Here is a 72089-nt window from a genome sequence, read left to right on the forward strand (position 1 = left end):
AACCTAAGGACATCACACACATCCGTGCCCAAGGCAGGATTCGAACCTGCGACCGTAGCGGTCGCACGGTTTCAGACTGTAGCGCCTAGAACTGCTCGGCCACATCGACCGGCTTGTACGAACACACATAATCCTTTTGATATTGATGTGTGGAGAGCGTAGCTTGCTTTGCATATTATATTTTTCAGAGATCCTGCTGGTTGTTCTGATTAGGTCCGTTCTTTTAAAGCTAGCAGACTACCGTTGACCTCAGGGCATGTTATATATTTCTGATAAAAGCATATGTGAGTGAAGTAAGGCGATATCTTTGTGGATCACTTCTGCTATCAATCAAGCAGGTAGTTTTGACCAGCGTTTTCTTTCAGTCACTGTCAGAACTTCTCTTCTCTCTGGATCAGAGGTATCGTACGATTAAGAGCAGAACTAATACGCCACAAAATTCCACATAGGAAGGAAGATGAATGTTTTACACCCAGGCATCAACCAAGTCAGTAGAAACGAAGTACTGTAAGATGGCAAGAACTATGCCCCTTACATGAAGTCATTAAAGATCACCGAACTCACGTTGAGCGAACAGTAGGGCTGAACAAAAATGACTGACAAGGCACAATGCATCTTGTAGGGGGTATAGTATGGACGTATTGGAATAATTAATGTTGGGTGATGTTTTTAAAGTAATTCACGTGACATGAAAACCTTGTGGAAATGCGTAGATTTACTGGAGGCTAGTTTCTCCCACGGAAGTATTCAGAGTTGACCACGGCCAGGTGGCGACGCGTGGCTGGGGAGCGGCAAAGGGAAGCGACAATAGGCAACTTAGGGCGCCTCAAACTCTGATAAAGCGGTAACGGGGCGCGGCCACCAGCTGCCCCAAGATGAGTGACAGTGAGGGGGTAATTGACCCCATGGTGGTGTACCGAGAAGCAGATGGAGAACCTGTACGCCTGTTGATAAATGTCCGTCATCCCATTTTCAATGAAACATGTGAGAAAGCCGCACAAAGCTACGGTGGAGCTGTCAACAGAGCCCAAAATATGCGTGTTCGTGACTATAGCAACTTCACGCTGAATTCAAGGTCCGCATAGTCTGAAGTAAATCAGGTGAGCTGGCCGGTGTGGCCATGCAGTTCTAGGCGTGTCAGTCTGGAACGGCGTGACCGCTACGGTCGCAGGTTCGAATCCTGCCTGGGGCATGGATGTGTGTGATGTCCTTAGGTTAGTTAGGTTTAAGTAGTTCTAAGTTCTAGGAGACTGATAACCACAGATGTTAAGTCCCATAGTGATCAGAGCCATTTGAACCAAATCAGGTGAAGTGTGACAGAAGGAAATACGCCGGCCTCCGATGGGAACGTAGGACCAAGGAATTTGAAGTACTGTCCTGGGAGTCAGAATTCCGGAAAAATTGTTGTTTTATGCAGATGCTAACCTTGATGGGTGGCCTGGGAGGAGCCAAATAGCAGAAGTTGAGAGGAAGTGAAATTTTGTGGGAATTTGTTCACTTCCCAGAGCAGGCATTGGTCGGCACTGGGAAGCGACACATAATTAACGCGACTTGCGCTGCAATTGGTGTAAGTGATTCTGCTGGAGGGGAAACCGAGGCAAAGAGCGGCTAGCAGAAGTCTCCGTAGAGGTTTTCCATTCCTAGCTTGCCTAGAGTGCGGATTTGGCGTTCTTTACTCAGTTTGCCTGAGAGAGTGTGAGCATCTCTGCAGTTTGGAATCGAAAGTTTTCGTTCAGCTATGTACTGAGCAAGATAGCTAGGATTGAATAAACGAGCGCAGCCTTGCAGCACCACGAGGGCGGCCGATGTCCGCACAACGACGCCGCCCTGCCACGCAGAATTCTGTCATATTGCGCCCGCTCCGGCTCGAGTTAGGCCACTGATTAATTTGTTGGATCGTGTTGACAAAATTTCCATGAGGGTTTCATGGGCCGCATATTGTAGAATTCTTCTTACACTTCGCATTATGCCTGGGTCAGTCGATAGGAATTAATTTTGATTTATCATGCTTTACTCCACGTAAACGCAAATTATTCCCATGCCTGTTAGGAGAGTCATGTAATGTGATGATTGAAGGTCATGAGTAAAAATAAATTTGTGCTAATCGACTGCATCTGTTTTCAACCAAGTAGTTGAAATCCCAAGTCACTTTCTTAATTAATTTTATGTTCAACATTTGCATCTGGTGTTCAATAGCTGAATATAACATCAATGTGCACCCCTTTTTAATAAAAATGGATCAATTCTGAATCAATTAATGTCAACACTGCCACCGCAGTTCAATCAGAAGTCACAGGGCCTTATTACTTTCTTTGCGTTATCCGATTTTGCGGCAGTTTTGCACTCTCTGTTGATCTGTTAGTCAATTAGCTGGGGTGAACACACGCCAAAACCAAATAAATGATGGGTGGGGTGTTACAGCACATGTTAGTACACAAATGAAAGCAGCTCTGTTCTTGATAAAGGAAGCAGAGTAGCATTTTCCTTGTAATGATATAGGTAAATTACGGAACAACCCAATCCGGATGGCCATACGGTGATCTGCGCTCCACGCTTCCCGAATGCAAATCCACTGTCCGAACCACTGCACCGCCTTGCTTCATCAGCATCTTCTGAGGATTTCATAAAAACCACAAGCATTCAAATGTTTTATACATATCATTTTTTCATCACCACTAGTGTAAATTATGGCAGTATTCCGTGATTTCTGCTCGAGGTCTAATTTGGGCCTTCGGGTTTCGTTTTTCAGTTTTGGAGATCTGTCTGTTCTTGAAAAGTGTTTTAAGTCAGTTGCATCCCAGTTATTATCATATGGTCAGGCGTTTTTAGGGATTTGAGAGTACTGAATGAGGATATTGTCGGAGTGATTCTGGAGGATCCCCATGTAGTTCATGTCGTTACCAAATATCTTTCAGTATATGTCTAAATTGTTCAAAAGAATTAGCGGAAACTGACTTTCTGATATTTTAATTATGTTTTAATACTGGATCATCATTGCTCTTATAGTATAGCTTTGGAACTTGGCTTCTGGGGTGTGCAAAAACTAAGTCGCACTCCATTTGTACGATTAATCCTGCATTACAATGTTTGGTGACCCGTGACCCTTCTTAACAAAATGCGTGTGTGTGTCTGTGTGTGGGTTATGTGTTTTTGGGTGAGAAGCACAGAAACACAGCTTGTCATTTTTGGGTAGGGTAATCTACAGAGTACATACAAAGCTAAGTCTTAAGGGAACTTAAGCGCCACGAACATTCAATTTGTACCACAAAGTATGTATCTTGGACCCTTTTTTAAAATTATATCAATGTGCGGTCTCTCTTGCCAACAATACTTTGGTGCAGACATTCCCTGCTACCACAATTATTTCCAACATGACAAATATTAATTATTACTACTTAATCCTATTAATAAAATATAAACATCTTTCATAAATTGTTGTTTGACATTAGACAATAGAAATATACACGTCTTAACAGTACAGATAGAATATTCAGACTTGCCTTCTGTGTTCTTATCTGAAACCTACACTGTCGAAGATGTTTTATCGCCTTCATGTGCGTATGCCTCCCTTCAAACGCGTGTCTAGCCCTATATCCTTAAACCTTGTTTACTCCTTGTCCTTTCAGGAACCATTTCCTGCCGTCCTCCAATATCACCCTCTATGTCCTTTATAATAGTCAGACTGACAGTTCAAAGAAAAGCCTAAATAAATGCATAAATTTACATTCTTCGGAATTCGATTCAGTATCTTGTCGTTGTTATCTATTCTAGCCATGTAGACCTCCACATTCCACTGTAACACCATATTTCAAAATCTTTTATTATTTTTCTCTGTACTGTTTATTCTCCACGTTTCGCTTTCACATAACACTATATTATCCCAAAATACTTAAATTTACATTAGGTGTTAAAGTATTTCTGATTTTCAGAAAATCTGTTTTTGCTATTCCTAGTCTATAGTTTATGTGCACTTTATTTCTAGCCTTGTCACTTATTTTTCTACGTAGATAGTTAGATGTCTTATATAAGAACGATCAAAACGCTTCCCTTCGAAGGGCGAACAGTCCAAAATCGGTATGCCTATCAGGCAACATCGCAGTGACTACTGAGGCAACCACTCCAGCGACGCACAAGGTTGAAGATACTCGTTTGGTAAAACACCGTGTCCTGCAACGTGAAGAGCTGCCTGCTGTACATCCTCGTCCGACAGGAATCGTCGACACTTCAAGGCCATTTTTAGGGGATCTAAAGCGTGATAATTGCTTTAGGAGAGATCGGGACTATAGGGCGCGTGCTCGAGTGTCTCCCTCTTGAGTTGGCCTGACTCCGGTGATACGACGTTTGCGATAAGAGGACGTGCATTATCAGCACTGAACCTGACGCACTATTCTACAACAGTGACTGTTAACGGACACGCTGCCCCGTACACATTCTTCATTCTCCGATTAATGTATGTCAGTGTTTGTTCAAAAATTTTTCAAATGGCTCTAAGCACTATGGGGCTTAACATCTGAGGTCATCAGTCCCATAGACTTAGAACTATTTAAACCTAACTAACCTAAGGACATCACACACATCCATTCCAGAGGCAGGATTCGAACCTGCGACTGTAGCAGCAGCGCGGTTCCGGACTGAAGCGCCTTGGACCGCTCGGCCACAGCGACCGGCGTCAGTGTTTGTCCTTTAGCAGTAAAGAAAAGAATAACGGCATGTTGGTCCTGTTTGGACCCATTTGTTAATACGTCGCCATAGTGCACGTTACCGAGTTTATCGCACGCGCGTCGGAAGGCTTGAATACCACACTAATCCCTTGACTACATGTCGGTGCTTACACACTCGCATCGGAGTCGCACTATTCTGCAGCAGTGCCCTAGAACGGAAACTTATTGATCACTCTTCATACTTTCAGTCACCAGCATTGCTTGATTTAATTTTACCTCGTTGCATTATCTGACTTTTCCTGTTGATGTTTACCTTGTAACGTGTTTTCAAGAGACTGTCCACACCTTTTAGTTGATCATTCAAGTCTGCTACAGTCTCTGACAATTACAATGCCGCAGGCAAACATTAATGTTTCTAAATTTCTCGTTATTTTCCTTTTATGCTGGGTCAGTGTATAGACTGGATAACATGGACTGCAGGGTAAAACTCTGTCTGATTCTGCCCACTAAAAAATCCCTTACACAGCTATGCAATAGAATATTTTAGACGTTTACACTGCATCAGCACTGACCGTCCTCTGATATACAAAAAGGGAAAGGGGACAGATAAAAAGGGAAGGATAACTTAGCAAATGGGACAGCTTTTTTAATCCGCATCACTGTATGGAACAGCTGAGGAAGATAACTATATAGACGAAGGAAAGTGACAACTTTGATGAAGAAGTGTTTGTTCGAATAAATTTACTGGTGGTTGGCCTGCGCTACTAAGACCAGTAGGCTAAAGCTCTGTATATGTAAAGCATGAACTTCCTTTTCTCCTCCACTTGCTACTGTTTGCAATTCGTGATAGGCTGAAATCGTGTCACGTGACACATTCGGTCATTTTAGTGTTCCAGTCACATTTGTAACACGATACGTGTGATGCATTTTCCAAATTCTACACTAAAATAGTGTCACACTGCTGTGCTTCCAGCCGTATTCTTTGAGACCATAAGAGAAGTAAGTTTTATAGGATTTGTGAAACAAGAACTTTTTTATGCATTAACGTATATCCTAAAATTTAAGATGCGCTGAAAAATAATCATGTAACAAAGAACTGCGGTGTTTTAACTTGGATCAAATTCGAGGTCAAAGTTGCTATGTAAGGTGAGGTCAAATTCTTTACGTAGTGATGTGTTTTATTTGTCTGGAGTCGCTTGAAACACTCATAATTCTTATAGCATCTAATAGAGCCAACAAATCTCACGATTGCTTCACTTTGTTTTTTAGTTATTGTAAATTCTTAAAACTGTTGCATACTCTTTTCATCCATTTATTTGCGATGAACATCGTCACAACAAACAAAGAATTAAGAGAACAAACGACAAACATAAAGGACATACATATATGATAGTAACACAACAGTCGAAATTTTTAATCCTCAGCATTTTACAACTGTTTCCATGCCAGACTACACAATCAGAGACAACGCTACTAGGAACAATACATACTTCAAACAATTTTTGTTGTAAATTTTTGCAGAAAATTCAGACAGTAAATCAATTATGAATTAATTACGTTGGAATAGAGATATAGATGTGTGGGCTGCTACATATCAAGCAGGACTATTATGAATGCTCCGTGCTTGGGTGATACTTCTGTACTGTAGATACTGTTCACTGTATGCCCTTATGCTAAAGAATTTATGATTTATATAATACTTTGCCACAGTAAAAATCCCTTGACATAAATACAACATTGTTGTTGTTCTTGTGGTCTTCAGTCCTCAGACTGGTTTGATGCAGCTCTCCATGCTACTCTATCCTGTGCAAGCTTCTTCATCTCCCAGTACCTACTGCAACCTACATCATTCTGAATCTGCTTAGTGTATTCATCTCTTGGTCTCCCTCTACGATTTTTACCCTCCACGCTGCCCTCCAATACTAAATTGGTGATCCCTTGATGCCTCAGAACATGTCCTACTAACCGATCCCTTCTTCTGGTCAAGTTGTGCCACAAACTTCTCTTCTCCCCAATCCTATTCAATACATCCTCATTAGTTATGTGATATACCCATCTAATCTTCAGCATTCTTCTGTAGCACCACATTTCGAAAGCTTCTATTCTCTTCTTGTCCAAACTATTTATCGTCCATGTTTCACTTCCGTACATGGCTACACTCCATACGAATACTTTCAGAAATGACTTCCTGACACTTAAATCAATACTGGATGTTAACAAATTTCTCTTCTTCAGAAACGCTTTCCTTGCCATTGCCAGCCTACATTTTATATCCTCTCTACTTCGACCATCATCAGTTATTTTGCTCCCCAAATAGCAAAACTCCTATACTACTTTAAGTGTCACATTTCCTAATCTAATTCCCGCAGCATCACCGACTTAATTAGACTACATTCTATTATCGTCGTTTTGCTTTTGTTGATGTTCATCTTATATCCTCCTTTCAAGACACTGTCCATTCCGTTCAACTGCTCTCCCAAGTTCTTTGCTGTCTCTGACAGAATTACAATGTCATCGGCGAACCTCAAAGTTTTTATTTCTTCTCCATCGATTTTAATACCTACACCGAATTTTTCTTTTGTTTCCTTTACTGCTTGCTCAATATACAGATTGAATAACATCGGGGAGAGGATATAACCCTGTATTACTCCCTTCCCAACCACTGCTTCCCTTTCACGTCCCTCGACTCTTATAACTGCCATCTGGTTTCTGTACAAATTGTAAATAGCCTTTCGCTTTCTGTATTTTACCCCTGCCACCTTTAGAATTTGAAAGAGAGTATTCCAGTCAACATTGTCAAAAGCTTTCTCTAAGTCTACAAATGATAGAAACGTAGGTTTGCCTTTCCTTAATCTTTCTTCTAAGATAAGTCGTAAGGTCAGTATTGCCTCACGTGTTCCAGTATTTCTACAGAATCCAAACTCATCTTCCCCTAGGCCGGCTTCTACTAGTTTTTCCATTCGTCTGTTAAGAATTCGTGTTAGTATTTTGCAGCTGTGGCTTATTAAACTGATTGTTCAGTAATTTTCACATCTGTCAATACCTGCTTTCTTTGGGATTGGAATTATTATATTCTTCTTGAAGTCTGAGGGTATTTCGCCTGTTTCATACATCTTGCTCACAAGATGGTAGAGTTTTGTCAGGACTGGCTCACCCAAGGCCTTCAGTAGTTCCAATGGAATGTTGTCTATTCCGGGAGCCTTGTTTCGACTCAGGTCTTTTAGTGCTCTGTCAAACTCTTCACGCAGTATCGTATCTCCCATTTCATCTTCATCTACAACCTCTTCCATTTCCATAATATTGTCCTCAAGTACATCGCCCTTGTATAGACCCTCTATATACTCCTTCCACCTTTCTGCTTTCCCTTCTTTGCTTAGAACTGGGTTTCCATCTGAGCTCTTGATGTTCATACAAGTGGTTCTCTTATCTCCAAAGGTCTCTTTAATTTTCCTGTAGGCGGTATCTATCTTACCCCTAGTGAGATAAGCCTCTACATCCTTACATTTGTCTTCTAGCCATCCCTGATTAGCCATTTTGCACTTCCTGTCGATCTCATTTTTGAGACGTTTGTATTCCTTTTTGCCTGCTTCATTTACTGCATTTTTATATTTTCTCCTTTCATCAATTAAATTCAATATTTCTTCTGTTACCCAAGGATTTCTACTAGCCCTCGTCTTTTTACCTACTTGATCCTCTGCTGCCTTCACTACTTCATCCCTCAAAGCTACCCATTCTTCTTCTACTGTATTTCTTTCCCCCATTCCTGTCAATTGTTCCCTTATGCTCTCCCTGAAACTCTGTATAACCTCTGGTTCTTTCGGTTTATCCAGGTCCCATCTCCTTAAATTCCCACCTTTTTGCAGTTTCTTCAGTTTTAATCTACAGGTCATAACCAATAGATTGTGGTCAGAGTGCACATCTGCCCCTGGAAATGTCTTACAATTTAAAACCTGGTTCCTAATCTCTGTCTTACCATTATATAATCTATCTGATACCTTTTAGTATATCCAGGGTTTATTAATTCTATAGTATATAAGATACTGTGACCTGTCTCAGTAATAAATGAAGGCTTGCATAAGCACTGCAGTAAGAAAGCTTATAATAGTACGACTTATAGCCTGGTGGCTTGAATAAACCTTGTTCTCTCTTTAATAGTACATGTTATGTTTTAACTAGTTATTTTAAACTTCGTTCACAAAGCCTGCTCCAAAATTCTGGCCTTTGTGTTGCAGCTAAGATTTTTCCTTCTAGTAACGATATTTTCCGACCTAATATTGGTTACGTTTACCTGTTGCTATTGTTGAGCATTCGAAATGATTAGTTTAAAACTATTTACAACACTAGGTAATCGGGCTCGCTGCCCTAACGGGAACTATGATACTTATCACTGTTGTTGTTAATGGCAGCAGCAAGAAAGCTGGATTTTGTCCTCGTCACAAAAGAGATTTTGCGGTATACTTTCCTTAAATTTTTTGTTATGAGGATTAGAGACGTTCAACTGTTAAGCTAATACTCTGTCTTAACAATATTTGAGCTCCTAGCAGGGCGAGCCGATGAAGACGTCGACGGCCCTTGGCGCGCCGGCGGCTGCCCGGAGAGCGTATTGCTCCCAAGGCCGGAGCAGAGTAGCGCTGCTATTTTAAGCCGCGCCGCGCGCTCTCTGCCCACAGCCGTCCGCAGGCACAGTCTCCACGACCAGCAGCTCTGCTCGTACTGGACGCTTCCTTGATAGGATAGCGTCCATGTCCACTACTATGAGAATGATCAGTGGTCCACACTAGCTATCTGCACGTATGACCTTGCCAATACTTCTTCGCCAGCCATATACACTGTTTATTCTACGATAATTTAAATACAGCGTGGCAAGCTCAGCTGGTAAGAACATTTCTCGTAAAAAAGTAAGGGACCGGGTTCGAGTCCCAGTCCTGACAATAGTTTTAATCTGTAATGTATTTTCGTAGCTACGAACACCCCGCTGCAGAATGATAAATTGGCACCGGAACTTAAGTTTGGATTGCTAGATGGAGATTTGAACCTCCGTCTTCTCAAATACGAGTCAATTAGGGTCCTCTGTCTTAGCGCTGAGCCACGTCAATCGGCTGATGAAAGCGAGACTCGCAGATATTACCCTGGTGTGCAAAACTGTATGTCAATGCCAAGTAACATAACTCATTGAAACTTTGAACATGCATAGAAATAACTGTTTCAGTATCGTACAGAAGACAACTGAAAGAAATAAGTAATGAGACGAATAGAAATGACACTTTATTTTAAAGAAAAAAATTACACTGAAGTCGCATATGGTCCGCTGGACGTTATATAGAGCGGATATGGTTCTTAATAGGGTGCGTGATCGTCATTGACGGCAATGCATGCTCTGTAACGTGCTGTTAATAGCTGCCGGAAGGTCATCGGCGCATGTGGACGTGCTGCAACACGTCTCCCCAACGCACTCAAGACTATCTCGGTGGGATATAAGTGGGGGGATTCGGTAGCCCAGTCCATTCATCGAATATCCTCTCGTTCCCAGATCTCCACCTGCGCTGTTCGATGCGGTCGCATATTGCCATCCAAAAATGAACTCAGGACAAGATGCACTCTTCAAAAGACGTACGTGGGGAAGGAGCTCAGTCTCGAAGTAACGTTGACTGGTGAGTAAGCCCTCTTAAAAAGAACTGGATGTCAGTACGCCCATGCAACGTTATGTCTCCCTACACCAGCACACTTGGACCACCAAAACGATCAAGTTCTGCGTGTTCCTGGGTGCGTTATGTGTTCCCAGCTCTCACCATACATGAGGGTAAGTACACCATCCTCGAACAAGATCGTTTAGATAGTTCAGTTGATATGGTGTAAATAAATAAATGTCGTGTGACTAGGGCCTCCTGCCGGGTAGACCGTTCGCCGGGTGCAAGTCTTTCGATTTGACGTCACTTCGGTGACTTGCGCGTCGATGGGGATTAAATGATGATGATTAGGACAACACCAGTCCCTGAGAGGAGAAAATCTCCGGCCCAGCCTGGAATCAAACCCGGGTACTTAGGATTGACATTCTGTCGCGCTGACCACTCAGCTACCGGGGGCGGACTGTTATGGTGTGAGGCGGCATAATGTTGCGTGGGTATACTGACCCCGAGATCTTTGAATACGGTGCACTCACCAGTCAATGTTATAACAATGATGAAGAACATGCTGCGCTATATACCAGAGGCGTATATATGTATGAATGTACACTACTGATCATTAAACTTGCTACACCAAGAAGAAATGCAGATGATAAACGGGTATTCATTGGACAAATATATTATACTAGAACTGACATGTGATTACATTTTCACGCTATTTGGGTGCGTAGATCCCGAGAAATCAGTACCCAGAACAACCACCTCTGGCCGTAATAACGGCCTTGATACGTCTGGGCATCTAGTCAAACAGAGCTTGGATGGTGTGTATAGGTACAGCTGCCCATGCAGCTTCAACACGATATCACAGTTCATCAAGAGTAGTGACTGGCGTATTGTGATGAGTCAGTTGCGCGGCCACAATTGACCAGACGTTTTCAATTGGTAAACGATCTGGAGAATGTGCTGGCCAGGGCAGCAGTCGAACACTTTCTGTATCCAGGAAGGCCCGACAGGACCTGTAAAAGGGTGCGTGCATTATCCTGCTGAAATGAAGGGTTTCGCAAGAATCGAATGAAGGGTAGAGCCACGGGTCGTAACACATCTGAAATGTAACGTTCACTGTTCAAAGCGCCGTCAATGCGAACAAGAGGTGACCGAGACGTGTAACCAATGACACCCCTTACCATCACGCCGGGTGATACGCCATTATGGCGATGACGAATACATGCTTCCAATGTGTCTTCAACGCGATTTCGCCAAACACGAATGCGACCATCATGATGCTGTAAACAGAAACTGGATTCATACGAAAAAATGACATTTTCCCATCCATGCATCCAGGTTCGTCGTTGAGTACACTATCACAGGCGCTCCTGTCTGTGATGCCGCGTCAAGGGTAACCGCAGCCATGGTCTCCGAGCTGATAGTCCATGTTGCTGCAAACGTCGTCGAACTGTTCGTGCAGATGGTTGCTGTCTTGCAAACGTCCCCATCTGTTGACTCAGGGATCGAGACGTGGCTGCACGATCCGTTACAACCATGCGGATAAGATGCCAGTCATCTCGACTGCTAGTGATACGAGGCCGTTGGGATCCAACACGGCATTCCGTATTACCCACCGATTCCATATTCTGCTAACAGTCATTGGCTCTCGACCAACGCAAGCAGCAATGTCACGTTACGATAAACCACAATCGCAATAGGCTACAATCTGACCTTTATCAAAGTCAGAAACGTGATGGTACGCATTTCTCCTCCTTACACAAGGCATCACAACAGCGTTTCACCAGGTAACGCTGGTCAACTGCTGTTTGTGTATGAGAAATCAGTTGGAAACTTTCCTCGTGTCAGCACGTTGTAGGTGTCGCCACCGGCGCCAACCTGGCGTGAATGCTCTGAAAAGCTAATCATTTGCATATCACAGCATCTTCTTCCTGTCGGTTAAATGTCGCGTCTGTAGCACGTCATCTACGTGATGTAGCAATTTTAATGGCCAGTAGTGTATTAATTATACTGCATCATGCAATATCAGCGTTTACGAGCATGCAAAAGTGTGTACGTTTAACGTAAGGAGGTTGGGCTAATATAGTCTATTCCACACTAAAATGCGGGGCTCCTTGCTTCTTGGGTGTGGTAAATTTGTTCCTTTATACTTGTGAATTAATAGTATCTTAGCATCACAATGATGAGAATCACTCCCCACAGTCGCAAGACACAGTCACCATCTTCACGGAGAATGCCATCGCGTTGAATTTTTTCTTCTGTGGAGAGTGGAGATAACGCTATTCTGTCGACTGTATTTTTGTTTCGGGCTCAAAATGGTGAACCCAGGGTTCATCACCTGTCACAGTCCAGGGCAAGAAGGCCTTCTCTTCAGCTTCAAAATGTTACAGTAACTCAAAACAGAGGTTTCTTCTATGAGATTTTTCTTCCACCTTAAGGGGCTCCGGAAAGGCTCAAAATCATGAAAAGTTCCATTTTTACTTTTTTTGCGTTTTCTGAATCTGCAGACTATTACCTTTTAATAGATATACAATTTATTCAATTCCTCTCTGCCTCGTGATGGCGGGGTGTTGTGTGCTGTCCTTAGGTTAGTTAGGTTTAAGTAGTTCTAAGTTCTAGGGGACTGATGACCATAGATGTTAAGTCCCATAGTGCTCAGAGCCATTTGAACCATTTTTATTCAATTCCGAAGACTACAACTATTTTTAAATTTTTTTTGAAATGTGTTCTACATGGGCGTGACCCACTGTGGCGGTGTTAAACTGCTGTCAAATGGTGTTATTATTAACGTCCGTGTTCATCAGGTACATTTTAGTGATGTGAGATAAAGTATGTGTTGTGGCTAACCTGTGATGGTTCAATATATATCGCTGGTGTGATTGTCGATTGTTTCATGTTTATTTACTCTGTCGTTATCTCAAAAATATTCGTAATTAATTCTGTTTCTTGAGTCTCTGTTTTGTTGAAGTATAATAATGAGTAAAAGTAAAGTTATTAGAAATCCTCTGAAGGCTTTTAAGAAAAGGAGAAATGTTGGAAAGCCAAAGGTAGCTGTTATTACTGTAAACAATAAAGACGATAACCAAGTGAGTGAACCTAACCTCTCAAGTACACCTGCCCATAGCAGTCAAAGTGGGAAAGAAAATACTTCACAGAAGAAGCTTGGTTCAATGAGTGAAAACTATGAATGTTTTATGGGCGAATCGGATGTGAATGAAATATTTGATATGTCGGTTCTCAAAGGAATTTTTTCAAACTGTGTAAGATGTATTCATTGTAGTGAAGTTGGTCTGGAACTCTCCATAACAAAGCACGTAGGACTTGCTAGTGAAATACAACTGAAATGTGATAAGTGTTCATACATGACCACCTTTTGGAACAGTGTTGCAGTAACTGCAACTGAAGAAAATGGTAGCAAAATCTACGAACACAACAACGAGCGATGCTTGCTTTAGGCAAGGAACGCCTTCGGGCTGCAGACAGGGCTGTAAAGAGTCTAGAAATACAAGCAAGAGTAAACAGGAGGAGGAACAAGAGGAAGCTGGAGGAGGAGTTTGCAGAGTCCATCCTATGGACCTGGAATGCACTAAAAAGTTAATCCAATCTTTGTCGCTCGATCCCCAAAACTTTTATTTTCTCATACTAATTACATGCTTTCTAAGGATCTTCCAAACATATTTGTTTCAAACTTTCAGTAAATGTTACACAGTACCTTCTGCATAATTTAACACAGCCTTTTTCCAAAAAACTGTATATTTTTGAATATATAAATAAAAAATTGCAAAAAAAATGTTGTGAATTATCAGTACAATTGAAAAAAAATCATCTTTAATAACTGAACTAAAATTTTGTAAAATCCCTGTGTTAAGTTGTAGACCATATTCCAATAAATAATCTGTAAAATGTTCAACTGCCTACCTCAAATACTTTGTGAGGAAAGATGTAATTTATAAGCGTTATTTTAACATTGCAAGTATAGGGTGTTCCGGAGCCCCTTAAGACAGCGAGCAACTCACCTTGCACACACTTTTGAGTATCCAATAGTGCAGATAATTGGATCCACATTTCCTTTGCTTATTAACAGGAGCAGCGCCAACTGCCGAGTAGTAAAACGTCGATCCTCGCGAATGAGAACATCAGCAACATGTCAAGTGTGACAGTCGCAGATGGTCTCCCCGCTCGCAGCAAATCGTGGAGCTCACCCCAACCGCCTTTTGGCGGCCTCATCATCTGTTCAAAGGCATCAGCTGTAGTCTGGTCGACTGCACATGATCCGCAGACTTCACACAAGCTTTCGTGGACGTTAGCCACAGTTTGTTTCTCCATAGTGAGAAACTCAGTGAAGACACGCTGCTTATAATATATAACACTTACAAACGTCATTTTTATCAAAACTAGACATGATTGTCTTTGTGGATAGCCGCGATCGTTCTTTGAATAAAAATGTGGCATTCCAGTCTTTGATCGCTATTTTTTTATTTTCAATAACCGGTTTCAGGCTAGCTGCCCATCTTCAGATCTGTTACATAAAGTTAAAAATATAAAAACAAGATACATTCTATAGTTTATGATAGAAGTATCTTAGCTTACAAAATTTTTTTTGGAATGAATTAAATTACAAACATACCATATATTGCACTAACAGAGTAGCCTGTCAGTATAGAACTATTGGTTCGCTGTCATAACTAAAATAATTTTTAATCTTTTAAAACCTTATACCACAGTTTGGAGAAACCTGATTGGTAAAAGTAAAAGGTGCCCTCTAACTGTAAAAATTGTGCATACAGTATGTACTAAGATGTTATTTTATCACCATACATATTAATGGCGAATATACTTTTTAAAAATAAGACAATTTTTAAAGAAATAACATTTACATAATCTTTTTTGAGTGGACCATGAAATGAAATAATTTACAATAATTTAAAAAAACGTGCGTTTCCTCTCCTTTGTATTGATTGCTGGTGGAGACGATTTCCCTGCGTCAGAACGTACACAGCGCCACGCCAAGTCCTCTTCCGCCGCGCCCAATTCACTTCGCCGCCAGTACGCTCAGGGCCGTTCCGCTGCAGCTGGTTCTTACTGGAGAGTGCTGTTGCATTCAAGAGTAAACCTAAAACATGTCTTTAAAAATCTCATAATAACCCCTGTGCATAAAATCACTTTGCTCATTAAGTAGTAGGTCTGGGTTTTTCATTTGGTGAGCGTATATTTCAATCTCTTCAAGCACGATGAGACAGAGACTTTTTGGAGCTTTATGTAGCACCTTCATTTGTTAATTTATATTGCTCACTTCATGCTTACTATCCTTTACATGCGCTCCAAATGCTGTCCGATTGCTATCACTGCAATGTTTCCTGTACTGGATTTCAAAATTCCTCCCTGTCTGGCCTATATAATAACTGTCACATTCAGCACATTTGATCTTGTATACTCCGGAATTGTTGTATTTCATTTGTTTTGTCGTTGCTGTTTTATGTCTTAGTCTATGTGCCATTTGCCCTTCATTCTGGAATGCCACAGCAATGTTTTTTGGAAAGCATTTAGCAATTCTTTCCGACACAAGCCATTTGTATATCAGAGTGACAAACTTCTTCTTAACTACAATTTGCCTAGAATCATTACTGATACCCGCGGATTTGTTTTTGATCTTGTTAAACATACGTGTAACATCTTGTGTCCTGTACCCATTAGCTGTTACTACTTGCTTAATAATGCCTAGTTCTTTCTGCAACTCATCTTCCTTTAGTGGCAATCTCAGGGCTCTGTTGCACATTGCATGAAAGTACGCTCTTTTATGCTGTGTCGGGTGGGTCGACGTCGCTTCCATAATGTTGTCGGAACGAGTTCAAATGGTTGGTTCAAATGGCTCTGAGCACTATGGGACTTAACATCTGAGGTCATCAGTCCCCTAGAACTTAGAACTACTTAAACCTAACTAACCTAAGGACATCACACACATCCATGCCCGAGGTAGGATTCGAACCTGCGACCGTAGCGGTCGCGCGGTTCCAGACTGTCGGAACAAGTGTCTTTTCTATAGACGCCGAAAACGTGCCTGCATCCCTCCTTTCTGTCGGTCAAATCTCAATAGTTAATCGCCCCATTGTTCTCCATTTCTAGCGTGAATTGAATTTTTGGATGCTAATCGTTTAAAATTTAGTCATTTCCACTACTTCTTCTTTTTTCCCATTAAATAATAAAATAGTGTCGTCACATATCGTCTGTAATAAATTAACTTCTCCTTAATTTTTGGAAAAGAGCTGAAAACTTTGTTCTGAAAGTCATTTTTTGTAAGCTAAGATAGTTCTATCAGTACCTATATAATCTCTCTTCTTAATTATATTTTTAACTTTATCTAACAGATCTGAAGATGAGCAGCTAGCCTGAAACCGGTTACTGAAAATAGAAGAATATCGATCAAAGACTGGAATGCCATTTTTAACGTCATTTTGTAACATTGCTTCAGCTACGTTATTTGTCGGAAGAAAAGGGAATTTTGCACACATACTCAGGAAACTTCAAGAATTCATACCTAATATCAATAGACAAAGTCCAAGAGCATCATACAATACACATTAGACAGACGTCTGCCGAACAAAGTTGTGAGTGATGTAAAAGACCCACGCTGGTTCGATAGCCATGTTAGAAAACTGGTTCGAAAGTAAAGAGAGCTTCACTGCAAATTTAAACGTAGCCGAAGCTTCGCAGATAAAGAACAACTAAGCTATGCCAAATAAGCGCAAGGAGAGCGATGCGTGAAGCATTCAAAGAATTCTAAAATAAAAGTTTGTCTAGCGGCTTGACAGAACATTCTGAGAATTTTTACTCTTATGTTAAATCAATAAACGGATCGAAACCACGTGCCCAGACACTCTGTGAGCATAATGTCACTGAAACAGATAACGATACAGAAAGGGCCGAAATACGTTATGTCTTTCTCCAAAACTGTTGTACGGAGGATGCTGCTTTAAATCGTAGCACGAATGACAATATGGCTGATACCGAAATAAGTGACCATGGTGTAGAAGAGCAACTGAAATCCCTTAACAGAGGAAAGGCCACTTGATCTGAAGGGATATCAATATTATTCTACACAGAGTATGCGAAAGAACTCCTCTTCCGGCAGTAGTGTGTGGTACGTCTCTAGAGGAGCGAAATGTTCCTGATGATTGGAAGGGTCGTCGAACAGACGAATTAAACTATACACCTACATCTTTGACGTCGTTCAATTGTAGAATTTTAGAACATGTTTTATGCTCGTGTATCATGACATTTATGGAGATCGAAAATGTCCTCCGTAGGAATCAACGTGGGTTCCGAAACCAACGATCGTGTGAAACCCAGATCGGTCAGTTCGTCCACGAGATCCCAGAAACCAGTAGATATCGGCGCCCAGATAGATGGTGTGTTGCTTGACTTCCGTAAGGGGTTCGACACAGTTCCGTAGTACCTGCTAATGAGCAAAATACGAGCGCACGGGATATCAGATCAACTATTTGACTGAACTGCGGAGTTACTGGCAAAAGGAACACAGCATGTCATTCTCAACGGAGAGAAGTTTTCAGTTGTGAAAGTAATTTCAGGTGTAAGTCAAGAGAGTGTTACAGGTCCACTTGATGTGGACAGCCTTCGTATTTTTATTTAACGCATGGAAAAATCATTTTTTCGAGAATGGTCTATAACTAGAGTTGGGAGACGCGGCAAGTAAGGTGTTGTGTATTGTGTAAGGTGTTACTATCAAAGATCAGAAGTCCACCCTCCAATATGAATCGAGAACCGTATCACGTCCGGCATCTAATACGTCGAACAGTGAACGCTTGCGGAAAATTAGATGAATGCTAGCTATACTGAAGGGTTCTGATAACCTTCCTTTCCACATACCATCGACGATTAGAATCAGAAAAGGAGAAATGACTGTGATGCATCATGTACCCTCCGCCACATATTTTACGGTGGCCAACAGAGTACGGTTGTCTGTTGTTGCCAGCTTCGGAGATGCTATTGCGAATCCGAAATACACGAGCACTGCACACGAAAATGTTTGAGCAAGATGAAAACATACTGCATACCTATTATCAGTAAACCAAAACAAACAAATATTTTCTTTTAGTACTTTCTAAGCAAGAACTTATTTTTAATTGTATAATGATTTTTTGTACTTTACAAAGCACGTATGGTCAATCCAAGATACCGAACACGTCTCTCCCGAAAAGCACTACTATCAAATGAAGGAAGAAAGAAGATTAATGGTTAGATTTCTTTTCTAACCTGATTTGCATGGCAAACAACGCCACCAATGCCGCTGATTGGTTGATGATCAAGCGCTCCCTAAAGACAGGGATATCAGCTAGGGTAATATCTTAGAGACAGATTTATCATATATCTTGAAAATGATGACATGGTTGGTGAGAAAGTGAGAGGGCCAACAATAGACAACTTTTAATCTGTTCAGCGGCACTAATTTTGGAGTTCCTTCCTATTTGAAATACTGAAGTTAACTTCGATCTCATCAGTTTTCAGTAGTCCTGGAAATTTGATATTTTCCATTCCATATTTTCTTAAGTATTGATATAATGCGCATGTTACCCAAAAAAAATATTACGCAGCATTTTAGGTAAAGTAATGTGACACGGTCAGTGTGAGAGATCCTTGAATAAAATAGAACTAAATCATAGCTCCCTACCATTGATTTGTCTCCGTTGCCATGTACTACCGTACTAGCAGAAACACACACACACACACACACATCAATGTTTAGACTTAAGCGCCTAGAACCGCTCGGCCACACTGGCCGGCCAGAAAATGTTAGAATAATCTAGCTCTGTTCGGAAATGCACTGTGTGTGTGTGTGTGTGTGTGTGTGTGTGTGTGTATGTGTGCGTATGTGTACATGTGCACACAAGAAAGTTTGAGAGGGTTTGGGGTTTAGTTGGAGTGGTTCTGCATGTTGTAGAAGTCATGTGAGTGACACGTGGTTGAAGTCTCAGCTATCTCTTTCATTCCTGTTGGATTTAATTGGTGAAAATTTAATTTTCGATACAGAAAATGTTAGAAAAAAAAATGGTTCAAATGGCTCTGAGCACTATGGGACTTAACATCTGAGGTCCTCAGTCCCCTAGAACTTAGAACTACTTAAACCTAACTAACCTAAGGACATCACACACATCGATGCCCGAGGCAGGATTCGAACCTGCGACCGTAGCGGTCGCGCGGTTCCAAACTTAAGCGCCTAGAACCGCTCGGCCACACTGGCCGGCCAGAAAATGTTAGAATAATCTAGCTCTGTTCGGAATTGTACTGTAAATTTTAGCAATGCTTTAGAATATTTTACAAATTTCTGAAAACTTCAGGAATGTTCGTGAATGTTATCAAATGTTCTGAAAATGGAGTGCTTTCCAAATTTCCTAAATGAGCTGGGAGTTTCTGCAACATTTTCGGATGTTCTGGAATTGAAATATGATTTGTTTAGAATGATCTCGATGGTTCTTGAGTGATCCCTAATGTCCCGGATTTGGAAATACTTAGTGTTTTATAAAAATTTCTGTGTTTCAGAGTATTTTTTTTCTTTACTTTCAGGTGAAAGCACAGTGTGGCATTACGAAGTGAAACAGAATGAAGAGTGCTATGTTCTTTGAGGTTGATTCTCTGGCAGCATACAAGACATTAACAATAAGTGAATACTCGACGCGAATATTTAAGTGTGAATTTTAAAAGTGATATTTAATGAGTTCGTGATTTTCAGTCTCCCATGCCAAAACGTACGGGAGTATATATTGCACCCTAAGTAGAAAGAAAGTCACAAAGAAAAGGAACAGGAGAAGTATGATAAGATAACTCGCTTCAGAACGGAATACTCTGGGGGAGAGTGTTGTACCTAGGATCATACTTCAGTCTAGTGACTGGTTTTAGAATCAGGTGAAGGACTCCGCTCTAGGGACCGCCATAAGGCAGTGTCCGCCATTTTCTACAGTTTCTGTGGTTGTTAGACATGAGGTTTTATTTATGCAGCATTTGTACATATGTCGCGTTCTACAGATTTAAATGTTGTGTAATATACGAGGGTTGGAACTTAAATAGTGGCAGCTATTTATTCACAACCGATACAAAAGAGTTACATGTTTGCACCTGTTACTGTGCTTCAAAGTAGTCACCAGCGTTGTGTAGAACCCGTTACCAGCGATGTGGAACGCGTAGTACACCGTTAGCAGAGCCTCTTTTGTTGATGGTGTGAATGGAGGGGTCTGCTGCCTGTCGAATCTCTGGAACAGTTCTGAAACGAATGCCACGAAGTAGTTCCTTTATCTTCGGAATAAATCAAAGTCACAAGGACTTAAGTCCGGGGAGTATAGTGGATGGTACAGTACTTCCCAGTCCCATCGACCGAACAGAGCAGCCACAGCTTGCACTGTATGCGCCCGCGCATTGTCCTGCAAATTGAGGGGTGGGTTGCGCAGAAAGTGTCGCCGCTTCTTTCGCAAAGCTGGTCGCAGGTGATGCTCCAGAAACGAACAATAATACGACTTAAGTCCTTGTAACTTTGATTTGATTCCAAAAATGAAGGAACCACTTCGTGGCATTCGCTTGAAAACTGTTCCAGAGATTCGACAGGCAGCAGACCGCTCCATTCGCACCATCAACAGAACAGGCTCTGCTAACGATATACTACGCCTTCCACATCGCTCGCAATGGGTTCTACACAACGCTGGTGACTGCTTTGGAGGTTCGAATCCTGCCTCGGGCATGGACGAGTGTGATGTCCTTAGGTTAGTTAGGTGTAAGTAGTTCTAAGTTCTAGGGGACTGATGACCTTAGAAGTTAAGTCCCATAGCACTCAGAGCCATTTGAACCAACCATCTGAATTACTTTGGAGGACATTAACAGGTACAAACATGTAACTCTTTCGTACCGGTTGTGAATCAATAATTGCCACTATTTAAGTTCCAACCCTTGTATTAAAGTTATTTGGAATTTATGGTTTAATTCTCTAGGCACAAAATTTTTCGGTGAATAAAATTCCATATACTTTATAACTATTTATACGACATATGGTCAGCTAAGCCATACTATGTAGGTCGTGCACCATCTTGTACAATGAACAAAAGAAGGTCTTTTACGATTGAACATATGATACTTGGAAATGAATCAAGTTCCTTTAATGTGTTAACAATTTCTACCTGTCTTTAAACTGAAATTTTTGATAGTTTCCAGTAGCTTCTACTTCAAAAAGTACTTAACTTGTAACTGGTGTCTGATAATACTTCTGCTTAACTTGATTTCACTTACTGATTATATGGCGTATAATACAGAAATAATGTGACAGACTATTAACTACATTATTGACAAGATTTTTTCACCTGCATCGCCTTTATATTTCAGTCAAATTTTCAAGAGTAATATTTATAATTTCAGAAAATAACATTAAAGCACATAAATATTGAATGACATCATTTAAAATCTGAATAAGAAAATACATTAAACTTTTATTCAAGGACCAGGTAGAGCCGAAAACCTTAAAAATTTTCCAAGGTGCAACACTCTCCCCTCTTATCAACAAATGGGAGAGAGAGATAAAGTGGCAAAAGCCGTGAGAAAACTCCATAGCTCCTTTTTCTACCGTTATCGGGTAATGTGTCAGACACAATAAAAATATATGTTTCCTATCTGCAAGCAACAAATATTTGTGTTATTTGGCAAATTACTGACCTTACTCTTATCCCATGTAACACAATAGGTGAAGTGATACTCAAGAAAACTGTATGAGTGAAGCGGGCCGATGATGATTTTGATGTGGAAAAAGAATAGGGAAGGATTGAAGAGAGACTGATCCAAGACACGCTGAAATCGTTGAAGAGCTAGCGCATAGACGTCCAGATTTCCTTTTGATGAGAAAGATGTAGAGATTGACGTTTCTCTTAAACGAGCAATGGACAGCAAAGCATTGAAGGGACGTGGACCAAGACAAATTTTGTGTTTATGACACTGAAATGATAACCTCCCACGTCGTGGAGGACTACCCCAACATGTGGTGTGTATGCTCCGGACTTAGCAGACATTACCACATTGCATGGCTAGGAGGTCTTGCTACAGCTGTTTCGCAACGGCAGCATAAAAACCCATTTTCTACATAGTGATTTATTTTTATGTGGCGACTTATATATTTCGTATATTCCATTGCTGCCTGACACTATAACTCTGCAAGTCAATGCCTCGAAACTCTTACCGTGTGGAAATTAAAATCAAAATTTCATCTTCTCCGGAAACAAAATTTTGAGGCTTATAGCTTCAAAATAACTTCAAATGGCACACACATATAAATAATATTAATAGAACACTAAATAAAATACGTTACAGTCTGCGTTTACTCTCTGTCAAAGCAAGTTATAGCACTGTCCGAACTGTCTACTTTGCCCAATTCCACAGCATCCTACTGTATGGAATTATATTCTGGGGTAATACACAACCTAATTCAGTCATCTTCTTAACTTAAAAAAAAAACTGTATCGGCATTGCAACATGCTCGACAAACAGATTCTTGCAAAACAGTCTTTCAAAAGTCATCAATTCTACCTCTACCCTGTATGTATATACTAGAAATCTGTAAATATATTAGAAAGAATTCAAAAGATGTAAATGAAAACTTTAATACCATGAACATGGTACAACACAAAAGGAAAAGTTTTATGTCCACTCAATAAGAACATCAGCCTATAAAACCTCCACAGTAAATAGCGCTGTACAAATTTACAGTGGTCATCCGTATAAAGTAAAAGACATATCATCATTCTTACGCTCTTGTGAAACCCTAAGGCCATTCTTATTGGATCATTGCTTCTATTCAGTAGCAGAATTTCTAGATCATTTAAGATACAAAAGACTGGAGTCAAGGCAGTGCAGCTACTGCAAGAACCTTTGTGGATAAAGCTAAAATTCATGTATCTGAAAAATGGTTCAAATGGCTCTGAGCACTATGGGACTTAACATCTGTGGTCATCAGTCCCCTAGAACATAGAACTACTTAAACCTAACTAACCTACGGACATCACACACATCCATGCCCGAGGCAGGATTCGAACCTGCGACCGAATTCATGTATCTATTGAAGTAATTACTGTATTCTTATATGCAGGGTGAAGCGAAATTCGCGCATTTGGGCTTCGCAGCGCGACTTCTCACAAGACAGCAATAAAAAATGTCTCACAAAATTTCGTCTCGCGAGTACATCCAGAAGAAAAAGGACGTTAAAGAGTGGCAATCTGGCAACACTGTAACCACATGTATGGTAACTACTTCTGGCAGCACGCGTTGTTTGGACTGTGCAGTTGGTGCAGTGTATAAAGTTTTGGGTTAGCATGCAGAAGGTCGAGGGCTCGATCCTGGCTTCGGGCGAATTTTTTTTATTTGCTAATTTCATTCTGACATTTCATTCTGTAATGTACATCATTTCTTAGGTCACACGTACCCTAAATTAACCACATTTTGTAACGCTGAACATAACAAATACATGGTTAGACAAATAAGAAATAGACAGTTGAAACAAATGACCTGTCATAGGACAGAATAACTACAAAAACAATATCAGTTTGGAAATGCTAAAGGTGACAGGACAGTATCTTAACACACCATCTATTGGTCATTTATACTACATGTAATATGAGCGCTCAGACGTCGCACATTAGCAACCAGTGACAATAATAATGTCCATGTTAACGACCGCATGACCTTCACAACACAATACGATGTCCTCAGAACAAAAGATGCTCAAAGCGACCTCCCTCCACGTCCGAACATTGCGCAATTCGCCGGATCATACAGGCCTGGTCCCTTCACACCAAAGGTGCATCCACAGTAACAAGAGCAACATGAACATACTCTACCAATTCTTCCACATTCGTCGGCGGAGTAGAGTACATGTGCTCCTTCAGGTGTCCACACAGGAAGAAATCCAGTGGATTTAGGTCAGGTGAATGCGGTGGACATACAACTGGACCGCCACGTCCGAGCCATTTCCCTGGAAATGTTCTGTCCAAATACTGTCGAACAGTATTTCCAGAGTGTGGGGGTGCAACATCACGCTGGAACCATATCCTCTGCGGAACATGTAGTGGAATATCTTCCATCGCATCAGGCAGATAGCTCGAGAGGAATGTGTGATACTTCTTGCAGTCAACTAGTCAGACAACATGTAGGGCCCAACCAACTGGCGCCCAATATTCCGGTCCAGTCGTTGATACCAAAGTGAACTCGGTATCCACGGTCGTGGGTGATGTGGGGGTTAACCTCATACCAATGGTGGGCATTGTGCATATTGAAGACACCGTCACGAGCGAATGCTGGTTCATCTGACCAAATGACGGTGTTCACAAAGTCATCGTTGGCTTCCTGTTGTTCTTGGAACCATTCTCTGAATTGCATTCTTTGATGGCGATGTGCAGGATGCAGGTGTTGCGTGAAAGTTTAATGATAGGGGTGCAGCCCATGCTCGTGCAGCATGTTAACGGTCGTGCTTTGTAAGACACTCAGCTGCCTTGCTACGCTACGTGTACTTCGCTGAGGTTCTTAGTCTATGACTTCCAGAACAGCTTCCTCAGCAGCTGGGGTACAAAGAGTCCGTGGACGACCTCTATCACGCGATGGCGGAAGGGGACAACCTGACTCCCGAAGGCGCAGCTCCAGATGACGAAACACATTTTTCTTGATGGCGTCCACGAGGATATCTAGCAACCTATTCAAGAGCGGCAACACCAGCCCGGTTATCTGATGCACCAAGGACCAGAAGCATATCCACATATACATCGTTTGTCTATGCCATATGTCTGCCACACTGATTTAGTGATTTACAATGAGAAAATTCTATACGTGTACGCATTTACAATGAAGTCTGTCACGGGCTCGTTACTTTGCTCGCAACTAGTCCTTGTCTGGTGGACAGCGCATACAGTACAAACACGCGGTCAGTCTTGTGCGATGTTCCACCTAATGCACATTACCCATCTGACAGATACTGTTCTGCATGATTCATCCCGACACCGCTAATTGTGAAACGTCCGGTTTCGAATTACACTGTCTCCTTAACGGTAACAGACGTGATCTTTCCACAGTCCTATCGATAGAATAATAATAATAATAATAATAATAATAATAATAATAATTCCCGTGGAGGCCCGGGAAAAGAATAGACCTCCGGTATATGCTGCCAGTCGTAAAAGGCGACGAAAAGAACAAACCACTAATAGGGCTAACCCTCCTTTTAGTGTGATTAGTTGGTTCAGGACAGAACTAAAGAAGCCTCGGACAAGCGCCGTCATGGTCGGGGACGACGCTTGAACCCTATGCCTGCCCACAATGGTAACGACACTGCTAGCTAACTGGAAAATGATTCAAATCCAAATAGAGGTGTTTTGCAGGATATGCTTCCTGCAACCACCCTAGAAGGAAAACAAAGACAGAGGATGAGATGGTCAGATGAAGTTAATCGACACCTCATGTTCTGTTATTACCAAGCAACAAACCTAGGAACCAACACAACTGGATACAGATCACAAGTATACACAACATTTATTACCAGATACCCAGAATTAAAATTTTTAACAGAACAACGACTAGCTGATCAGATCCGTGTAATAATAAAAAATAACAGGATACCCCAGTCAGAATTAGAAAATATCAAACAACAAGTACAACAAATACTGGAACAAAATGATGTGCAATCAGAAGAAGAAGAAAATACAGTAATGGACTCAAACATCCCAGAGCAAACAAAGAACAACACGCATGAATTAAACAGTGAGAGGAAAACGAAATCTTAAGACAGCCACCAGAACAAGCACAAATAGAACACGAAGTGACACACATGTTAGAAATAGAAGAAAAATTTCAGCTGACATATATAGAATACAAAGACACAAATACAGACATTAGACCATTCTTGCATAGACCGCCAAATAACCCACAAGTCGAAACAACAATAAAAACTATCAACACAATCATACACAACAAAATAAATGAAAACACAACTATGGAAGAGTTACAACTACTTGTTTATACAGGAGCTCTCACTACACTAAATATACACACTAGGCAAAACCAACCAACACACAGAAGAAACCCACAAAACCTGCATGGCAACACAAGCTACAGATCAGAATAGAAAAACTGAGAAAAGACATTGGACAGCTAACACAATTTATAAGAAATGAAATGTCAGAAAAAAAACGAAAAAGGTTAGGTAAAATCTCACAAGAAGCGATAGAGCAATTAGATGAAAAGAAGCGGAAATTACAAGCATTGGCCAAACGACTTAGAAGATACAAAAATGTGAAAATAGAAGGAAACAAAACCAAACATTCAACACAAACCAAAAGAAGTTTTACCAGACAATAGATAACACACACATTAAAATAGACAATCCACCAAACATAACAGACATGGAACACTTCTGGAGCAATATATGGTCAAACCCGGTACAACATACCAGGCATGCACGGTGGATACAAGCAGAAACAGATACATACAAGATGATACCACAAATGCCTGAAGTGATAATTTTGCAACATGAAGTCACCCAAGCAATTAATTCTACTCACAATTGGAAAGCCCCTGGAAAAGATAAAATAGCAAATTTCTGGCTAAAGGAATTCACCTCAACACATTCACATCTAACTAAATTATTTAACAGTTACATTGCAGACCCATACACATTCCCTGATAAACTTACACATGGAATAACTTATCTGAAACCTAAAGATCAAGCAGACACAGCAAACCCAGCTAAATATCGCCCCATAACATGCCTACCAACAATATACAAAATATTAATTTCAGTCATTACACAGAAATTAATGACACATACAACACAGAACAAAATTATAAATGAAGAACAAAAAGGTTGTTGCAAAGGAGCACGAGGATGTAAAGAGCAACTGATAATAGATGCAGAGGTGACATATCAAGCTAAAACTAAACAATGGTCGCTACACTATGCATACATTGATTACCAAAAAGCTTTTGATAGTGTACCCCACTCATGGTTACTACAAATATTGGAAATATACAAAGTAGATCCTAAATTGATACAGTTCCTAAACATAGTAATGAAAAATTGGAAAACCACACTTAATATCCAACCAAATTCAAATAATATCACATCACAGCCAATACAGATTAAGCGTGGAATATACCAAGGAGACTCATTAAGTCCTTTCTGGTTCTGCCTTGCTCTGAACCCACTATCCAACATGCTAAATAATACAAATTATGGATACAATATTACTGGAACATATCCACACAAAATCACACATTTGCTATACATGAATGATCTAAAACTACTGGCAGCAAAAAATCAACAACTCAACCAATTACTAAAGATAACAGAGGTATTCAGCAATGATATAAATATGGCTTTTGGAGCAGACAAATGTAAGAAAAATAGCTTTGTCAAGGGAAAACACACTAAACAAGAAGATTACATATTGGATAACCACAGCGACTGCATAGAAGCGATGGAAAAAAACAGATGCCTATAAATATCTAGGATACAGACAAAAAATAGTAATAGATAATACAAATATTAAAGAAGAACTAAAAGAAAAATATAGACAAAGACTAACAAAAATACTGAAAACAGAATTGACAGCAAGAAACAAGACAAAAGCTATAAATACTTATGCTATACCAATACTGACCGACTCATTTGGAGTAGTGAAATGGAGTAACACAGACCTAGAAGCACTCAATACACTTACACGATCACAATGCCACAAATATAGAATACATCACATACATTCAGCAACTGAAAGATTCACATTAAGCAGAAAGGAAGGAGGAAGGGGATTTATCGACATAAAAAACCTACATTATAGACAGGTAGACAATTTAAGAAAATTCTTTATAGAACGAGCAGAAACTAGCAAAATACACAAAGCAATCACTCATATAAATACATCGGCTACACCACTGCAATTTCATAACCACTTCTACAACCCTTTAGATCACATAACATCAACAGATACGAAGAAAGTAAATTGGAAATGGAGGGCACCACATGGCAAGCAACCGTATCATCTAACACAGCCACACATCGATCAAGACGCATCCAACACATGGCTAAGAAAAGGCAATATATACAGTGAGACGGAAGGATTCATGATTGCAATACAGGATCAAACAATAAACACCAGATATTACAGCAAGCATATTATTAAAGATCCCGATACCACAACAGATAAATGCAGACTTTGCAAACAACAAATAGAAACAGTAGATCACATCACAAGCGGATGTACAATACTAGCAAATACAGAATACCCCAGAAGACATGACAATGTAGCAAAAACAATAGATCAACAGCTTGCCTTACAACATAAACCTATAAAACAACATGTTCCCACATAAAAGTATGCACCACAAAATGTACTGGAGAACGATGAATACAAATTATACTGGAACAGAACCATTATAACAGATAAAACAACACCACATAACAAACCTGTCATAATACTCACCAACAAAAAGAAGAAATTAATACTACTAATCGAAATATCCATACCCAATACAACAAATATACAAAAGAAAACAGGAGAAAAAATTGAAAAATCCATCCAACTGGCTGAGGAAGTCAAGACATGTGGCATCAGGATAAAGTTGACATTATGTCAATTATACTATCAACTACAGGAGTCATACCACACAATATACACCAGTACATCAATGCAATACAGCTACATCCAAACTTATATATACAACTACAGAAATCTGTAATTATTGACACTTGTTCAACTACCCGAAAGTTCCTAAATGCAATGTAACATATACCGTACAGTTAAAAGGAAGTCACGCTTGATCAAGGTCCGCGTCACCTTCCATTTTTAACCAGACATAACGTCTGAGACAAGAAAGAAATAATAATAATAATAATAATGAATTGAGATACGTACTAAACAGCATGCGGTTACCAGACTCAATGTTGAAAGGCATAATTAGTGGGACCATGGTGATAAAACATACAAATAGTAACCGAGTTAGGACATTATTCACAAAGCACGTTGCTAGTCCTACTGGTAACGTAAGGCCCTAACGAATTGTAATGGACCTGAACGAGGCAAGAATAATAATTGGTACTAATCTATGGGACCAATGAAGGAAGGTACAAAGAAAACAGGTTTCACATCTGGCAGATGAAGTAGTGCAAATAAATTCACGTCCACGATGTGGAAAGGGCTTCTTCCAAAGTTGACCAGTCTTCCATTTCTACGATTGTAGTACGTAAGTGCAAATATTTTCTAGAGGACCTGCTGCAATCGCTGTTGACGATTAAGATGCCAGGTACCGTACCATCTGGACTACATTTATCAAATAAAAAACGTATGCCTCAACCCAGGAGCGAATACTCGACTTCCTGCATGCTAACCCAAAACTTTATACACGGCACCAACTGCACAATACAACCAATATGAGCTGACAAAGGTAGTCACCATACATGTGATTACAGTGTTGCCAGATTGTAACTCTTTAACGTACTTTTGCTGCCGGATCTACTAGCCAGACGAAATTTTGGGAGAGAAATTTTTATATCGCTGGCATGCGAGGTGTGTGTGTGTGTGTGTGTGTGTGTGTGTGTGTGTGTGTGTGTGTGTGTGTGTGTGTGTGTGTCCACAATCTGGAAAGATTTATAGGATGAATCAATAAATCAAATCGTCCTCCATGGAGCCCCCACTTGGTACCATCAGATTTTTATCGTTTCCAAAACTTAATGAACATATTCAATAACTCACTTTGGTAGTGAAGAAGCGGTACAAGGAGAGGTGAGGCTGTGATTCCGTCAACAAAGACATACATTCCACAATGACACTGTCAACATACTGGTAAGTCGTTGGGAGAAATATGTTCATCGCCAGGATGACTCTGTTGAGACATAAATATGTAGACATGAACAATGAAGATGTAGAATGTTAATAATGCTTATTTCACTTAAAAAGCTTTAAACTTTTTCACATAAATAATTCAGAGACATTACTTTTCAGGACGCCCTCGTCATATTTCCTGCAGAGGGCTATCAGCCGTTCCTATGTGACGAGTTCGCCGCAACCGATGCAGTAAGGGATGCCGAAGGTGGAACTATGCGTCACTCAAATGGTATCACCACCATTCTCCGAGAAGGTCTCCATATTGCCAAAGTGGTGGGATATTGGGTCATTTATAGTACATACAAATTTATTCTTTGGTAACTGATTCGGCAATTGTACGTTCGATCAACGAAAAACCGCTCCAGCTGCTAATAAGAACTTTATTAAGACCACGACCGGTTGCAGCCTTTATACCCGGCTATTTTCCACTGAAAAGTTTTTTATGTTGCCGAGCAACAGTTATACAATAATTTTCAAATGGACACACCGCCACTTGACTGTATTGTTGCTTATTTAATTACGACCCAGGTTTTGGTCTTTTATCCCATTTTTAAGTTACTGAATCTATGTCATTAACATATATTTCAAGACATCACGCTAAAAATCGGCCATAAATGAAGGAAAATATTGACTCCCCACGAAATTCCAGATATAAAATCACCATCTTATAGAAAGATCATTAAACAATAGTGGGAGCACGTCATATTTAGTAAAAACAGGTTTACTTTGGTATCTATATTTTGAATTGGATCTAAAACTGCCATTCTCAGTGCATAATAAGCTAAGATGAAAAACAAAGCTTACACATGTACAGTATAAGTACAGAAAGAATAAATAACTTGCCTTAAAGATACCGTGCAAGTTCGTGGCTGAATCTAGATCCTTGCAAACATGCAGTCCACAATGCGTCTCGGCGACGTTAGCGCCCTCTACACTTCCCCGTGTTCGTGGTGCAAAAGTACCACAGAGACGCACTCAGGTTTCCTACAGCCATCTGGGTGAATTTGAAAGGTTAACGGTTGTACGATAGGGGACGTAACTTTACAGTCGATTTGGGCACGCAGCCCACTGGAACTGTTTAATACTTTTATTAAATCTAAAAAAAGTTATATCAACCATTTAATGTTAAAATATGCAAACTAAAACGTCTAACGAATAAGAATACTACTCTTCTTGAAGCTAAGGATGCGAATACGTCTAATACATCGAAATGTAGAAATTTTTTTGGAAATTTGTGGTAAGATCTTATGGGACCAAACTGCTGAGCTCATCGGTCCCTAAGAATACACACTACTTAATCTAACTTAAACTAACTTACGCTATGGACAACACACACACCAATGCCCGAGGGAGGACTCGAACGTCCGACAGCAGGAGCCGCGCGAACCGTAACAAGACGCCCTAGACCCCGCGCGGCGAAATGTGCAGTTTTTATACTCATGATACGCCCATTTTTCTCATTGGGCAAGTAACTTTTTAAAACCAACTGACTTGTACTTTTTTGTCATTTGATGTTTGTCTGCAGCAGAACGTAAGTTACGCATTTTTTCTGTACTTATACTGTACATATATAAGCTTTGTTTTTCATGTCCTATTATGTAAAATATTTCTGTGTCCATCTTATTATGCATTGACAACGGCAGTTTCAGCTCAGCTTACCGAGTGTAGTGGCCCAGAGATTAACGCACTGGACTCGCATTCGGGAGCGCGACGATTCAAATCTCCATCCGGCCATACAAATTTAGATTTCGCCTGATTTCAGTAAATCACTCAGGGAAATGCCGGGATGGTTGCTTTGAAAAGGACACGGTCGATTTCCTTCCCCATACATTCGTAGTCCGAGCCTGTGTTCCGTCTCTAATGACCGCACTGTCGATGGGACGTTGAACTTTAATTTTCCTTCCTTCCTTATAGATCCACTTGAAAATAGCCTGATATAAATTCTGAAACCAGTCATCGGTTTAATAAAGTTCTTATTAGGAACTGCAGCGGCTTGCTTTAATTAACTTAATCTCTACTAATTTCTCACTTACTCACTACTAGCTCTCTCCTGGCAATTTACAGAGCAGATCACTGATAGGACTCTTAGGTATACCGGCTAGTCAGCCTCTGTCTTGAATGTAGTTTGAAAGTAACACCTGAACCAACGTCTGCACGCTTCACAGATAGAGTAAAGCATACCACCATTGCCTATGTCTCATTTTTTTCCGTAGATGTCTCCTTATTAGTTTCATTTAACTAATTAGTGCAGTGACTGAAACAGTGAACTGCTATTCAACATGAACAGGTTCGGTTCACTGAACAACTACATATCTTTTAGCTTTTTGAATAGTTTCTCTTGTATGCCGCTCAGATAAAGACGTCGATTCAGCCACAACACATATGGGTGTTGTCAAGTTAAAGAGGTTGTGGGGAGCGTAGAATCAGAATAGGCGGCTAGGCGGCGTTCTTGACGAGTCACGTGGTCCCGCCACCTACAGGCCAGTATGCGTTTATAAGAAAAGGCTAGTCTCCACCGACATGTCGTTCTCCCGAGTGAAGGTTGTTAAAATATACCTTGTGACGTAATACTGCTCTTTGCTGGGTTGGACTACATATTGTTATACAGATTATCGACTGCTGCTATCATAACGACTTTGTGAGGTATTACAGAGTTTCTGGAAATATAATTCCACCTTGAAGTTTGGTCGCTCACGCCGACCTAGCTCAGATTTTGCAAACTTTTACTTTGTTCTGTAGACGTTAACTGAAGAGTTGAGATTAGAAGTGGCACAAGTGCTTGCTGTGGCAATCTGCATAAATGACTGCCAAAGATAAATTGCTATTTATAAATTATGTGACTTACCATCGAAACATCAGATAATTTCCGTTGATGGTCAGTTAGTTTGTGAATACTTGTAGGTATGGCTAGAGATTGTAGAGTCACTGCATTATTATTTATAATATATTAAAAATACTTGTACTTCTTGCTTCTTAAAACTCTTTAGAGTAAAACAGGTACAAGTGCTAAAACATCTTATTTACTGAAGATGTCATTTATTGAAGATTTTTGGTACAACACACGTGATATACAAAGTACAATACATGTTCACTTTAAAAGAAGGATAATGTGAGTAATTAAACCGAAATTATTCTAATAAGCTGAAAAACAGTAGATAAATGTCAAATAAAATTAAAAACCAGAGCCGGCCGGTGTGGCCGTGCGGTCCTAAGCGCGTCAGTTTGGAACCGCGTGACCGCTACGGTCGCAGGTTCGAATCCTGCCTCGGGCATGGATGTGTGTGATGTCCTTAGATTAGTTAGGTTTAAGTAGTTCTAAGTTCTAGGGGACTGATGACCTCAGTAGTTAAGTCCCATAGTGCTCAGAGCCATTTGAACCATTTTTTAAAAACCAGAAAGTAAAAACCAGAAAGAATATATATCGGAGTGGTTCCAGCACATACAAGAGATTATTCATAGTCACTTTCTATAATCGCCTCACAGTCAGTGTCTATAGAATCGTAACCATTTCCTCCTATAGTATCTCTTGAAGAATGTCCTTCCTGGGCTATGCTGGTGATGCTGTACATTGTGTTGTGCATTATTGTCTTCCTCGTCCCCTTCTTTGACCACATCCTCTTCTTTCTCCGTTCCCTCTTCTCACACCCACGGTAATGTGGTCTCGGAATGGGATGTATTGTTATAGAACTCATGGTAAAGGTAAATAGATGTAGTTCTTCGTCTACTGAAGGTTTTTCCATTTCCCAAATTTTGTGTCTCACTCACCTTGATGCAAAGGCTGCAGAAGAGATATTGATTGGGGACCAGTATTGGGCCTCGTAATGCCCACTTACAAAAACTCAAGACCACAGTTTATTGAATACCTTAACGGCGTTTTTAGAGGATTTTCTTCGCTGATACAGAGCCGCCTGGTATTCCTCCCTTGTATTTTGTTTTCGTCTGTGTGTTTGGTAACTTTACCCTTTGCTGTGTCATCCATGAGTTTGAATGAAAGGAAGTTTTCTGTTTTCATTTCCATTAAGGAAAACGTTCTGCAGACCTGATTCACTTGTTCCATTCTGCCTTGGGGAACAAATACAAGTATGAAGTGTTTCTTTGCCTAGACAAAAATTTTCATCATGCGCCAAATACGTATAAATCGGTTCAAGGACCTTATGATCTATTATATCAATTTTCTGACCTTGCTTCAAAACGTACAAGCTGTATTTCAAAATGCAGTTTACTTAAACTTCAGTTAAATATTACTATCAGTACTCTTAAAACCGTGCACATTGTGCTATTGCTGTACTTTCAAAAAAATTGCATACCTGAATCTTCATTAAAGACAACAGTACTTCTCCTTCTGTCCGCCATTTCACTTGTATTTGATGTATTGTAAATAGAGTCTAGGCATTGGCTTAGAGCTTACACTTTATCATCACAGAGTGCGGTACAATGCAGGAAATCGCTTGTAGTTGTTTAACTCAGAAGAGATCCACAGTTCTGCTTACCTATTGTGCATTTAGATGATTATCTTGTGAAATGTCACTTATACCACTTGTACTCTCAGACTCTAAATTGTGAATTAATAAAAGGTGTACACGTAGGTAAACAGTAAACAAACAAGCGCGTAAAAAAGTAGCGTTGAGGATTCCGGCCACAGTTGAAGACCATAGGATTCTGAACGCAACACGCATTCAATGAAGGCAAACATCGACCCCGAGTTTCTTGAACTTTGGCATCAGTGTAACAGCAGCAACTTCAACAACTATAAGAATAGTGCATAGAGTCGCATGCCAAGCTGATGCAGAAAGTCTACTATGAGCAGCGGAACGAGTGCAGTAGCCTAAAAGTTTCATAATTTTCTCTACCGAAATTTCATTTTCCTATTCCTAAGCAAGTAGTAATACCAGTAATACCAAATCCAAATCTGTCCAGCACGCCAGTGTGGCTACTTTCTACTTGTTCGCGATAAGTCACTACCCACACTTCGATGAATAGGTACTGGTGTGTTACACTATTGATAAGGAGCAACTGGATGTTCTCGATGGATTCACCAACACTGCGCAAGAGATTGCTCAGTTCACAGCAGATCACGGAACCCTCAACAAGCATTGGCCCAGACACCTGTCCATCAACGCCGCTGCTGGGCTCCAAACCTAGCACTCGGTAAATGAGCCGCGAACCACAAGAGGTGTCCTTCTCTGTTCAATGGCTGGATGAGCGTTGGGTAGCCATTCTTAAGTGATTCTGCCTGTGCATCAAGCAACTTGTGTATGCAGACCACTGTAAAATTATGTGTAGCAATGGGCTTACCAGACAGCATTTCTACTGGTCAGGCATGTCCCAGGACACTGCACATACTGTACGTGACTAATGCTTCACCATGGCAAAATATGTCATAGCGACCTCGGGAGCACATCCATACCGACTACGATGGCACCATCCTCAGTGACATGTGGTTAGAGGTCGTCGACGTACACTCCAAACTTCCCTTTTTACCTCACTCCAATACCACATAACCATCTGCAACTATTCGTGCCCCAAGACAGATATTCGCTTAAAGGGCGCCCTGTGACCTTGGTCTCAGACAACTTACTTTATTAGTGAGAAAAGTGCGCTCAATTTAAACATTAATATACAATGGTTCCAGGGCTCTCGGGTGTTCAGCCGGATGCGATCGTTGAACTTCTACGATATTTCGGCGGATAACCTTTCCGCCTTTATCAGGTGGTTCTGATGGAATGGTCTGTCTGCTCATTGTCGGTGTTATTTATGTCTCCTTGCTCTCTATGAGTGACAGCCACCCAGAGGTTGCCTAAAATGTGGAGTCTTTGTCATTTGTCATTTACTCCAAAAATAATGGGGTGGAGATTATAACTGGGACAAGGGGAAAGACTAGATTTACCTGAGCAAAGCAGGATTAAATAACTGGTATGTGCTAGTAGGACTAGCGGTTTTTCTTCTTGGTCCTCGCTCTTGGCACCGCATCTATGATGCTTTGCCAATTGCCATTGCGTGAAGATGGGATGAGAATTGATCAGGGCTTGGTCTTTCTTGGAGACGACCTTGTGTAGCTTTGCGGCTTCCCAGCCAAAGTCATATGGTTGGTGGGAAAGAGGGGGTTTGGGAACATCGGGAGGGGTAAAGAGGTATGGATGGTAGAGGTACGGATATGTACCATCTCGCAGTGAATCCGCTAGCATGTCCATCGCCATCTCAGCGGCTCGCAGTTTGTCCGGCAGCGGCAGGTGGTCGTGTTTGGCAGCCTCTTCTTGAACCATAGCAGTGATATCAACGACTTGTGGTGCTTCTCCGTCCTCTTCTTCCGGCTGCTGCGCCGCCTCCTCCATCTCGTCGAACACCTTTCCAGCAACCTGCGTTTCTGCATCGGCCAGAGAGGCGGTCGTCTGGGATTCCACATCTACCCCCTTCCTAGTGGGGGTCGACGCCTCTTCTTTGCGAGTCACAAGGGTCAAGGCTTCCTTCACTTGCCACACCTGACGGCGCGCCTCTTCCAGATCCGCCCTCAGAGACGCCCTCTCCTCCGCCATGGTGAATTTGAGCGCGGCGACGGCTTCGTCCGTGGCTTTCTGTAACGATTCACAAAAACTATCGTAGTCGTCTTCTTCGCGGTGGCGCGGTCCGCTTCCCCTTCTTGGATAGGGGTGCGTGGCGGCCGCCTTGTCTTGTTGGGCCACTTCTTCAGGTTTAGCGGTCTCAGTCTTCTTGTTCTGCTTGCTCCAATTGTTGATATAGCTGCAGCGACGATGATTTGCAGCATGTGCACCGCCGCAGTTGACGCACTTCGGAGCAGCCTCTCGCGGCTTATTGCAGACGTGTGTATCATGTGCCTTTGCACACTGCATGCACGCGACCATGTTGCCACAAGACTTTGCTACACGGCCAAGCTGTTGGCACTTTTAGCACTGCTGCGTCTTCTTTTTCTTCTCGCTCTTCTTTCCGATTCACACTTCATCGGCTAGGTGCTCCAGTAGGACTGCGAAAAGGCGGGATCTTGATTTCCCCTTGGCATCGTCTCCCTTGCTACGTCCAGCCATGTCTGCGACGTATACCAACGGCGACAGTGACAGCGACGAAGTGAACTGTAGCCAGTCCAGCAGCGAAGTGCGTGGTGTTATATATGTCGGCGGCCGCAATCGGACCGTTGGCGCAGGGAATCGAAGCCCGGCTGCAGGACATAAATAACACCGACAGTGAGCCGACAGACCACTCGCTGAGTGGCAGTCGAGCGTGGAGCATCTGTTGCGCTTACTCCCGCACGTTCAGCCATAGGCCCCCGTTTGCACGGGCGTAAAACCAGAAGTGTCACCGGCTTTATTTTTATCAAAACATTGACGGGCACTAGCAACGAGGTCTCGCAGAGTAGCAAAACGGCACTTGGAAAGTTTTGCGTGGCGTCGCCCGACAGCAGAATTGTCATGTCTTCTCTTCGGATCGGAATTGCGAGCTTGGATGTTGCTTTGGGATCGCGGCGGTCTCATTCTGCCGACGACACGAGTCGCGTTGGCTTGTTGCCGCGGGCCGCTCCACCTGCCTTTTCGACCATCTCGGTTGCCGCAGAGCCAGGCTCTGCTGCCCCCAAGAATAGGAAAAAGTAAGCCAGGACCTGGAAGCAGGCTGCGGAACCAAAGAGAGGTTTTCCGCCGCTTCCGTCCAGAGCTCCACGTCTGCTATCGTGTTATGAGGCCAACAATGCAACCAGGAAACCCAACGGTGCCAACAAAAGTTGTATCTGGCAATCCCTTGGCAGCAACCCCCCTTTCCACTCCATACGTGGCGACGTCTACACAAAATGCAACTACACATAGAATGCTAACAAACAACTAAATTGTCAGTATTTGCGATCCACTCCCTCCTTCCCCTCTCCTGAACCCGCTCCTGCTTGCCAACGCCCAAAACCGACTAGCCCAACACATCCTCGACCTAAACGGTGGCAGGCAGAAGACCCATCAACAGACTAAAATCCTCCCAAAACCCACTACTGCAACCCAACCCCCCACCCGATCCCAATTCCTTAAATCCTCCACCCCCCCCCCACCCCCCTACTGAAGTGCACGTCCAGGAATAAGCGGCGTGATAAGAAGGACCACAAGGACAGACATAAGAAGAGCAGGAATCCCAACCCAACTCACTCCCCCTACCCCTGAGGAGCCCACGGTTCCTGAGCCACCGGCATCACCTGTCGTCGTCCTGGAAGGGAACCAGGAAACCGCTGCCCTGAAACGGAACCACGAAACCGGGGAGGATTCGGAAGGCTTTGTGCTGGCGAGAAATACCTTTCTCCAGCCGAGGCTTTCACCTACTCGGGGAGTGGAACCCACCCCAAACAGGTTGCAGGCAGTGGCCGAAGCGCCAGAGGAACCGCACGAAACAACAACACAGAATCACACATCACTCCTCCGCCCACCAATCGTCGCGTAACTACAAGGAACTCCATGACATGATCAAAACACAAATCAAGGGTAACAACTTGACAGCAAAACCTACAGGGGAGGACAAAATAAAGATCACTACACAACATAGAAGACTACAACTCCATGAAAAAGGCCCTCACTGACAAAAATATACCACACTACACATTACCCAACACCAAGACAAGAATCAAAAACATCATCATTAGGGACATCCCCAGATGGCTCTCCCCTAAGGCAGTCAAAACAAACCTGACTGCCCAGGGATTTGCCGTAAAAACTGTTGAGCAGATGGTCATGAATGAGGCAGAGAGTAAGTGGCCATTATTCCAAGTCACTCTGTCAGGCATGCCCCTGAACAGGCGTGAGATCAAGGTTGTTCTGGCAGTCCCTGTCACCATGCAGCCGCTCCACTGCAACAACAAGGTTGAGCAATGCTTCAGCTATCAGGGACTGGATCACATAGCCACCCATTTCCAGATGCCTGTGCACTGCAGGAAATGAGCCGAACCCCATGACACCAGGACTTGTAACATGAAACACATGGACCCGCAGATTAGGTGAGCGCTGTGTGGGAAAAAACACACGGCAGGGCACAAAGGCTGTGCGGTCTACAAAAAACACACACAGAAGGTAAAGGGTGCGAAGCCCCCCCCCCCACCCCCCACACACGAAAACAAGACACCACCACCCCATCAAACCACACAGTGAGACAAAACAGGACAACACACACAGACAAAACTTGGGTAAAACCAAGGCCTGACACACCAAGGGCAACATATGCGGAAGTGGTTTCTCCATCAAAAAGCCACGGAAACGTCGAGAAATCGACACAAGCCCTATCACCACAACACCACACACACACACACACACACACACACACACACACACACACACACACACACACTTGCAAGAACAACACCAGGAAAAACACAACAACAACCAGACCCACTAAGACAGAGGAAGTTCTAGGGAACCCCACACTTAATTCACCACCTTGGATCAGTTGTTAGGCATTATGGTCCAGACCATGAACCTCATCATGGAAATGAAGGAATTCAGGGAGGCCCAGAGACAGAACACTCAGGTCCTCATTGCCCTTCAAGCAGCAGTCCAACAGTCGCTCCCCTCGGTGACTTCCTCAGTAGTTTCATCATGGATAGGCAACCAAATATTCAAGGCTTGACAAAGTGCGTCTTTAATGCAGATGGCATTGTTCATCAAGAGGTTGAGTTCAGAGAACTCATGAAGGAGTTTTCCATCGACATATGCATGATGGAGGAAACCCACCTAAAACCGGATATAAAACCGACAGTTCCCAACTACATTAGCTACCATAAAGACAGGCCAACCCAAGGCGGAGGAGTGGCCATATACATAAAAAGAGGGATCGCCAACCACCAGGTATACCTACCAGCTACCAATAAAATTGAAGCAGTGGTGGTGGAAGTAACAACTGCCACCGGACCGCTAACAATTGTTGCGATCTGCTGACCCCCACAAGACGAGATAGACGAGGGAGACATAGCCACTCTAGGGCAAATTGAAGGCAAGCTCATAATAGGAGGCGACTTCAGTGCCAAACATCCCAATTCGAACTCTAGAGTAACCTGCAGAGAATGCACCAAACTGCAAAAACTAGTGCGCGACCACCACTTCGAAACATGGGGTTCAATTATATTCGGAATATTCTATGAAGCTTTGATGGCTGCTGCTGCTCTGTCCCGAATATGCATAGGCCTACCGAAGACGTTTCTGTCGTCTGCAGTGTAATTCCAAAATATTTATATTTTCTGCTATTTGCAGTGGTTCATCGTAAAGACATATATTGTCTTTGGTTGATGTTGTTCCTCCTCCCTGAATACCATTTGAACTGTCTTTACTTCGTTTACTTTTGGGTCATGTAGGGCGTCTGTTTTAAGGAGCTATACAGGGTGAAGCGTAATTCGCGCAATCGTGCTTCGCAGCGCGACTCTCCACACGCCAGCGATAAAAAAATGTCTGCCACAAAATTTCGTCCGGCGAGTACATCCAGCAGAAAAGGGAAGTTAAAGAGAGGCAATGTGGCAACACTGTAACCACATGTATGGTAACTACTTCCATGAGCACGTTGTCGCCGTGCTGTACTGTGGGTGCAATCGGTATAGTTTTGGGTTAGCACACAGGAGGTCAATAGTTCGATCCTGGGTTGAGGCATGCGTTTTTTTGTTTGATAAATGTAGTCCATGTGGTATGGTATCTGACATCTTAATAGTCAATAGCGATTGCAACGGGTCCTCTAGAACACATTTACACTTACAAACTACAATCGTAAGAATAGAACATTGGTCAGCTTTGAAAGAAGCCCTTTCCACGTCGTGGGCGTGAATATATTCGCATTACTTCATCTACTAGATGCGAAACCTATTTTCTTTGTACCCTCCTCCAATGGTCCCATAGATTAGTACTAACTATTATTCTTGCCTCGTTCAAGTCCATTACATTTCGTTAGGGCCTTACATTTCCAGTAGGACTTGCAACGTTCTTTACGAATAATGTCCAAACTCGGTTACTATTTGTATGAGTTATCACCATGGTCCCACTATTTATGCCTTTCAACATTGAGTCGGGTAACCGCATGCTTTTTAGTATGTATCTCAATCCATTATTATTATTGTTATTATTATTATTATTGTTATTATTCTGTCGGTGGGTTGAGGAAACACCTTGTCTGTTACCGTTAGGGAAACAGTGTAATTCGAAACCGAGCACTTCAGAATTAGTGGTGTCAGGGTGAACCATGTAGAACAATACCTGCGAGACGGAGGAGGAGGAGGAGGAGATTAGTGTTTAACGTCTCGTCGACAACGAGGTCATTAAAGACGGAGCGCAAGCTCGGGTGAGGGAAGGATGGGGAAGGAAATCGGCCGTGCCCTTTCAAAGGAACCATCCCGGCATTTGCCTGAAGCGATTTAGGGAAATCACGGAAAACCTAAATCAGGATGGCCGGAGATGGGATTGAACCGTCGTCCTCCCGAATGCGAGTCCAGTGTGCTAACCACTGCGCCACCTCGCTCGGTCCTGCGAGACGGGTAATACGCGTTAGGTAGAACAGCGCACATGACTGATGGCGCGTTTATAATGTATCAGCTGTCCACAAGACAGGGAGTAGTTGCGAGCGGTGTAGCGCGCCTGTGACAGAATCGAATGTACATGTGTACATGCATCGAATTTTCTCATTGTAAACCTCTAAACCAGTGTGGCAGACGTATGAATATGTGGATATGCTTCTGGTCCTTGGTGCACCTGATAACCGGGCTGGTGTTGCCGCTCGTGAATATGCTGCTAGATATTCTCGTCGACGGCATCCACATAAAAATGTGTTTCGTCATCTGGAGCTGTGCCTTTGGGAGTCAGGTTCTCTCCTTCCACCATCGCTTGACAGAGGTCATCCACAGACTCGCCGTACTCCAGCTACTGAGGAAGCTATTCTGCAGGCCATACAGCAAGAACGTCAGCGAAGTACGCGTAGTGTAGCAAGTCAGCGTCGGCTGCACCCCTATCATTATGCTTTCATGCAACACCTACATCCTGCCGATCGCCGTCAGCGGATGCAATTCTGTGAATGGTTCCAATAACAAGCCTACGATGACTTCGTGAATACCGTAATATGATCGGATGAAGCAGCATTTACTCGTGAGGGTGTCTTCAATATACACAATGCCCACCATTGGTGTGTGGTTAACCCGCACGTTACCCGCGACTGTGGATATCAAGTTCGCTTTGGTATCAACGCCTGTGCCAAAATATTGGGTGATAGCTGTTTGGGCCCCTACATGTTGCCTGACCGGTTGACTGTACAAAGGTATCATGCATTCCTCTCAAACTATCTGCCTGATGCGCTGGAAGATGTTCCACTACATGTTCTGCAGAGGATATGGTTTAAACATGGTAGTACACCTCCACACTCTGGATTTAATGTGCGACGCTATTTTGACAGAACATTTCCAGGAAAATGGCTCAGATGTGGAGGTCCAGTTGTATAGCCACAGCGTTCACCTGACTTAATTCCGTAGATTTCTTCCTGTAGGGACACCTGAGGGAGTACGTGTACTCTACTCCGCGGACGAATGTGGAAGAATTGGTATCGTGTGTTCATGCTGCTCTTGTTACTGTGGACGCAGCTCTGCTGCGAAGGGTCTAAAGCTGTATGATCCGGCGGGTTGCGCAATGTTTGGACGTGCGGGTAGGTGGCTTTGAGCATCTGTTGTTCAGACAACTTATTTTGCTGTGAAGGCCATGCGGTCATTACTATGGACATTATTATTGTCACAGGTTGCTAATGTGCGACATCAGAGCGCTCATATTACATGTAGTATAAATGACCAGTAGATGTTGTGTTATTATATTGTGCTATCATCTTTAGCATCTCGAAATTGATATAGTTTTTGTAGTTATTCTGTCCTATGACAGGTCATTTGTCTCCATTGTCTATTTCTTATTTGTCTAACCACGCATTTGTTATGTTCAGCCTTACAAAACGTTATAAATTTAGGATACATGTAACCTAAGGAACGGTGTATATTACAGTATGAAATGTCATAATGAAATTAGAAAATAAAAACATTGCTCCCCAACCCAGGATCGGACCATCGACCTCCTGCATGTTAACCCAAAAGGCCGGCCGGAGTGGCCGAGCGGTTCTAGGCGCTACAGCCTGGACCGCTCCAGTAGCAGGTTCGAATCCTGCCTCGGGCATGGATGTGTGTGATGTCCTTAGGTTAGTTAGATTTAAGTAGTTCTGAGTTCTAGGAGACTGATGACCTCAGCAGTTAAGTGCCATAGTGCTCAGAGCCATTTTTTAACCCAAAACTCTACCCACTGCACCAACCGTACAGCACGAGTAGTATGTGCTGACAGAGATAGTCACCATTCATGTGGCTACAGTGTTGCCAGACTGCCACTCTTTAATGCCCTTTTTCTGCCGGTTGTACTTGCCGGATGAAATTTTGTGAGAGACATTTTTTATTGCTGGCTTGTGAGGAGTCGCTTCACCCTGTATATATAACTTCCTTGAAAATGAATAAGGGCCAAATTAACAAATGGCTCTCTGACTATTACCTGTGGTTCTACAGACACTCATTCTTATATAGTCCAACCGGACAGTTTGTTTGGTTTAATATCTTCTAGATTAGCAAGACAGAAAGTCAGATTTATGCTTTCGTTTACAAAGTCGTTATATTTAATTGAAATGCCCCCCAACACCACAACACCACAAAAAAGTGAAAAGCTCTCGAAGTGACTTACCTTACCTGACCTGAAAATAATTACCAGTGGCCGGCCGCGGTGGCCGTGCGGTTCTAGGCGCTCCAGTCCGGAGCCGCGCTGCTGCTACGGTCGCAGGTTCGAATCCTGCCTCGGGCATGGGTGTGTGTGATGTCCTTAGGTTAGTTAGGTTTAAGTAGTTCTAAGTTCTAGGGGACTGATGACCACAGCAGTTGAGTCCCATAGTGCTCAGAGCCATTTCAGCCAATTACCAGTGCTAAAAGTTGGTCTCTGTGAACAGCTAAGACGAGCAGAAACGGTTTCTGGTGGAACAAACTGACTCACATTAGGTACGATAATATTTTGCATAAGTACTTCCACGTAGACATTTTCCTACTCCTCACGCTGGCTCTCTTCTATCTGATGAAATTGATGCTCCAGTTAATTAAATTTATGAAAGACGCGAATTCGAAACAGACGTAATTTTATATTTGTTATTGTACTTCCAAATTGACATAACCCTTACACACATAAACTGATTAATGTACAAATACCTCCTGCTCTCAGCATAGTCATACAAAGATCGATTTCTCAATACACGTTTGAAAATTATATGAGAAGTTAAAGATATATTTTGTGAATAAAGTACGAACTTACTGCATCCGAGCACCAGTTAAATTCAGTTCGTAAAAGGAGTAAGATCCGCCACGCGTTGATAGTAGCAGTTAGTGTCAATCTGCTACACATTCGAGAAGAACACCTAAGCCACTACGATGTTCCAGTGCAACACGCCAAGACGTAAAGAAAAAGTACTCATTACCTAGTGTTGCTTAGCGGACAAATATAGAAGAACGATATATGCTTGTTGTTCTCGTTTCTACAATACGAACTCATTACTCCACTTTACATAGCTCTCTCTCCCTTTCAGAGCATCTTATCGTAGCGACGCTCATTGCCACTTCATATCTATGTCACCCCTCTGTCCACAGCAGTGCTGAAACGGAATACATGAAATTCAGCGGCTGACCATCACATAAAACTTCTAGCGACCACTTCCTGGTCAGCACTGTCTGCCTGCTCTCAACGACAACAACAAACTCCAACTAAATGCCACACTCCATCTGCCACTTCCTCGACACGAAACTGACATACCCATTAAGGCGACCCCCCCCCCCCCCCCCGAAAGACCACAGGCAAAGATTTAAGTGCAGCTGATGTAGCAGAGAAAATGCGGAAATCGATCAATGTATTACCGATACAAGAGCAAAAGTGCGTGCCGGCAGGCGACATGGAAATAAATTTAATATATGAAAGATGCTTGATTAAAGTAGACACCTTTCATTTATTTTCCACTTCTCACTTTTCTAATCTTTGTAGTGCCTTCCGTAAGTACACTCTTACTGCTAATCCCATTAACATTTTGTCCACATACAGAATCATTTCTACTTTTGAGCCTTCCTCTGTTATGTTTGTCTCATTTCAACAACGTTCGCCTCATATGGTCTCCTTGGAGAACTCCAATCGTCGATATTATTTTCTCTGAGCAACATTCTTGTTTATTTGGATCAAATTTCGTTGAAGGCATGCCTCGATTGTTTTCACTAGCACGTCTCCCTCTCTGGTTAATCTTTTCCGCTTCCTTAGTATCTTTCCTCTATTTACTGAGATCTACAAAGTCTGCATAGTACTTTCTTATTGTGTGTCTCAGTGTGTCTTCTATTTGGTCCTTTAAGTATTTCACTGCCTCCACAGTGCTCCAAACTGTCATTTAGGGATGTTTCACTGCGTCGAGTAGTCTTTTTTCGAGTATTTTCGTGAATATTTCGAAGGAAGCGTTTTGTAGCGCTACTCCTCAGTACGAATCCAGGGATGCTCTGTCTTCCTCTACTTCGTACAGGATCTTTACTGTCTGTCTATTGGCACTTGTTCATCAGATCCTTCCATACTTCCTCCATGCTGTAGATGGAGTCTTTGAGGTATTCCACGTATATGTTGTCTGAACTGTAGGGTCTTGTCCACTCGTCACTAATAGGGTACCTAAGGGATGCAGCGTTCTCGGAATGCTATACAACAATTCAAACAAATAACATTAGTAGTTTTATTTTTAGAAAACAAATTGACAATACTTAACTTTGATTACAGCAGCTATCACTAGCGAGAGGCGACATGAAAACAGTAAAATTCTTGCTATACAAAAAGTCCAAGTGAATCCTTGATACGGATCACGACAATCTGACAGCGTAGCACTAATGTCAGATGCAGACTGAGGCCGATCTGAGAGGCCGAGGCTGGTAGGAGTGGCGCTTATATTCACTTCTTGAAGGGGGCGCTCCTGGCGTGGAGCAGTCCAATTCCGCGCACCATTGGCTGACGTTTCCTCACCGCCTTCTCTGGTTTCCTGTTCGTCTTAGTTCCACTACTTGTGGTTACGCCAGAACATGAACCTGCCGCTTTCTTGTTTCCTTCTTTTATTGTTTGTCTGAGTTCTGTAGTTGTTCTTAATTCATAGTTGTGTGTGGTCTCCATTGCTTCAGTTTCACATGCTTGTTTTTTTCTGTTTATTCAGTATTTCCGAGAAGTGTGTTTCTCACTTATTCATGGGAATTTGTCCTGTTGTGGGTGGGAAAGCTATATCTGTCTGTTGTGTGTATGCCTGTATTGGTTTCGGACAATGGACCACAATTTCCGTCCGTGCAGTTCATGTACTTTTGCAGAAACAACACCGTCAAATACATTTTTTCTGCCTCTTACGGCAAAGCTGGGCGCTTCTAGAGCATATCCACAATGCAAATCTCAATAAGAAAGATGTGCTCCATCCTTTCTTCTCTGCTTACAGGAACACTACAGTCCAGGGCCAATCACTAGTTGAAATCCTTCGAGACCGTCGCACCGCACGCCAAAGGACCTCCTGCGGCCAGCACTGCAACATCCGGTGTCCAGCGGTCACCCACGATATGTTCGGGACAGTATATGTCTCTGGTTCACCGGATAATTCCGGGCGTCGTCACACCAAGTCAGGGCCGCAAGATGTTCTACACAGAACCAAATGGAGCGTGCCTAGTGCGGCACGCGTATCATCTCCACCCTTGGACTGCCATTCATCGAGCGGGGAACAGCTTGGCTCCAGCGTCAGCCCAGCAGCATTTCCGGCGTCTTTCTATCACACCACCCCCGGTGGCCTCTTACAAGAACGACACAGCTGAGATACGCGACAACATCGCGCACCCTGGATCGCTCACTTCTTCCGCGACTCAAGCGTTCAACGCCGCAGACGCCCCGCCATCTTTGGCATTCGAGATGGCCGAGAGACTTCTGACCACCCTGTTGCCACCAAACGTGGGATGAAGCCTCCTCTAGTGGAACCGGGGAGCGAAACACCCAGCTATTATATATTTCCCCTCGTGCGACTAGCCGTCTCCATCAGCGACCCGGACATTTTTGACGTTAACGACCGCCTTTTGTGGAGAGGGACCTTGTACCTCGCCCAGATAGTGACATCGGTTCTGTGAGAGACGATATGGACCTTATCGAGTCAAAGAGATTGCAGGGCACAGCGATTCAGAATACGCGTCGCTCGTGATGACTCACCTGGTCCGGCCAGCTAGAGGATAGAACACGTTTATGATGGATAGACAGCTGTAAAAAATGATAACTTCATGGCTGTGACTGCACAATTCATTGACGAAAACTGCATTCTGAAGTTTGTTATCTAGTTTTAAATGGCGTAACAGACATACAGCAGGAAACACTGCCAAGGAATTACAAAATTGTAGCTTTCACTACAGGTAATGTACCCAAATTGTGAAGACAATGATGATGTGCAAGTAGTAGCACGTACCTTGTTTTGTACATATCTTAACTACAACTGTGCAAGCAAGCCTTGAACCTATTTAGGATACAAGAGAAAAAATGAAGCCAACAGTAGAATTTTTCAAACAAAGTCCTCGATCCCCCAAAAGAAATTACACAACATTCAAAAGCAAATGGATGTCCCGTTTTTAACACATAAACATGATTTCCCAACGACTCCACATATGAAATGTTCGGCAGGCTTTTGAAAGTAAAGAACATTTACAAGACACCCTCTCTATCCCCATTGCGGATTCGCAAAAAAGGTGTCCTCTGAAAGCTGGATAATTATTGAAAAGTCTTGTTAAGTACTGTCTACTTTTGAGCAGGTAACCAATGAAATCAACCGTGAAAAAAATTAACCTTTCCAAAAGATGTTTTATTAAGCAAACGCTAACAAAATTATTGTCTGAGATTGAGAAAGTCAGATTACAGCACTGAAACGTTAACTGCTAAACTTGTGTATGGACTTTGTAATCGCCTCTTTCAAATTTTGCAGAAAAAGTAATTGCTTGGAAAGCAATATTATTGGATCCTCGCTTCAGTGAGCGCAGGTTTCCAAAGACTGGGCAGTGTTTAAAAGAAAATGAGGAAATCCTATTACCAAGAGCTGTGCAATATGACAAAAACCCACTCAATATTCTACACATAATTCGCCAGCAGCACCACCAGTTCTAGTTGGCACTTTCAGGTCTGACAGTGGCAATATTTGAGAAGATTTTTATCAAGCTGCAAGAGGGTTGATCCAAAGTGGTTCAAATGGTTCTAAGCAGTATGGGACTTAACATCTGAGGTCATCGGTCCCATAGACTCAGAACTACTTAAACCTAACTAACCTAAGGACATCACACACATCCATGCTCGAGGCAGGATTCGAACCTGTGACCGTAGCAGAAGCGCGTTTCCGGACTGAAGCGCTAGAACCGCTCGGTCACAGCGGCCGGCGTTGCAAGTATATTCGAGCTTAATAAGTATATCAAGATGCCACTGATATACAGATCACATGCTCTGCCTCGTGATGACTGGGTGTTGTGTGATGTCCTTAGGTTAGTTACGTTTAAGTAGTTCTAAGTTCTAGGGGACTGATGACCATACCTCTTAAGTCCGATAGTGCTCAGAGCCATTTAAAACATTTGAACAGATCACATGAGCCGTTGCAATGATAGGGAGAAAATCATAAGTTGTTTCCCACCTTACTTAAAATAATTAACCGGCTTCTTTGTATCGTGGCCATCTCTGTTCCGTGTGAGCGCTTATTCTCAAAGAAGGGGCAAACAATATCACACAGACGATTCCTTCTTTCAACTGAAAGGATTTCGGAAATGATATTTCATAATTTCAACTTTCAATAAATACAGCAGATCTACTGAGACATGAAACAGCAAAATCTCATCTTACTTATTGTGTACACCTCTGGACAATGTGCACTGAATTTTACAGGTGTCGTATTGCACTTGAATTTTATTGTATTTTTGTTTGGTCCACTAAATATTATATGTACCTACCATACAACCACAGCTTTCTAAAATTTGTTGCACACAGAAGGATACTTACGTTTTTGATCACCATGTAGTTTGTTTAAGATTAATCATCCGATTTATGTGTGGAAATATTTACTTATGTGTTTATTTTTGAAAATATATATTTATTCAGCAAGTAAATTCAAATATCTAGTGCAATTGTGAAGTTGTAGATGATATGTGTTTAAAATAAGTATATTTATAATCCATAACTAGAATTGAATATCTGAAGTTCATGCACCATTATTGGTTGTTTTGTACATTTTACAAGTAAGGTGATGCATTTAAAGGATATTTATGTAACTAAAGAAGCACATGTTCTACTATAAAATAAATGTGTTTACATATATAAATATACTGTTTATTGCATCCTGCAATATCAGTCAACATTTACTTAGGTAAGTGATGAATTAAGGTCAGTCACAAACCGTTCCATGTTTTGTTATTACGCAATAAACGCATTTCAATATTTGTTTGTGTATCATAAATAATAATAAATCAAGATCGATACATTCATACTTTTGTTTTGTGATAAAAATTGTATTCGTACCGCCACTTATTTTATCTCTAGTTTCCTGAGGAAGTTTATCATATAGTTCCCCAAAAAATGGAGCTTGGCATATTCCATACAGGCAAAATGATGACATATCTGCTTGCTGTCAGTACTTGAGGCAGCTACATGTACCTCTACCTCAGACGAACTTCCTTAGCAAGAGTTTTGAGTGGTGCAGAGCTATATCTGTCAGGCACATCATCACGATATCGGTATCAAATTGGCAGTGCATTGTATGTATTGTTTTACGTTTCAGTGCTTATATTATATTTCAAGGAATCGTACCTATCTCTGCGTTTCAGTCATCTTGTACACAACATGTTCTCTAGTTCTATCAAGGGCACGTATTATGAGCTGTGGATACTTGTGAATGGTAGATGAAAAACTGCCTTATTCGTCAGTTGTATTGTTTATTCTAATTCGTTATGTTACTTCTTTGGTCTGTCTCCATCAATTAGTCTCGTTCTATTTCTGCTCTGTGTGTCAAACAAGGAAAAATTAAGTGCGAATGAGAAAAGAGTATGTGGCACACTCAGAAACGTGGATCATCCACAAGGACTACGAGGGGCCTTATAGAAAAAAATGGAAGAACAGTGATTCAACCTTTGGCTGGTAAGGTGAGTCAAGGTATTCTGGTTTTCAGACAGGTACACTCCTTGTCTTTGGTGTGCTGTGACTGACTGGAGAACATAGAGCAACACATTTATTTGCCTTTTGACCACAGTCTAGAATCATGTTGGATGCATAAAAATTCACTGTATAAGACAATGAAACGCGCAGTTTTTTGAAACCCCTTACTTGTCTCCAGTGCAACGCAGAAGTTTGACATTTGGCTCAAAGGGACCTAAAACCTTCCTCTGTAATGTCGCAAAAGTGTGGCACCCTGCGACGTCACCTTCTGACCTGGCGACGTTTCAAACAGCAACTTCCGGGCTAAGAGGCCGTGGTCACCGACTCACCTCGGAAGACGTAGCTCGCAGTTCGCAACGTAACGTCAGGAGGAAGAATTTCTACTGTTCGACAGCGGCCACTTATCCCATACGTTTTAATTAATGATGCGAAAAAATGGCCAGAGCTGAGAAGTTAATATGAGAAGTAAGTTGGGTTAATGGTCTTATATTTTCACCAAAATTCACCGCAGTTCCTTCCAACACTACCGTGGACGTGTCACGTGAGGGAAAGATCATCACCGCCCCCCCCCCCCCCCTCTTATCCATATTTCACTCTTAGTTTTGTCACCTCTGCGATGGAGATGGAAGGTCATAACCGCGACACACAGCGTTGAAGTCGAGCGGTTTTATTATGAGTGGCCGAGGAAAACATTTCAGACAACCCGACGCTCAGTATCGAAATGAAAAAGCCTTAGGGTGTGGTATAAAAGGCGTCAATTAAACCACTTGTACTGATACAAGAATATAGATTTTTGCCGTTAACTTCAAATCTTCAAAAATTCATGGTTTCTGACCGCTGTCAATAGGAAGAATTTTTAAAAGCGATTTCAAAGTTCCATGTCATGCTGGCAGAAAGTCGCAAACAGGTACACCTCCATACTGTTATCTCCACTCACCAAATAAATTATAGCAGTCCATGGGTATAATTCCTTAATTCACTGCCTCGTTTCTCAACATACTATCTCAATAAATTATATCTAATAATATGCCAATTAGAGAGCACGAACAGATTATCAGACATAAAACGTATGAAAACTAGGTACTAGAATACTCGTAACAAAAAAAATGAATTGCAACAATTTCGGCTAAATCCAATACGTCAGACATACGAACGTCTGTCCTTGACCAATTGCAGCTTATATGATGCACGAAGCTGCCAATACACCGGACTAAAAGTTTCGTAACTTTCTACACTATAAACGCTGCTCTGACACCTCGTCATACACCACGTGCGTTCCAGTTAGCTTCTCGCTGAAGTATATGACTGACGCATTGGGTATAGATGTGTCCTCTGTATTTCACAAATTTTGCTTCCCTGTATTCCAGGACCACGTTATGAGAGCTTTCATCTGTGATAATCTTCACGTGCTCCTGAAAACAAGTATTTTGAAGCATAATTTATTATAGTGGCATATTGGCAAGTGAGGCACCAGATTATTAAATCTAACTCGTTCGTGTTTGTATGGTATATTTATACAGTGTGCATCGAAGATGATGTAATATATAGGGCTATGCTACCATAAAACACAAACTGTTTCATTGTATCAAAACATTACATTGTTTCGAAACAGTCACGTGTTTCAGGCGGCCCATCTACAGCAAAGTTACACCATAAAAGTCAGTCTACATAAGGGCTTCCGACTCTTCCTTTGACCTGCTAGAAAAGTTTAATCTTGTCGCTGCTACCAGATCAATCATTAATACTCTGCAGCTACCTAACTGCATTCCGCAATACTCCGATTCCCACAATTGGACTGGAAAATCAATGCAATCTCTAGCTGGTTCCTACTCCAGTGATCTCCTCAATGACTTAATAGCATCTTTGTTCATAGTTAATGGATAAATGGTAACACAAAAATACTTCTATGAAGGCAAATATAATATGCAGGCTTCAGTTACATCTCATCAAGTATATCACTTTTGTTAAACATCACCTTTAGCTGGATAATGCCTCCGCACTCTGACACGAGGCATCTTCCTGTTGAGCAGGAGCACGCTCATCAAACTGCAACTCTCACCCAGAAAACCGGAAAATGACTGTTCAGAATTCGACGCCAACGCATGGGAAACCACTGCCCAAATCTTTTATGATTTCTGTATTGAAAAAGTTACTTTTGACAATGAAGGGTCACTAGTTCCCGACCTTAGAAATTTTAAACATCTGTAAACACTATCTGCACACCAATAGGAAGACTGCAAGGTTCCAACATCTGTGAGGCCTGCCACCCAGCCCCTTGATTCCGCGAAATCCAAGTAGCTCTACAGAATTGTTTTAACATTCAGGTTGTTCAGTTAGTCTGGCTCAGAAGCAGAAAGCAGCCACTTTACTGGCTATTTCCTGCCACCACTTACAGGGTTTCTCGGCAAACTGCTGCATCCAACCTGGACTTTTCGTAAGTTTATTTCCAACGTGTCCGCCTCCTTGGCTAAGTGGTCAGCATAGATAGCTGCCATGCAGAGGATCTGGGTCAGATTCCCGGTACTGCTAACGATTTGCCGGCCGCGGTGGTCTAGCGGTTCTGGCGCTGCAGTCCAGAACCGCGGGACTGCTACGGTCGCAGGTTCGAATCCTGCCTCGGGCATGGTTGTGTGTGATGTCCTTAGGTTAGTTAGGTTTAAGTAGTTCTAAGTTCTAGGGGACTTATGACCTAAGATGTTGAGTCCCATAGTGCTCAGAGCCATTTGAACCATTTTGCTAACGATTTCTCCTTGGTGAGAGGACTGGTACGGGTTGCGTCCAACCTCGCGATGCCAATTAAGGAGTTACTTGACCGAACAGTAGCGGCTCAACGGTCTGGAAAGTCTGCAAAACGGCCGGCAGAGCGGTGTGCTGATCACATGCCCCGTCATATCGCATCGGCACGACGCCCCAAGGCAGAGGATGACACGGCGGCCGGCCTGGCAAGGAGCTCGCTTATTTCCAACATGTGACTGAAAACGACTGCTATCGTGGGGAAGCCACTAGACCTTAAACCAGCACAGTTATTTATTAAAATGTTCTCCAACCATCAAGAATACAACAATTCATAGAATAACCTTACAAGTCCACAATAAAATTAAAACTTTTAAAATCTTTTCCAAAAAGAGTCAAATACTTTAAATCACTGACCAGCAGTACACAGCAGCGCCACATGCGGCGCGTATTACAAAATTGTATGCCATGTTGGCATGTAAAAATCATTAAATGTGATCAGTAACAGCAGTATTAAAAAGCAAAATAATAATACAACTTTTTAAATCTTTGGCAAAAAAAAACAAATTCTTAAAATCACTAACCAGTAATACACAGCAGTGCCACATATGGCGCGTCTTACAAAACTGTATGCCATATTGGCACGTAAAAATCATTAAATGTCATACCGTGCAGAAAACAACAGAACTTTTTAAAACCTTTCATGATTGTGAAGGGCACTTACGACAAGGTCGTGTACATTTTTAATTTATTCAATGAGCAGAATACGAAGATTAAATATATATTGGAAATTGAAATGGATAAGAAATTGAGTTTTCTGGATGTGCTTATTACGAGACGTGATGAGAGCCTTGGCTTCTCAGTTTTTCGGAAGCCAGCGCAGTCTCATGCCATATTATGCACTGATTCCAATCATCCAATTAGACACAAGGCAGCCTACTTTCGTACTATGGTAGCACAACTGTTGAGTTTGCTTCTAAATGAGGACGAAGTTAATAAAGAGCTAAACAATTTGAAGCAGTTTGCAGTTGCTAATGGCTATAAGCAATCACTTGTCTCCGGTTTGCACAGGAAGCATAGGCAGGTGAAACCAACAAGGACAGATGATAGAGAAAAGCACCTAATATTGCAATATAAGGGACCAGTCTCAATAAAGTTCGCCAGCTCGATCCTAAAAAGATTTAGGTTAGGATTCCGTACGAGGGGGCAACTAAGGTATAAGTTGAAACATAGGCTCGACGAGCATCATCCGGCATATGTAAGATACAATGTGGATTCTGTGACACATTTTATATTGGACATATGGGTAAAAGTTTTGTCATCCGCTTTAAAGAACATGCAGGGCTTTCTAATAGGACTGTTTGGGAGCATTTAAAAAATGAGGGCCGTCGGTTTGGTAGTGTAGACAATACACTTAAAGTTTTGCATCAAGCATCGAAAGGTGTGCAGCTGGGTATTTTGGATGAACTAGAGAGTTTTAAGAGCAAAATTAAGGTACCAGATAAAGTGGTGAACGAACAACTCGATTTTCGTTTTAGTTGGTTCTTTGTTCTATTCCAAAATGATGTGTAGTTTATCTCTCTCCCCCTATCACCAACCCCGTTGTTACTTCCACCAGCCCGTGGACCGTGAACTCTTATGTAACGAGGCTTCGCCCGCGTTTCCTTCACCCCATTTCCTTCCCCCAACAACCCTCCCCCCCCCCTTTCTACTCATTTCCTAATGTTCTTGTAGAGGAATTTGGTACCTGGGTTCATTGTCATGTACTGAGTTCAGTTTCAAGCTTTTTTTATCTATCTGGCTACCACCTGCAACTCGTACTTCCCCCCACCCCTTCACCCTTTCCACCCCCCTTTCTCATTTCATAAAAATACAGTGCATATTTTACAGTATGTGGTTCGGTTCTTACATCGTTATTATATTCTATTGCTGATTCACCGAGGAGTACAGCTCTTGTTTTAAGTATGCACTATTGTCTGTGGTCTTCAGAGGCTGCTGCTGGTTGAATAATAAAGTTTCTGTGTTTGGTGTGTCTTTACGCTGCTTGTGGTATGATGAGTACGGCATATTATGAAGCTTGGTTATTGGGTGATTATGTGGTCTTCATCACTAAATTATTTTAAAAAATTGTTTGGGTTCTTTTCTGTTAGCATTTGTTATCTATACGATTACTACTGAGTAACATATTGTTTCTCTTTTGTACATGGCAGTTTTTATTTTTTATCTATTATGTTGTAAGGAATTGGCGTATAGTCATTTCTGGTCCAATTTTCAGTAAGTTTCTCTTATTACTGTTACACTCATGCTGCACTATCCATTTAACCTCCTCCTTTTTCAGATCCTTCATCTTCATTCTCCTCTCCCTCCCAGTTTCCCAGTCCTCCATCGTCCCCCCCCCCCCCCCCCTCACCTCCTTCCCTCTCACTACAACCACACTCCCAACCTGCACGTCTTCTCTGGTTGGCAAGTACATTTCTGTTGCCTTGAAAAAAGGACAACTTGTGATTTAATGTTTGTTTATACGCGTGAGATATTATGAAAAAGCTGTTTTATCTGCACGGAATTCGTAAAGTTTGGTGTGATAAAACTTTTATGCTTGTAAATGGTCGGAAATGATGGGATTTTAAGTCTCCTAGATAGTGCTGTTTTCTTTTACTGTTCGGTGGTTTCAAACAGTTCACAGTTTTTGGTAATGGATTTAAAAAGTAATAATTTCATTGTTGATTTGAACGGTTTCACGCTTAATGATTTTTACATGCCAACATGGCACATAGTTTTGTGATACACGCCGTATGTGACGCTGTTGTGTATTACTGATCAGTAATTTTACGTACTTGACTCTTTTTGTTAAAGATTTGTAAAAAGTTCTCCTACTGTTCTGATTTCGTTTAATACTAATGTTGCTGTTGTCAATGAATGATTTTTACGTGCTAACATTGTATACAACTTTGTAATACGCGCCGAATGTTGCGGTTCTGCGTATTACTGGTCAGTGGTTTTAAGCATTTGACTCTTTTTGCTAACGATTTTAAAAAGTATTAATTTTATCGTGTACTTTTACGGTTACTGTATGAATTGGTAAAAACTGTCGTATTCTTGATGGTTGAAGAATATTTTAATAAATAAAAAGGTTTCCTCTATCCTGATAGTGCGCTCCTTTCCCGACACTTCCTTACGACAGAGGGAGGAGTAAACTGCCAGTTATCTGTATGCACTGTAAACGTACATTACACTTTATTTGATATCTTCAGAAACGCCATATTCGACTTCGTTTTGTACGTTTAAAACGATATGTTGTGTATCTTTCGTATATGCTTAAGAATTTGGTTATAACTGTATTACGCACGAGTGTAAATTTGGTTTTCTGCCCCGTATGTTGATCTGAAAACGGGTCTCTGTCAGAAACTAATCATCGAACGAAAAGTAAAATATTTGCAACTTGGACTGGTTTTTCGTTCTCTTTACAAAATGTATTGACAGATTACTGAAACGCTGAGCATAACTTGTAGGCTGGACAATGCCCCTTTCTACTAGAAGCCGGGAACTTGCTCCGGCTTCGGTAACAGCCAGTAGGACCCTAGGGTAAGGCCAGGAATGATACGTTACTAGTGATAACACTTCTCTGCATTGAACTGCTAAGCTGGACCAATTTTTCATAGGTGGAGATAAGCATCGCATGGACTAACCAATCATCTCCCCAGACCTGTATCCTACATAGCACGTTTGATTTGCATTAGGAAGACATAATTCATTGCATCGGCCGGCAGCTTTAGATATCTTCACACAGCTGTCATCAGTCACAAATTCACAATAAAGTTAATGGTTCGCTGGTTTATTTGTTTTCTGCCGAGTTAATGTTGACCAATTCATTTCACTATGTTTCGGTAGCTTCCTTAGTTGTCTTCATCTCGTGTCGAGCGCATGTTCCCATACTGCGAGCAATGAAATCTGTACTCGACATCAAACTAAAATAAAATAGGAAAGCTGCCGAAATATCGTAGAAATAGTATGAAAAAATTAACTCGACTATCAACCCGTGCATTTAGTAATGTCGACACAGCTCTGCCTTCCGAGAGATATCGACTGCCTGTGGAGCTCATGAGTCACCTCACAATGGGACCTTGGTTTGATGAAATACCTCCCTCAGAAAAGTTTTTACCTGACTATCCAATGCAGAGTGACCAAATATATTGTTCGGTTATAAATTACTTACGACATATGTAATGCTAAGCTCTGTATATAATTGTTATAAGGACACTAATACGGCACGTAGGGAGTGTTGTGTTCCACAATGTAAAGCGAGCATTGTACTCACTTCTTTCTAACGAAAGGTATTCGTCTTGTTACGATTGTAGTAATGATAACACTACTGATCATTAGTTAATTGTCTTGCGTATAAATAGATCTAGTTTTATCGTGTGTGGCGGGGGCGTACTTTGAATACCATAGTTTCTGCCCCATTTTCTTGTTTAAGTCGCAAAAAATTCGCGGGATCAACGATTGTCGGTATGTCTCCGTGTGAGCTCGAATCTGTCTATGATAATCTCTCCTTATCTCTTTAACAACAACAATAAATTCACTTGTAAAGAAAAGAAGATTAATATTTAACGTTGCGTTACGAGGAGATCCGTAGGACACCGTCGCGTGTTTAAATTCGTCAACTTAAAATGAGCCAGAGTTTTCTGTGGCTTCATTTTTGTACATGTAAGACACGACGCTAAAACATTACAGTCAAGCATGCCTATCTCCAGCTACAATAAATACTAAGAATATGAAATCAAAAGTTAATATGGGTGTGACTTTTGTAAGGATTATTGAATCACAAACTTGTACCTCCAATAAAAGGACTATTCGCATTGCTTTACAGAACCAAAGGACTTTGCCAGGCGGAAAGTCATCTAATGGTATAATTAAAGTGATATAACTTACCAATTTCCCTGATGAGTGATAAAAATTTGTTGGGGACGTTTTTGCGTAGATGAAAAATGAAAATTTATGTTAAATTCGACGGGACCAAACTGCTGAAGTCATCGGCTTACACACTACTTAATCTAACTTACGCTAAGGACAACACACACACACACACACATGTCCGAGGGAGGACTCGAACCTCAGCCGGAGGGGGCGGGGGGGGGGGGGGGGGGGGAGCCGCGCGTGACAAGGCGCCTCGGACTGAGCGGCTACCCCGCACAGCTGCGTAGATTGATTTGGCTTGTAACCGATCCTGAAATTCATCTGCCGAGTATAGTTATCGCTGAGACATTAGGTAGGACATTCCTGCAAACACACCTGATATTCCTCCAACCACAAGTTTCAAGTTCTTTCGTTGTACACAGGAAAAACATCACGCAGTTCAAGACAACAGGTGATTTCCAAACTGTTGCCGCAGTATGGCACGCAAGCTACTATCTATAATGCTTGCATAATCCCTTTCGTTCATTCTAGCAACGACCAGAAATAAAAATAAAAGCCAAAATGTGAAACTACGCATAGCTCCAGACTACCACACTTTTTGTACAATAATTCCATATTTCGACGTAGCCAAAACACACTCAGATAAACATCGTTCAATAGTCGCTGGACAGGTCAATCCACGCCCATATGAGCAAAAATATTCTAATAATTTTATGAAGCAATTATTATTACTTGTATTCAGAAGGACGATGGGTCGAATTGCCATCCGCCCATCCAGGTTCTTATTTTCCGTGGTTTCCCACGACTTCTTAAGAAAAATGCTGCAATGGCTCTTTTTAAAAAGATAAAATCTATTTACTTTCGTATCCTTCCCCAGTCCGAGCTTGTGCTCCGTCCCTAAAGACCTCCTCGTCGTCAGAAAATTAAATGCTGATTTTCCTCTTCCTTTGGTTCAAGGGATTTAGGAAAAACCGCGGAAAATTTTAGCGAAGGTTTGAATCTTTCTTTCCCACAAAAGACACAGAACAGAAGCTGCGACATGTACCCAGTGCCATCTCGCTTAGTAAGAACCTATAAAACATTGTGACTTATCGAGTTTGGTCTACATTGTATTTGACATTACCGTATTGCCAGTTCATACTCTTCGTACACACATTACATAATTATTTGAAATTCTGTTTTTTGCTATCACACTAAATGTACGTAGCCAGTTAGAAATATTTTTAATAATATAATACATACAGGCTGTTAAGTGGTACAAATGGACATATTTCAATTGATGACTAAGGACAGTGTACTGAACAATATTACATCAGTACTGACTTCATTTGCAGACAATCTATAACAATAGATAGATTGAGGAGTTCCTAGATAACAGAACGCAGCATGTCATTCTCAATGGAGAGAAGTCTTCCGAAGTAAGTGTGATTTCAGGTGTGCCACAGGGGAGTGTCATGGGACCGTTGCTGTTCACAATATACATAAATGACCTGGTGGATGACATCGGAAGTTCACTGAGGCTTTTTGCAGATGATGCTGTGGTGTATCGAGAGGTTGTAACAATGGAAAATTGTACTAAAATGCAGGAGGATCTGCAGCGAATTGAAGCATGGTGCAGAGAATGGCAATTGAATCTCAATGTAGACAAGTGTAATGTGCTGCGAATACATAGAAAGATAGATCCCTTATCATTTAGCTACAATATAGCAGGTCAGCAACTGGAACCAGTTAATTCCATAAATTATCTGGGAGTACGCATTAGGAGTGATTTAAAATGGAATGATCATATAAAGTTGATCGTCGGTAAAGCAGATGCCGGACTGAGATTCATTGGAAGAATCCTAAGGAAATGCAATCCGAAAACAAAGGAAGTAGGTTACAGTACACTCGTTCGCCCACTGCTTGAATACTGCTCAGCGGCGTGGGATCCGTACCAGATAGGGTTGATAGAAGAGATAGAGAAGATCCAACGGAGAGCAGCGCGCTTCCTTACAGGATCATTTAGTAATCGCGAAAGCGTTACGGAGATGATAGATAAACACCAGTGGAAGACTCTACAGCAGAGACGCTCAGTAGCTCGGTATAGGCTTTTGTTGAAGTTTCGAGAACATACCTTCACCGAAGAGTCCAGCAGTATATTGCTCTCTCCTACGTATATCTCCCGAAGAGAACATAAGGATAAAATCAGAGAGATTAGAGCCCACACAGAAGCATACAGACAATCCTACTTTCCACGAACAATACGAGACTGGAATAAAAGGGAGAACCGATAGAGGTACTCAGGGTACCCTCCGCCACACACCGTCAGGTGGCTTGCGGAGTATGTATGTAGATGTAGATGTACTGTGTTTGTTGGCTGATTAGTAATTCAAAGAAAGAGTGGTACAGGCAAGCCATTAACATTAATCTTCCCCTGGGAAGCAGGCCAGGTACTGAAGTGTGTACACGTGGACCCAAAGTGGACAGTCTTAGAGACACGTGTAGTCCACTTCACAGTGCAGTTACCACCGTGCAGAAAACATCAGACAGCAAAAATTTTGTGGTGTGTCTCCGGGAAGACCATTAGATGCATGAGAAAACAACCATCACACTGAAGTTGGTATATATTAAGGTAGCAATTATCACTGTGTCTGCACCTATACCCCTAACACACTGTATGTAAAGTTAGAGTGATGGATATTCAGAGAATCTTGTATTCTAAGTGGATTAGCACCAGGACGTACTACCTACAGAGCCGATGTCACTAACGAATATTGTGTGGTGGCCGTCGACGCACTGCTAGCAGGTTTGAATCCTGCTGGTGGAAGAAATTACACTAATGGAAATGGGAAGTTTACACCATAACACCTTGGCCAAACGCTACCAAACTGATACTCCAAGATTCCCATTCCTGTGGGACAGGTCGCGCGTTGTCACTGAACACCCGGCTCCCCCCGTCGGAAGTTCGAGTCCTCCATCGGGCATGGGTGTGTGTTGTCCTTAGCGTAAGTTAGTTAAGTAGTCTGCATTAAGTAGTATGTAGTTCTAGAGACGAATGACCTCAGCAGTTTGGTCCCATAGAAGCTTACCACAAAATGGTTCAAATGGCTATGAGCACTATGGGACTTAACATTTGAGGTCATCAGTCCCCTAGAACTTAGAACTACTGAAACCTAACTAACCTAAGGACATCACACACATCCATGCCCGAGGCAGGATTCGAACCTGCGACCGTAACGGTCGCGCGGTTCCAGACTGTAGTGCCTAGAACCGCTCGGCCACTCCGGTCGGCTGCTTACCACAAATTTCCAAATTTTCCTGTGGACATATTAATTAAAATTTCATCCTTACGTGAAATTATCAATGCAGAAATTCCTACAGATGAAGAATTGTGTGACTAATAATGGTTATTGGGTGTGTATAACGTTACTCGGATTTTTCAGATGGAGATCGTATCACAGCATGCCCAAAGGACGTTTACGTACAGTTTATTAACACCTTTCGGTATGTGAGAAAGTTTCAACTACTGACGTGAAGGACATGAGAGTATCATACCGGCAAATCGCACGTATAGTAGTTTGTGGTGCAATGACTCCAGAACGAGTGATGATAAGATAGACAACAGTATGGCAGGAAGGGTAGGCACTAGTCATTCCAGAAGGACTACACTACGAGAAAATCGAAGGATTGTCCGACTGGCTCTGACGAATAGACCGATGGCAACAGCTGCAGGCATTGCAGACATTACAGGGAGCGTCTCATCACGAACCGTAGGGAACAGAGTACTGGAAGCTGCATTACATCCCTAGTAGTCGTTCGTCGTTGACCGGCGACACCACACCGCAGACAACAGAGACTTTCATGGAGTAGAGCAATAGTCAACCAGGAAACTGGGTGTCTGTCTGTAGTGTTCATCAGTGACTGCCGCTTCCGTCTGTGGCGGTTAGATCGACACCACTGTATCTGTAGACGATCTGTAAAGACCTCATAAAAGATCATGGGAAGCAGCAATCATCGAGACCTATACATCTCCAACTTCTAGATCTGTGGTGTGCGGAATACTGCATATCAAATGGTATATTCTAACAGGATAACGTAAGACCCTCACTGCATTTCACACCGCAGACGCCTTGAGGAATATACAGATCCTTGATTAGCAAGTCCAGACCCTAATTCCATGCCAATAGACCGTATAAGATGTGCTACGGGAAGATACATACTTTCGTACCAGTTATCAGTCAGCAGCCGGCCGGTGTGGCCGTGCGGTTAAAGGCGCTTCAGTCTGGAACCGCGTGACCGCTACGGTCGCAGGTTCGAATCCTGCCTCGGGCATGGATGTGTGTGATGTCCTTAGGTTAGTTAGGTTTAATTAGTTCTAAGTTCTAGGTGACTGATGACCTCAGAAGTTAAGTCGCATAGTACTCAGAGCCATCAGTCAGCAGTCTTTACTATATGACACAACATGTGTTTCAGGCATGGCAATAAACTCATTAGTGTGACACTGATGCTGTTTTCTCCCAAGTCTCAACAAATGCAAGGGCTTTAATGCATGTTCACACCTCATATTTATGTTGATGATGGACATCGATATCGAATGCAACGAAACTCTTATCATTTAGTGATCGTTGTACGACGAGCGTATCAGCACAGCTTGATAAATGTCACATTAGTGTTTCACGGTGCGACACTTTCCATTTCCGTTGGTGTATTTCACCAATCAGGAGAGGAGAGGTAGTGGTGGTGGAGGCGGCGGCGGTGTAGAGTTCCTCATCATCAGACATTGCTGCAGTATCGTCAATTAAACTTCAAACCGCTCCACAGTCTCTCCTGGCGTGAAAGCATGTGCACCTTCGATGGTGATCAGTCCGTCGAATGAGGAGACTGAGCTTGGTGTACCCACCGGTGCTGCAGTTCCAGAAGGGCAGGCTACGTGCCGATACCGAGTTTCATTGTCACCTTCAGTCACACTACCGTCAATAACACAATTACGGCGCTGCAGTCCATATACAATATACATGAAATAGTCATACTTAAGACACATTACCAACACGTCTCATTAGAAAGGTGGCCAATGGGTGTGTTTGATTACTTAATACTACGCTGGCGTTCTGTCTTACGTTTGTTGATGTCCAGTATTTCCAGCAGGGTCATCTTTCTACTTTTGCTTACAGAATGTAGAATTTCACATTCTACATAATATGTGTGGTTTGCTGTTAAAAGGTGATCGGCAAATCGAATCTCTCTTAATCTCCAGCTTCTCTCATTTTCAGATAACCTAACTGCCATAGCTCTGTCTTTATGTTTATTGAAAACGGCGAATAATGCTCCGTATGCAGTTCACATTGCTGCTGAATTATTTGGTCATAAAGTTACGTGTAACACAAAGGACTACCCCATCTTTGTTCCAACGAACGCTGGAGCGCTTTCTTTTCAACTTTCGGTCTCACACGTCTAGATATTCAATAGACCTGCGTTACAGTCATTGCAATCAAAGTTGATGTGTTTCAAAGTGGTTTTAATTCACTAGAAGCAGTTATAACGTCCATTGAGTCAGCAGAAAATGTCTCAAAATGTGTTTTTTTTCTTTTTTTACTTCCTAAGACCCAAAGCAGCTAACTCTAAAGAATGCTTTTCATTTGAACGCTAGTAAGTAATATGTTGAACGACGTACGGGAACCGTAAACTATTAACTACAGCTGACTTCCTGCTGGAGGGTAAATTTAATATTTTATGAGCTCGGGCATAAAAATTCAGTAGCCACGCAGTTACATTTGCAATGCAAGAGGACGCTCCGTTATGAAGGATGATAGCGCGACTATCAAGTACAGATGTGCTCCGAATCAGCTGTGCGCTCTTGTTCGTGTTGTGGCTACGGAACCAGTTTGGCTGTGTACATCACGGCCGCGGCCATAGCGCACACAGCTATGCGGCCTCCATAAATAACGGCCCGGCAACTATACGGAATAATGCAGACAACAAAAGCATGTTGTCTGCATTCCAGCTCTCGCTACCTTCGGCATTTCGCTCCTAAAAAACTGAGCTGCTCTGTTAAACTGGGAGTCTTGCGATTCGTTCACTGTGCACAGCCGTTTCCCACTAAAAATTATGGACTATTTTCCCTTCGAAGACAACGCAAAAGGAAACAGAGAGCATATACCTTTTATGTCTCCCATCTGTAAAATAGCTGCTGCTTATACAGTGAGATAGATGTTTCCTGATCAACTTGCGATAAGAGTGATTACAAAGAAAATAATTTCATTTCACGTATTTCGATGTGCAACGTAGTTTACGATCAGGCATGTGAGATGTTGACACAGAGTAGAGTATGTATCCGCAAAGGGCATATGTATAATCATCTCCTCATATGTCGCTATTGGGGTCATGGGATTGTCGCACCTCACGTACTCATGTTGTGAAGTGAAGGAACTAAGAACAATTACCATACAGTTAATTAATGAAATGAATGTCAGTGTTTCCAAAAAGTTTGAAGGCAATTTCATTAACCATCGTATATTGAAAGGCTTACTTTCATCGTCTGTGACGAGGTCGGTATCGTAGCTACTCAGAAATTACTACATACCACAAGTATTTGCCTGACCGCAAAATTCATTTATGGCTGTTACACTGAAAAAGTTGATTTAAAAAATGAATATCAATAGTTTGAAAACCAAGTAAAGTTTATTGCCTCAGTTTTCATTAAAATGACTTTAGGGCACTTGCATCTTCCAGAAACGGAAAATGTTCATAAATAGGGAAAGGGAATCTCAGAGTCTGCTTTGCAGTCTGTAAGTGCGATCACAAATAACAGTGAATAAGAATGTTTCTTGCAACATATGAAAATTTTACTCGGTTAATTCGTGGCGTGCCAAGTTCAGGAATGCTACTGGTAGGCCGTCAAGTTCAGCTGAAATTGTGCAGCAATGAGACAGTTTTTTGTATGAAGTCCAAGAAAGCTCCAGTGAATATAGGCACAAAATAACAAAATATGTTCCGCCAAGTTTATAATTTACGTCATTAGATACGAACAACTTATGAAGTCGACTACTGAGCATGACGTCGAAAACCTAGTTTTAGATATTGAAGTATAAAACTATGCTTCAAACCCACTTATTGATGCATTCGGTATGTATTTATTTTCGGGACTACTACTACAGCTAATATTACAGTTTCCATTCATGTCCTCTCTTTTTCCCAGTTTCGTTGGTCTCTAGTTAAGACTGTGGTTTCTACTCCTAATAATGAAACAAATTCACCGACTAGCAATGTGACTTATCACACATACCGTCTCTTTTCTCACATTTAGCCTTCTCTTTGTTTGGATCAATAATTCGCGATACAGGTAACCTACTTTCTGGTGACATTTCATTCAGAAATTGGAATCGCTATGTGAAAATTGCAGTCCTCTTTTCCGATAACATCAGCCATATAAAACCCAGCTCTCACTTTTCTCATGTGACATCCAGAAAGTCATGGGTCAAGGTAGCCAGGTAGATTTGGCATATCTTTATTCCCGAAAACCATATGATTCACTATCACACCTACGCATATTATAATAAGTATTATTGTATCGCGTATAGAGCGAAATTCTTGACTGGCTTCAAGATTTCTCACCTGGGAAGATACAGCATATTATCTTGGACTAAGAGTCATCAACAGATGTAGAGGTAAGCTCAGGCGTGCGCCAGGAAAGTGTGTTTGGACCCATGCCGTTCATGTTGTATGTTAGCGATTTTACAGTTAATATTAATAATAACTTCTGACTTTTCACAGATGATGTAGTTATCTATAATAAAGTACCGTCTCGAAAAAGCGGATATTAATAAGATTTAAAAGTGGCGTAAGGATTGGCAACCTGATTCACGATGAGTCACATTTGGCATCGGTCAACTCATAAAAATATTTGGGTGTAACACTGTAGGGATTTGGAATTTGTAGTGTTTACGATATATCGAGACAAACACTGATAGGTTCCGCTGAGCGACGCCAGACAAATAGGAATAGATACCATAATTTTGTATTATAGATTTTATATGAATTGATGTACTTAAAATGTTTGTTTTCTATTTATTTCATGACCTATCATCCAGTTTGTCAATGTGTTCCAGTGCGTTCTGACGACGCGGCAGCGGGTTTACCGGACGCTGTTTGGGTCCAACCGACAGTATGAGGGCCGCAGACGACCTGGAAGACATCGTCGAAACTTAGTTTAATTATTAAAACTGTTTTGCTAATAAATGAACATAAAATTTTATTCATTTCCGTATCTAATGTTCGACTGTTAACATTAAAAATTGTAATACATCACATCGGTACTTGCTGATGACTGATTTGTATGGAATAAGTTCTGGAAAGACGTATTACGATAGTTCAGTTGCGAGAATTGGTTGATACCGCAATCTTTAATTTTGAGACATTCTAGTTGTATGAAGATCACCCAGGCAACTTTGAATGGCTATTCTTATAGCTCAGTGGTAGGTATTAGAAGCATAAATTAACAATGAAATGACAGAAGGTGTTCTTACGCACAGAACAGGATCGGAAGTGTAGCAATATCTCTGACAGCTAATATTGAGATGATTTAGAATGATTATTTTGCACTTCAATATTCAACGCGTACTGAACTCTAACGAAACTTTAAGAACTTTTAACGCTTGTTTAACCAGTTAGATAGTGATCTGATAGAAGGAAATCAGTGAACGATATTACTACGATTGTGAATTTAGAACTTGTGAGTTACGCCGAGTGAACCGAATAGCATCATTAACGACAGTTAGGCGTTGTTGAAGAACTTATATGCTCTGTGGTGGTAGATTACTGATTCCTTGCAAGTCAGTTAGAATTAATATCGGAGTGATGTTTGAAAACGCATTATTACAATCATCAACAAGAGTGTTATACCTCGCTGCGATTCTAGCTGACGTGGACATTGACATTAAAACTGTATTGACGAGGTGCAGTTATTGATATCATTTGAAGTGAGTTATTCAAACGTTTACATACTCAAGAAAAGGCTGTCTACAACAGTGCATAAAAGAGGACATTTGCACGAGAGTTTATCGTGTTGTCGGAATATTGTTGTATGAAGTCTTCGTTTGTTTCACAATATCGCAAACTTTTCCCAAGAACGTAATTCAACATTATACGTCCAAATTATCCATGCGCCTACTCCTTGTTAGCGAAAACGGCCTTCTGTAGAAGAAAAGCATTTACATAGAAGAAGATTTGACTTACATGAATATTATTGATGGTTCGCTCAAGTCCTGGTTATACTACGATTTTTACTTGCGGCCTGGGGATACTCGGTCATAACAGCAGCTATACAAGAAATAAAAGTCCTTATTCGTTAATTAATTCGTAGCAGGCAGTCTGTAGTCGGCGTCAGGAGAGGAGGGACAGCGCAAATTGAATAATCACAAGCCGGCCGAAGTGGCCGTGCGGTTAAAGGCGCTGCAGTCTGGAACCGCAAGACCGCTACGGTCGCAGGTTCGAATCCTGCCTCGGGCATGGATGTTTGTGATGTCCTTAGGTTAGTTAGGTTTAACTAGTTCTAAGTTCTAGGGGACTAATGACCTCAGCAGTTGAGTCCCATAGTGCTCAGAGCCATTTGAACATTTTTGAATAATCACATAGAGACACCCGCTTGTGGCGTTACACCTCGCATGCCCCCGCTTCCGCTAACAAATGACACCCAATGAAGGCGATGACATGCCATGTGGCCTTGGAAGCACCTAACTCGATCCTGCTTGCAGGAGTGAATTAAGCAGTCACTTTGAAAACGGCCGGCGCTGTGGCCAAGTGGTTCTAGGCCCTTCAGTCTGGAACCTCGCGACCGCTACGGTCGCGGGTTCGAATCCTGCCTCGGGCATTGATGTGTGTGATGTCCTTAGGTTAGTTAGGTTTAAGTAGTTCTACGTTCTAGGGGACTATGACCTCAGATGTTAAGTCCCATAGTGCTCAGAGCCATTTGACCCATTTTTCACCCTGAAAATGGGTTAAACAAACTCAATCACGGGGATTAAGTGAACAGGAAGAGCAGTATGACAATCATAACAATCGAAAGAGCCCAAATTCGTCTCCATAACTGAAATATATTTTGCTTTCCAGATTTAAACGGCAGCGTAAAAAGAATACCAAACATTGAAATCAGGAGGAGAGATTGTTCGATATCAGAAGAAGTGTTTAATATCAGGCTCATGGGTTCTAAGCAAGAGTTAGAATAAAACCTGTAAAATTGCAATCAATAAAGTCCATGTATTGTTAAGACAAGCGAGAGATAGAAACGCTAGCAATAAGGAGTAACAGTGGAGCATGATGGCGCGGTAGGCGATAGCCTCTCGCCATGTTGACCTGGCAGCTGCTGGCAGTCGCCCACGAGGTCCTCTGTGATGGACCTGGACGCTTCGTCTGCCTGCTCCACAACGTCGACAAATGTGGGACTGAGTGAGCCTGCTGGGTCTTATTTAAAATCTTGGTCCCACAAAGCAAACAAGGGAGTGCTACCTTAAACGGCCGTTCCTACCACAAGCTGTGTATCTTTTCAGGGAATTCTGAGAGAACTCTCCAGATCTGTTACCTATCGTTGCCGTTACCTGGCTGGTCCTAACCGCAAACTACATCAAAGAAATTAATCCCTCGCCACCTTGCGTCCTTCCTCAAACCAAGGAGCTTCTCCGACCGTCAGTGCCATCTTGCTGACCACCAATACCTATAGTTTGAAAGGCTTTGCCTTAAAATTCAACTGGCCCAAAATTACTAACGTACAAAGGGACTAGTGTTAAATACTGTCCGTCTCTCGTCTGGAAACACACAGAAGATCGAGATTCAACTTATATCTTAATTTACTAATAAAATAAATGTACTATCACACGCTCACCTCAATAAAGTCTTCAAAAAATCTCGCAACATCATGCGCAATCTAGCTCGAGGGGATCATTAACTATCATTGCCAACAGTGATGCCATGCCATATTGTTATTTTTATTACAGTTGTTGGATTCGCAGCAAGCCTCTTGGGGCTAAGGTCTCGGAGATCCGGCACGGGACAGAGAAACTGATACAATATCGCTGTCCGACATGCTTATGGACTTTTCCCAGACATACATGAAAGAACGACGCTGCAGAATATCAACAGAAAGTTGGTGTAATTGCTACTATTGGAAACAAACTATTTAACCTTCTCACATATTTTCCATATTTCCACTGAATAATGTCTTAAGGAAAAATTTTCTAGCTTAACTCATTACTTAAAAAGCGGTTTTGATTGCACAAAAGCGAATAGTAAGAACAACATGTGATACTCACCCGCAGTCATCTTGTAGATACCTCTTCAAAGAGTTTGGCGTCTTAACTGCACCTTAACAGTATACAGTATATATATTCGCTAATGAAATAAATACTCCAACGTAATTTAAGGAGAATACTGATGACAATGCTTACAACACTAGAAGATGAAAATGACCTTACTTACCTATTACTAAAGCTGTCAGTGACTCGGAAAAGAGCTGAATATACACCAACAAAAATTTTTAACCTTTTGCCTAATAACATAAAATGTCTGAGAGGTAGCAAAGCAAGTTGTAAATCTAACATAAGATCATTTCTTCTAGACAACTCCCACTATACCATAGAGGAACTTTTATTTGAAAATTGGAAGCACGTAAGAAAAACCTTCTTTTTAAGTGTAGTTGTTTGAGTAGGACGGAAAAGTAATATGTTCATTAATGTTAAAAGTAATCATCTACACGCATCCTGTAAACTGATTCGTTCTAGACCACTTCGGTAAAAAAATCTTCAAATAATCTATGGAAATGTAACTAACTAGTTAACCAACTAATGTAGGGACATAATTCATTACATTACGGTCCGTGAACTGTATCCTCTCAGTAAGTACAAAATTTAAAATTCGCGAAAGACAAGATAACAGTTGAGGACTTGGAGGCATACCAAAACACTTCGGAGCGTTGTTGCGTTGCATTAATATCTTATTTATGGGCAGCTACAAATAAAACTGCCCAAAAAAATGTTTCAGAGGGAGCTATTAAAGTTCAGAGTACAAAGAAATGCTAATAGCTGAGGCGTTCAAGTCAGTTAATACATTTTATAGGCAGCATGCAAGGCACTGAAATTGTGCACATGATGTATTTTACAGCAACAGTATTAATGTGGATAGTTGCATCTTCGAGAGTCAAAGAACTTCTTTCACAGAACCGTTATCTGGCAGTGATTTTTGATGCCTTAGTAATGCTCTCAACGAAAATAAAACTCTAAAATACAAAATAAAGAGTATCGTGTGAAATGCATTCCATCATAACATTGGTGCTCAACAGACAGTTGAACTTCAGTGCTACGATCGATATCACTTGACACGTTAATCTGTATCAGTAAGAGAGCTACACGTTGGTGTCAACATACCGTGTAACATCCAATTCCTAACCCTGCCTGTGAGACATTCTTTCAGCTAATATCTATGACAGTGACGTATTGTGATGGGAGGAGGCTTTCTTCAGTCTATCGATCTAATGGTCCTCACGATCTAATGACTTTACGTAATCGTCCTAAATGGACTGTGGCGGGAAACTACATGGCTCGTTTACGGGGAAAGTAATTTCCCCGTGACGGCTGGTGTTTCCAACATTCTTTGGAAAATAATTACAAAATTCCTGGCAGGGAGCAGTGCGTTACAGATGCTCTAGTAGCGGGAACATGAACTACCCTATGAAAATGCCTACATTCTACTACTGATTGGCTGAAATGCCTAATTTTTAATAATATCGTGGTGCGTTTTGGAAGTTCGTGAAATTAAGGAGCTGCCAGCGTTAGTAGGGTATGGTAGAAATGGTGTACCCACTGGAGTGGAGGTGTTTTCGTTGCGTATTGTAAGTCGGGTGAAGGTGATTCTTCGTGATCAAGCACATTACGTAGTGCGTTATGGAAGACTGAGGGCATCCGAAGTGCGTTATAGTCAGTGGGGCATGGAATATTGCTTAGCCACTTTCCTGTGTTTGTCGGCTAGTGCAACAGATAAGTGAGCGTATACTTGCTCTGTAAATAGACAAGAGTTCAGTCAACAGCGTGGAGCCGACAGCTAGCTGGAGGTGGTGTTGGATAAAACTGAGGACTTAGCTAGGGTTAATTCATGACAATAAATTAATTTTTATCCATGCAATTTTGAGGATGATGTTTTTATGTGACTTAACCCCATTGGCTTTAAACTATATTTATGTTTCGTTGAGACGATTGTCGACATTAATTGATAGTGACCATTTGTAAGTAATACATGAACTGTTAACGGCCTATATACTCCAGTCCAGCACTCGAATTTCTGAATCTTTCTGAAAGTAGTTAGATCGCTGGTGCAGTTAGCTCACACAGGACACCGTATGGTGTATGAAGAATTCCACCTTCCTTCTCAGGTATGTTCACAGGTTTGCCACGTATATATTTTTTTTAATAAATTGTTAATCGTGATTCAAAAAACCTTTACTACTCTGTTGCTTATGGCTTTTGTAATCTTTTGACAGTTGTTCAGATGATGAGTTAATCTCGAAACGCATCAGTGAATATGGATTACTGAACACCAAGTGATAACTTTCTAGCGACCTAGTCTGCAGAGCAGTACGTCGCGTATTTTGTCACGAGCACCGCACATCTACATCTACATCATACTTATTAAGTCACCTAATGGTGTGCGGCGAAGAATACTTCTGATACCACACACTGATTCTCCCTACTCTGTTCCATTCGCGAATAGCGCGTGGGAAGCCTCTGTATTACATCTAATTTTTCAAATTTTCTCGTCGTCGTCATTAAGCGATATATGTGTGGGAGGAAGTAATATGTTGTCCGAGCCGGCCGCGGTGGCCGTGCGGTTCTAGGCGCTCAGTCCGGAACCGCGTGACTGCTACGGTCGCAGGTTCGAATCCCGCCTCGGGCATGGATGTGTGTGATGTCCTTAGGTTAGTTAGGTTTAAGTAGTTCTAAGTTCTAGGGGACTGATGACCACAGATGTTAAGTCCCATAGTGCTCAGAGCCATTTGAACCATTTTTTTTATGTTGTTCGACT

This window comes from Schistocerca serialis, chromosome 3, assembly GCF_023864345.2.
Source record: "Schistocerca serialis cubense isolate TAMUIC-IGC-003099 chromosome 3, iqSchSeri2.2, whole genome shotgun sequence".
Lineage (NCBI taxonomy): Eukaryota > Metazoa > Arthropoda > Insecta > Orthoptera > Acrididae > Schistocerca > Schistocerca serialis.